The following is a 72,089-nucleotide window of genomic DNA, read 5'->3' as shown; positions in this document are numbered from 1 at the left end:
CCCTACCACCTGACCACGGACTCCGTCCCTCTCCCTACCACCTGACCACAGACTCCGTCTCTCTCCCTACCACCTGACCACAGACTCCGTCTCTCTCCCTACCACCTGACCACAGACTCCGTCTCTCTCCCTACCACCTGACCACAGACTCCGTCCCTCTCCCTACCACCTGACCACCGACTCCGTCCCTCTCCCTACCACCTGACCACAGACTCCGTCCCTCTCCCTACCACCTGACCACAGACTCCGTCCCTCTCCCTACCACCTGACCACGGACTCCGTCCCTCTCCCTACCACCTGACCACAGACTCCGTCTCTCTCCCTACCACCTGACCACAGACTCCGTCTCTCTCCCTACCACCTGACCACAGACTCCGTCCCTCTCCCTACCACCTGACCACGGACTCCGTCTCTCTCCCTACCACCTGACCACTGACTCCATCCCCCTCCCTACCACCTGATCACCAACTCCATCCCCCTCCCTACCACCTGACCACGGACTCCGTCCCTCTCCCTACCACCTGACCACCAACTCCGTCCCTCTCCCTACCACCTGACCACCAACTCCGTCCCTCTCCCTACCACCTGACCACTGACTGCATCCCCCTCCCTACGACCTGACCACGGACTCCATCCCCCTCCCTCCCACCTGACCACTGACTCCGTCCCTCTCCCTACCACCTGACCACAGACTCCGTCCCTCTCCCTACCACTTGACCACCGACTCCGTCCCTCTCCCTACCACCTGACCACAGACTCCGTCCCTCTCCCTACCACCTGACCACCGACTCCGTCCCTCTCCCTACCACCTGACCACAGACTCCATCCCTCTCCCTACCACCTGACCACCGACTCCGTCCCTCTCCCTACCACCTGGCCACAGACTCCGTCCCTCTCCCTACCACCTGACCACTGACTCCGTCCCTCTCCCTACCACCTGAAGACTGACTCCATCCCTCTCCCTACCACCTGACCACAGACTCCGTCCCTCTCCCTACCACCTGACCACGGACTCCGTCCCTCTCCCTACCACCTGAACACAGACTCCGTCCCTCTCCCTACCACCTGACCACCGACTCCGTCCCTCTCCCTACCACCTGACCACCGACTCCGTCCCTCTCCCTACCACCTGACCACTGACTCCATCCCTCTCCCTACCACCTGACCACCAACTCCATCCCCCTCCCTACCACCTGACCATAGACTCCGTCCCTCTCCCTACCACCTGACCACCAACTCCATCCCCCTCCCTACCACCTGACCACAGACTCCGTCCCTCTCCCTACCACCTGACCACAGACTCCGTCCCTCTCCCTACCACCTGACCACAGACTCCGTCCCTCTCCCTACCACCTGACCACAGACTCCGTCCCTCTCCCTGCCACCTGACCACCGACTCCGTCCCTCTCCCTACCACCTGACCACCGACTCCGTCCCTCTCCCTACCGCCTGACCACTGACTCCGTCCCTCTCCCTACCACCTGACCACTGACTCCGTCCCTCTCCATATCACCTGACCACAGACTCCATCCCTCTCCCTACCACCTGACCACCGACTCCGTCCCTCTCCCTACCACCTGACCACCGACTCCGTCCCTCTCCCTACCACCTGACCACTGACTCCGTCCCTCTCCCTACCACCTGACCACTGACTCCGTCCCTCTCCCTACCACCTGACCACTGACTCCGTCCCTCTCCCTACCACCTGACCACAGACTGCATCCCTCTCCCTACCACCTGACCACGGACTCCGTCCCTCTCCCTACCACCTGACCACAGACTCCGTCCCTCTCCCTACCACCTGACCACCGAATCCGTCCCTCTCCCTACCACCTGACCACCGACTCCGTCCCTCTCCCTACCACCTGACCACCGACTCCGTCCCTCTCCCTACCACCTGACCACTGACTCCGTCCCTCTCCCTACCACCTGACCACTGACTCCGTCCCTCTCCCTACCACCTGACCACTGACTCCGTCCCTCTCCCTACCACCTGACCACAGACTGCATCCCTCTCCCTACCACCTGACCACGGACTCCGTCCCTCTCCCTACCACCTGACCACAGACTCCGTCCCTCTCCCTACCACCTGACCACGGACTCCATCCCCCTCCCTACCACCTGACCACTGACTCCGTCCCTCTCCCTACCACCTGACCACAGACTCCGTCCCTCTCCCTACCACCTGACCACTGACTCCGTCCCTCTCCCTACCACCTGACCACCGACTCCGTCCCTCTCCCTACCACCTGACCACCGACTCCGTCCCTCTCCCTACCACCTGACCACAGACTCTGTCCCTCTCCCTACCACCTGACCACCGATTCCGTCCCTCTCCCTACCACCTGACCACTGACTCCGTCCCTCTGCCTACCACCTGAACACAGACTCCCTCCCTCTCCCTACCACCTGACCACTGACTCCGTCCCTCTCCATATCACCTGACCACAGACTCCATCCCTCTCCCTACCACCTGACCACCAACTCCGTCCCTCTCCCTACCACCTGACCACAGACTCCATCCCTCTCCCTACCACCTGACCACTGACACCGTCCCTCTCCCTACCACCTGACCACCGACTCCGTCCCTCTCCCCGGCCACTATCTGAGGCTGAACCTGAAATGAGCTTCCGACCACATATCCATGGCATAACTAAGACTGCCTATTTCCACCTCCGTAACATCGCCCGTCTCCGCTCTTGCCTCAGCTCATCCACTGCTGAAACCCTCATCCATGCCTTTGTTACCTCTAGACTTGTCTATTCGAACACACTCCTGGCTGGCCTCCTACATTATACCCTTCGTAAATGAGGTCATCCAAAACTCGGCTGCCCGTGTCCTAACTCGCACCAAGTCCCATTCACCCATCACTCCTGTGCTCGCTGACCTACATTGGCTCCCAGTTAAGCAACGCCTCGATTTCAAAATTCTCATCCTTGTTTTCAAATCCCTCCATGGCCTCGCCCCTCCCTATCTCTGTAATCTCCTTCAGCCCCACAACCCCCCACCCCCCTACCCAGAGATATCTGCGCTCCTCTAATTCTGCCCTCTTGAGCATCCCTGATTATAATCGTTCAATCTTTAGTGGCTGTGCCTTCAGCTGCCAAGGTCCCAAGTGTAATGATCAATATCATGTCATTCTATAGTGGACACTAGGTGGAGCCGCAGAGCTGTGTAGAGCTGTATGTATAAGACTACACTACCCATGAGGCACTAGGCTACCCACAAGGCAGCAGTCAAGATGGAATCCTCTACAGATACTGAACCTAGTGTGATGAAATATATTCCATTCATCACTGCCTGTTTTCTGTGTCTTCTAACTGCCTGCTTTCTGTGTCTTTTCCCTTCCCCCAGTCCTCATGTATTATGCATTGGAATGTGCTGGAACTGGTTGTGTGCAGGGCTCCGCCCATACCTGGCTCCTTTGTAATCTAACTTCAGTCCGGCATCAGCCTCCTGAAGGTAGACATCTCTCTATTTTACGTGTTATGTTCTGAGTTAATAAAAGCCTTACTTTTGTTCTGCTAACTTCGAGTCTCGGAATAATTGAGGCACATCACCTAGTCCACATGTGCTCAATAAAGTAACTAGCAAAAGCTAGCTGTGTTCATAATAAGAATGTCCCCTGACCCTGAACACGGGGGCCCCACAAGGATGTGTGCTGAGCCCCCTCCTCTACTCCCTCTTCACCCACGACTGTGTGGCTGTTCATGGTTCCAACACCATCATCAAGTTTGCGGATGATACCACGGTAGTAGACCAGATCACCAACAACGACGAGTCAGCCTACAGGGAGGAGGTCCAGCATCTCGTGAAGTGGTGCGCTGATAACAACCTGGCCCTTAACATCAAGAAAACCAAAGAAATCATTGTGGACTTCAGGAAGTCTAAAGGCGGAAGTCACACCCCCATCCACATCAATGGGGCTGTGGTGGAAAGGGTGGACAGCTTTAAGTTCCTCGGAGTCCACATCACGGAAGACCTCTCCTGGTCCCTCAATACCTCCTCTCTGGTGAAGAAGGCCCAGCAGCGCCTATATTTCCTAAGGAGGCTGAAGGGATGTAACCTGTCACCCCTGATCCTCTCTAACTTTTACCACTGCACTATAGAGAGCATCCTGACGAACTGTATCACAGTATGGTATGGCAGCTGTTGCTACTATGACCGGAAAGCCCTGCAGCGGGTAGTCAAAACTGCCCAACGCATTACCGGCACCCGGCTACCGACCATAGAGCACATATACCAGAAACGCTGTTTACGGAGGTCACGGTCCATCATCAAAGACCCTACCCACCCCAGCCACAGTCTGTTCGCCCTCCTGCCATCTGGGAGATGCTACAGATGCATTCGCACCCGTACGACCAGATTTAGGAACAGCTTCTTTCCCAGGGCTGTCATCCTACTGAACTCCACAAATAAACTCTAAAGCCTGCACATCTGCCAATGCACTTTATTATGGTTATGTTTATGTTAATGTATTACAAGCCAAATGTATGTTGAATGTTTAAATGTCTTAATCTAAATGTACACTCTCGGGAGCCGCAAGCCTACATTTCGTTGTACTGCACTTGTGCACTAACAATGACAATAAAAGTTGATTTGATTTGATTTATTTATTAATGAACATAAGATGGTACCAGGATGGTGAAGATCTGCTAAAAATTGTGAAAAGCGACATGGAGAATTTGACGCCACCAGAGCCTTTGAAACTCACAGGAAAAATCGACTACAATTGGCAGACTTGTAAACAACAATTCGAACTCTACATTGCAGCCATCGGATTCGGTACAAAGCCAGACGCACGGAAGATAGCGTTGCTGCTTACGGTTGCAGGCCCACAGGCAAATACATAGTGTTAGCAGATGCACTATCCCGAGCACCCACAATGAGTCATGTGAGCTCTACTGAAGAAGAGGTGGATGTTCATGTGAGTATGGTCACTGCTGCACTGCCCGTGTCAGACACAAAATCAAAGCAAATAGCAGAAGAAACAGTAAAAGATACAGTATTACAAACAGTAATAGAGAACATTCATCATGGTTGGCCAAAAGGTTCCTGTCCAAAATATTTTCACATAAGGTCAGAATTGAGTGTCGCAAGTGGACTATTACTAAAACAGAATAGTCATTCCACAGGCTCTAGGTCAAGACATGCTCAAAAGGATTCATGAGGGACACCTCGGAATTGAAAAATGCAAAAGGAGAGCAAGAGACACTGTTTATTGGCCTGGCATAAATAAGGACATTGAGAACATGATAGGCAAATGTGAGACATGTCAGAAACACCAAAACAAACAAGCAAAGGAGCCAATGATAGTAGCTGACATACCAACAGCAGCATGGCAAAAGGTTGGTATGGACCTTTTTCATTTAAATGGTAAAGACTATCTAATAGTGATTGACTACTATTCTAACTATCCTGAGATGGTGCTGCTCTCAAGCACCACAGCAAGCAGTGTCATAATGCATGTGAAATCCATCTTCGCCAGACATGGAATTCCCAGGATTGCCGTTAGCGACAATGGTCCGTGCTTCAACTGTAAGGAGTGGCAACAGTTTGCAGCACATTATGACTTTCAGCACATCACATCCAGTCCTTTGTATGCTCAGTCAAATGGTAAGGCAGAGAAAGGTGTTCAAGTTCTCAAGCAGCTACTGAAGAAAGCGACAGAAAGCAAGTCTGATCCTTATCTCGCCCTGCTGAGCTACCGAGCCTCACCTTTAGACTGTGGTTCTTCACCTGCTGAACTACTAATGGGTCGCAAGTTGTGCACCACGCTACCCTGCTGTGCAAAAGAACAGCAAAGCGAGGAACTGAGACAGAGACTTCAACTGTTAAAGCTGAAACAGAAATCATACTATGACAAGTCATCCAAAACTCTAAAACCATTGACAAGGGATGATATTGTCAGGATTGAGGGTCCAGATGAATGGAACAGGAAAGCTACAGTTCTTGAGGAAGTAGGACCAAGGTCATACACTGTTAGAACTGAGGAAGGACAGATTCTCAGGAGGAACCGCCGTTCCCTCCTAAAAACACAAGAGACTATTCAAGACCAGATTGATGACAATACCGCAACTGCATCTTGTCATTCACCGCCAGAACAATCTCATGAAGACACATCAGACTTACCCGTGTTGAGAAGATCCACACGTGAAGTAAAAGAGGCTGATAGACTTAATCTTTGAGTACAATGTAAAGCTTTGAAAATGTGTTGACTGTTTTGAAAATGTTTATGTTTATAGAGCACTAACAAAAGTGTTACTGATATTATCTTTATTGTTTTCTTGAAAGTTGATTGATATTGATTTTGTTAAACCTCAAAGAAAGGGGGATGTAATGATCAATAACATGTCATTCTATAGTGGACACTAGGTAGAGCCGTAGAGCTGTGTAGAGCTGTATGTATAAGACTACACTACCTATGAGGCACTAGGCTACCCACAAGGCAGCAGTCAAGATGGAAGCCTCTACAGATACTGAACCTAGTCCACACGTGCTCAATAAAGTAACTAGCAAAAGCTAGCTGTGTTCATAATAAGAATGTCTATTTATTAATGAACATAAGACTAAGCTCTGGAATTCCCTCCCTATACCTGCCCAGCCTCTCTACCTCTCTCTCCTCCTTTAAGACGCTCCTTAAAACCTACCTCTTTGACCAAGCTTTTGATCAAATGCCCTAATATCTCTTTATGTGGCTCGGTGTCAAATTTTGTTTGATAATACTCCTGTGAAGCGCTATATAAATACAAGTTGTTGTTGAGAAAGGCACTATATAAATGCGTCTTTCTTTCTATCAGTATAGGCTGGAGGGAACCCAGGTAAAGGTGAAAAAGCATTGCATTTGCCTATTGCACCACAGTGACAGCAAACCGAGCAAGTTACTGAAGTTAATCTGATAGATTTGATTAAGAGAGTCAATGGACATTATTCAGAGTATCTGAAGAATATTGTAAATAAAGCACTGGGATCATGTTAGTTTTGATATGAAAATGACACTCGTCATAAAGGGTTAAATATTATTAAGCCATTGAGATACACTGTAGTACTGACCTTCTGTTTCTGCTTCCTGTTTTCAAGGCAAACAGAAGGAATAGAATCTAATTTTATTTAAAAAGGAAACATGAATGAGCCTAAGGAAATCCTTTGAGGAATCAGGGACATTTCCAAAAACATCAGATGTGCGAGCTTGTAACAACCCTGTCAGAGCGTATAGGACCACAAGAACAGGAGGCAGCCATTCAGCCTCTTGAACCTGTTCAATGAGATCACGGCTGATCTGTATCTTAACTCCATCTACCCGCCTTGGTTCCGTATCCAACAAACATCTATCAATCTCAGTTTTGAAATCTTCAATTGACCCCCCAGCCTCAACAGCATTTTGGGGGAGAGAGTTGCAGATTTCCACCACCCTTTGTGTGAAGAAGTGCTTCCTGACATCAAACCCTGAACGGCCTGGCTCTAATTTTAGGGTAACGCTCCCTCGTTCTGGACCCCCCAGAAATACAACCCACCCTGATTATGTGGCTTCCAGTTATTGCACTCTCTCCCTTCTCCTACATAGTCACTGTGGTCCAGGCTCCAAGTTACTTTATCTTGTTATGGGAGATACGTTCATGGAACAATGATACAGCTTCTCTAAGTTGGATTGAAGAAAGACTTAGCACCTTTCATGTCCTTGATACGTCCTAAAGAGCTTCTTAGAAAGAAAGTCTTGCATTTCTATAGCGCCTTTCACGACCACCTGACGTCTCAAAGCGCTTTACAGCCAATGAAGTACTTTTTGAAGTGTAGTCACTGTTGTAATGTAGGAAACGCGGCAGCCAGTTTGCGCACAGCAAGCTCCCACAAACAGCAACGTGATAATGACCAGATAATCTGTTTTAGTTATGTTGATTGAGGGATAAATATTGGCCAGGACACTGGGGAGAACTCCCCTGCTCTTCTTCGAAACAGCGCCGTGGGATCTTTTACATCCACCTGAGAGAGCAGACGGGGCCTCGGTTTAATGTCTCATCCAAAAGACGACACCTCCGACAATGTAGTGTTCCACTGGAGAGTCAGCCTGGATATTTGTACTCAAGTCCCATGAGAGTGGGATTTGAACCCACAACCTTCTGACTCACAGGCAAGCGTGCTACCCGCTGAGCCACAGCTGACACACCAATGAATCACTGTTTGAAATGCAGTCATTATTGCTATATAGGAATCGGTGGGGGTCAACTTGCCCGCGACCAAGATCCCACAGACAGCAAGTGAGATGGATGATCAGTTAGTCTGTTAAGGTGGAGTTGGTGGAGGGAAGAATGTTGGCCCAGGACACTGGGAGAATTCTCTATTTTTCTTTGAAAAATCTCCACCGGAACCTCCGAAAGATTGGAGAGGCTGGGGTTGTTTTCTTTGAGACAGAGGAGGCTGATAGGAGATTTAATTGAGGTGTATAAAATTATGAGGGGCTTAGAGAGTGGATAGGAAGGAGCTATTTCCCTTAGCAGAGAGGTCAATAACCAGGGGGTATAGATTTAAAGTAATTGGTAGAAGGATTAGAGGGGAGTTGTGGAGAACATCTTTCACCCAGAGGTTGGAGGGGGGAAACGCATCTGTGGAGAGAGAAACAGAGTTAACGTTTCAGGTCGATGACCTTTTGTTGGGGGGTTCTCACTGCCTGAAAGGGTGGTAGAGGCAGAAACCCTCATCGCATTTAAAAAGTACTTGGATATGCACGTGAAGTGCCGTAACCCACAGGGCTACGGCCCAAGAGCCGGAACGTGGGATTAGGCTGGAGAGCTCTTTTTCGGTTGGCACAGACACAATGGCCTCCTTTTGTGCCATAAACTTCTATGATTCTCCAGCACTGGCGTGTCAGCCTAAATGATGCCCTCAAGCCCTAAAGTGAGTCTTGAACCCACAACCTTCTGACTCAAAGTCACCAGCACTACCAAGTGACCCAGGCTGACACTTGGGTAAATGCAGTACTCTCTGTGGTACTGAACTAGACACATCAGAAGATCCCACATTCAAAAGCAAGATACGGCAAATGCTGGAAATCTGAAATAAAAACAGAAAGTGCTGGAAACACTCAGCCGGTCAGGCAGCATCCGTGGAGAGAGAAACAGAGTTAACGTTTCAGCTCGATGACCGTTCGTCAGAACTGGGAAAAAGCTGGAGATCGAACAGGTTTTTAAGCAAGTGCAGGGGCAGGGAGAGGGGGGAGGGGAGGAAAGAACAAAAGGGAAGGTCTGTGATAGGGCGGAAGGCAGGAGAGATTGAATGACAAAAGGGATGATGGTGCGAGGCAGAAGGAGAGGTAATGGGAGAAGTAAAGAAATAAAGGATGGGTCGAGAGGAGGTGTAAATCACAACAGCAGAACCGTTACCAGCTGTCCGAGAAAATGGGAGCGGTGGTTACCATGATCCCAGATTCAACCCCCCACTCTGTACTGAGTTATCTAAGCTCAGCTAGGACAGTAGTTAGGGTGTGCAAATGGACTCACTAACTCTTGGTCGAAAGTAGACGTTGGGTGAGGACAACGGGGAGGGCTCGTCTGCGACGGTTAGGGAGCATTTTGCTATTTAATGTCAGATAGTCAGGGTAAAATCCAACAAATGTTCCAGGCAGTCGTGGCCCTGGGGAGACCCTGGTGATCAATACACGTGAATGGCTCCAATCAGTCAGATCTAGTCAGTATATACAATGGGAAAGACCTGAGTTAAATGGATTTCCTTTAGGGTTCAATGCCATGTTCAGAACCTATTCAAGTCTGCACTTGCTTAGTGGCTGCAACAACAACTTGTATTTATATAGCGCCTTTAACGTAGTAAAACATCCCAGGGTGTTTCACAGGCGCGTTATCAAACAAAATTTGACACTGAGCTACACAAGGAGACTTTAGGACAGGTGACCAAAAGCTTGGTCAAAGCGGTAGGTTTTAAGGAGCATTTCAAAGAAGGAGAGCGAGCCAGAGAGACGGAGAAGTTTAGGGAGGGAATTCCAGAGCTTAGGGCCCAGGCAACAGAAGGCACGGCCACCAATGGTTGAGCAATTATAATCAGGGATGCTCAAGAGGGCAGAATTAGAGGAGCGCAGAGATCTCGGGGGGTTGTGGAGCTGCAGGAGGTTGCAGAGATAGGGAGGGGGCGAAGAGATGGAGGGATTTGAAAACAAGGATGAGAATTTTAAAATCGAGGCGCTGCTTAACCGGGAGCCAATGTAGGTCAGCGAGCACAGGGGGTGATGGGCGAACGGGACTTGGTGCGAGTTAGGACACGGGCAGCCGAGTTTTGGATCACCTCAAGTTTGCGTAGGGTAGAATGTGGGAGGCCAGCCAGGAGTGTGTTGGAATAGTCAAGTCTAGGAGGTAACAAAGGCATGGATGAGGGTTTCAGTAGCGGATGAGCTGAGGCAAGAGCGGAGACGAACGATGTTATGGAGGTGGAAATAGGCGGTCTTTGTTATGCTGCAGATAAGTGGTCAGAAGCTCATATAATAGTTAATTGGAAATGTTAATATATACACAGAGTGACAGACAGTGGTGTAAAATATTTGAACCTCTTTGAATGCTAAGCCACTAAGAGAATACCTGGAGGAAGTGATGGTGTTTAGGTATTATGCTGTCCAAAAAAGAGAGTGCTGGTTATGATCTGAAATTGTTGAACTCAATGTTGAGTCCGGGAGGCTGTAAAATACCTAATCGAAAGATGAGGTGCTGCTCTCGAGCTTCATTGGAACAGTGTAGGAGGCCGAGGATGGAGAGATCACAGTGGCCCCCCCTCCCCCCTTTCCCCGTCCCTGCACTTGCTTAAAAACTGTTACATCGCTAACTTCTTCCAGTTCTGACGAAAGGGCATCGACCTGAAACGTGGGGCTGGATTTTGCCAATGGGGAGCTTTTGGAGGCGGGACTCCCACTTGTCGGGTTTCAATCCCGCCTCCATCAACTTCTGGCCAACCAGCGGGATTTTCCCTTGATTGACCTTGTTAAGCCCAGCAGGCCAATTAAGGGGAAGCCAGTTACAGAGAACGTCAACTTATGACTCTGTGAAGCTGTCAAACACTGACATTCACTGTAGTTTGATGAGTTCTTGAATACAAGACCTCATCAAACCTCTTTCTTTTGCAGAAATGAGATGGTTGTTGGATTGGAGAATGCAGCGGTCATCGGTCATCTCTACCGCGGAGGTGCCAGACTCTCCGCATCCCCACCGACTGAAGCCTGCAGGAAGAAACAAAGGTAAGTAAACTTTTTCTATCACTTTCCACTTACCTCAGATACTCACCTCTCCGCACTTGCACCCATCATTTACCTCCACAGCGCACTTTAGGACCCCTCCGACCCCCGCAGACCCACTGCTCGTCTCGGTGACCCTGGCGGGTTTCGGAGCCTTCAGGAAGCCTGCACTTGTGTGGGCAAAATGGGGATAATCCTCTTATCTGCCTGTTCACTACCTGGCAGTTAAGTGGCTGTAATCCCCTTCCCGCCTCCGAGGGGACGGGACCCGGCGCGGGTCGGCTACCCGCCTCCTGGCAAGATGGCACGGGTTGGGCACCCGCCCCCAGATTCCGCCATTTTGCCAACTGTCCAGCCGCCAAACCTGCCTCCCCAGGGCTGGCAAAATCCAGCCCGTTAACTCTGTTTCTCTCTCCACAGATGCTGCCTGACCTGCTGAGTGTTTCCCAGCACTTTCTGTTTTCATATCAGAGGCTTGAGATCAGTTTACATCTTGGAAATGGCCGTAAGATGACTCTCTCTCTCCCGCAGTACAAACCACAGCCCTGGTTGCTCAGCTTCAGCTCAGGCAGGGAGGGAGGGAGATCTGAATTCTACGAATAAAACTGGAATTAGCACTGTTCATGTTAGATCTGATAGGGCCTCCAACATGCAGAAATAATGGACAGGAAAAGACCAACTGGTCCATCAAGCCTGCTCCTCACTAATGATTCCTGGAGCATCGTGACTAGACACTTCATTCCGCCCCACAGCCATGTAATCTCTGGAAAACTCCTCTCCGACCCCCTCAGGCAATGAGAACCAGTCCAGGAGCTCGCATGAACCGAGTACTTTCTATAAAGGCACTTAGCTTCTTTACGATGCGCTTTTGGCCCTATCAAGACTGCAGGAAAGATGTGCTAGAAAAGGTACATTAACACCACCCATGACCTGATTATTTTTTTATTTGAGAGGTATTTTGCTGGTTCAGTATCTGTAGAACTAAACCTTCAGGATAGCCAACAACATGAATTATCACTTTAAAAATCCCAAACCCCATCATCGAAAGGCAGCAACGAACTTAAAATGATTCTTTCCAATGACTTTGTCCCCGAGTGTGCACACATTTCCTAATTGGCATCGCAGTCAGCTTTCGGCAGGATTCAGCTCATAATAGAAACAGCAGGAGGGGGGAAAAAAATTAAACTAAAGTTGGAAAGAGTTCTAAATTAAAGCAGGAATCAGGCAGATGGTGATAGACCTCAACGATACCCTAGCACACAACAGGAACAGAAGGATCCCAATGACGCAATGATATCAGCTCAATATAGAAGTTTCAAATTAGGTCAAAGTCTTCTAAGAGACCATGGGGAGGAAGTTCCTATTTAGTACAAAAGCTCGTCCTTTACTTGACCTGTAGGCTTGGCCATTGTTAGTCCTGCCGTTTAAGGGTGAGTGGTTAACCAGCAGCAGCCTTTCCCGTGTCTGATTCCAGTGAACCGCCTGTGAGGTGGCACAGGCCACCTGCGCTACAGAGCACCGTGCCGTGGAGTGGAGGGTCGCTGCCCGAGAGAGACCAGGCCAAAGAACGAAATCAAATCCCGAGTCTTGCATCTTTGCAAAAGAAATGCGAGAGAGACAAAGAAAGAATTTGAAAGGAATTAGAATGAACAGGAGGCCATTCAGCCCATCGTGCCTGTGAAAGAGCTCTTCAGTTAGTCCCACCCCACCCCCCCGCTCTTTCCCCACAGCCCTGCAAACTTTCCTCTTCAAGTAGTTATCCAATTCCCTTTTGAAAGTTACTATTGAATCTGCTTCCACCAATACAGGCAGTATATTCCAGATCATAACAACTTGCTGTGTAAAAAAAAAAAAGTCCTCATTGTAATGATCAATAACATGTCATTCTATAGTGGACACTAGGTGGAGCCATAGAGCTGTATATAGCTATATATGTATAAGACTACACTATCCAGCTGTATATATATTAAGACTACATTACCCATGAGGCAGTAGGCTACCCACAAGGCAGCAGTCAAGATGGAAGCCTCTACAGATACTGTACCTAGTCCACATGGCTCAATAAAGTAACTAGCAAAAGCTAGCTGTGTTCATAATAATTATGTCTATTTATTAATGAACATAAGACTCATCTTCTCCCCTGGTTCTTTTGCCAATCACCTTAATTCTGTCCTCTGGTTACTGACCCTCCTGCCACTTGTAGGGTTCTCAAAATTCCCACATTCCCTGAAAATTATGGATAAAGGGACCCTGTATGGACAAGTTATTAAAAAGGGTACCCAAAATGGCTTCTGTAACCTCGTGACCAAAACCAACAGGATTTTAAAATCAAGGCCCTGCAAACAGGCAGGCCCTGAAACGAAACCTAACGTGCAGGAATCTGTGAAAAGACTTTGTAAAGCCAGACGGCTAAGTAAATACAGAATATGCATTCTTCACCTTGGAACAGATCAAGCCAGGATGGCCCTAATCTGAAAGCCATCTAGTCTTCGCATAAATAATCGGTAACAGCTCACAGGTAGCTGCCAAGTCAGGAAACCCGATTAAGCTTCATAAATGACAAACAGCTAGGATATCGAAGCTATTATACCAGGAGACAACCACCCTAGAAGTCGTTAAAGTAAATGGCTGTAATCATTTTAAACGAGCCCGCCAAAAGTTAGACAAAGGACTGACCTAATTTGGCGCGCAGATAAGGGGCAAAGAACCGAGTATAATTGTAGGCCCATCGGTAGTGATTGCTCTCTTGCTCCTGCCCTCATCTTTTGGCCTTGGCCTCCTGCCTCTCGTTCTCGTGCCCTGGCCTCGTGGCGGGCTCTCTTCATGCTCCCCGCGCCGCTCAACACCAAGGACGTCCATTACTACACCGAGGGCCAAACGCGGGAGGAGAACGAGACCCGAATTCGAAAACACACAGGCCACAAACGGGCAGATGAGACGAGATGAAGAATACGGTAAACCGATAAGGGCAGAGGAAAGACGCGTTGGGGGACAAACGCCTAGTTATAAGCTGGCGTTTGGAGAATAAGTTGGCGTTGCATGCATGGACAGTAAAACCCCAATTGACGAATAAGTTGGCATTCGAAGCATGGGTAGCAGCGTCCATGATGAATAAATTGGCATTCGAAGCATGGGTAGTAAAATTAGTTTGACAGTATAAACCGCCAACCGAGCCCCAACCGTTTTTAAAAACCCGTCAGCGACCAAACCGCCCGAAGAAGACCCATCGCGACTTGATGATGACGTTAACTGAGGAAAAGGAGGGTGATTCGCATAAACAACTCCTTTGCCATGCCCAGTGACCACGTGGCGACGAAGTACCCCACAGGACAGAAAGAGTGAACCTCAAAACCAAACCAGTTAAAGCAACAGGTTTCGAATTGGTGAGCATGAATTCCTGACCCCTCGTAGCTTAATCTAGTTAGGTATTAGGGGGTGGGATAAGGATAAGGGGATTTTTAATGTATTTGTTTCCCTCGATGTGCCGTGTGTTCCCCATTCCCATATAAGTATAATTGTTTTATGCCTGTAACTATATCAGTAATTCTCAGTAAGATTGTGTTTTTATTCTGCCTTCAATAAAATTTTGGTTTTCTTGCACCAAACCACTTGTCTACTCGATTTTCTGTATCGCCGCCTGTACCTAAGTCCGGTGTCTAGAACTCAGGGGTGTGGGAGCGATTCGAACCGCTCAGAGACAGTCAGAGGTGAAGCTGACTGGGCACACGCCACCCCCTACACACTGGAAACAGGTTTTGATAAGAGAGAAACTTTCATAATTTTGAACACTTCTATTAAATCTCCTCTTAACCTTCTCTGCTCTAAGGCGCACAACCCCAGCTTCTCCAGTCTCTCCACGTAGCTGATGTCCCTCGTCCCTGGAACCATTCCAGTCAATCTCCTCTGCACCCTCTCTAAGGCCTTGACATCCTTCCCAAAGTGCGGTGCCCAGAAATTAGACATAATGTAGGAATGGTCAAATTCCTATCTAGAGATTGAGTTCGATGCAGGCAATCAATCAAAAAGGTTTTTAATGTCAAACTAACGAGTTTAAACAGATTGATGCAAGAGAACTATGAATACAGGTCTTAACAGGTCGGAGGCTGCACGAGGACTGCCTGGGCGGTCCCGTGGATGGCGTCATCACGTTTTTCCCGCATTTGGGTGATCACGTGATTAGCGGCATGATGTCATCGCGTTTGCCCGCGCTCTTAAAGGGACTGCGCACTGTACATGCAAACAGTATATACAATGGTACAGATTTAGTCTGTAGCTAACACATCGTTAAAGTGAATTATGTACAGTTCTTCAGAGTCCCTCAGTGGCTCTGCCACAATAATACTCCCAGCTGAGGCCTAACCAGTGATTTATAAAAGTTTAGTATAACTTGCTTCATTTTGTACTCTATAACACTATTTATAAAGTCTGTATGCGTTTTTAACAGCCTTCTCAACTTGTCCTGCCACCTTCAAAGATTTGTGTACCCCCAGGTCTCTGTTCCTGCACCCCCTTTAAAATTGGACCATTTAATTTACATTGCCTCTCCTCATCCCTCCTTCCAAGTTTTGTGTCAACTCCAAACTTTGAAATTCAGGTAGCATAAATCACGTAGGAAGGAGTGAGCTTCCTGACTAGTCTTTCTTTCTCCCGCCTCCCTTCCCCAATCCCAAACTCTGAGGCCGGAGTTTGATCGCAGTTCCCACTGACAGGATCAAAGGCTCCCCTCCTGGCTCCATGGGTCCTGCGTGAAATGAGTCAGAAGCAGTCTCAAGCCAGCTCCTAATGGTTACTGAGTCCTTATCACAAACCAGCCTGTAATTTGACACCAAGACGGTCATTTACAGAGGGGTCATAAGGATTGCTAGTGTGGGAAATTGGAATGGCTCCCTGGTTCAAATCCTTGTTCGGGACTTGGGCACCCGAATTAAGCTGACATGTCCGTGCCACATTGAAGGATGCTGTATTTTCAGACGTACCATCTCCCAAAGTGCCCTCTGCCTGTTCGGATGGACATTAAAGACTCTATTCCACTATTTGAAGGAGGGTAGGGAGGTCTCATGGTAGCCTAGCTGATATTTCTCCAGCAGGCTCACCACAATATAGATCAACTGATCAATCTTCTCGCCGCTGCTTGGGGGACCTCGCTATGTGCGGTTCGGCTGCCAGGTTTGGCCACTGATTTTCAGAAGTACTTTGTGTGGTGTGTGTTCTCCGAGATGTGACGACACTTTATACATACAACTCTTTTTCTATGATGCAGTGTCTGGTGGTCTTCCAAGTTTGAAGGGGGGGGGGGGGGGGACGGAAATAGCGTGCATTCTTAGGAACCGGCAAGAGAGAGTCCCGATACATTTGCACCCTGGTCTGAGAGCTCGCTGTGTTGGCGCTGGGTCGAACGTTATAAAGGTCTTTCACTTGCCAATACTGGCGGACCTCGCAAAGCAAATAAAAATGCGGTTTCACCTCGAGGACTGGCACAGCAATAAAAAGTGGATCACTCCACAGGCGGTGATCCTGGTGGCCATGCCAGGATTGTGCCCAATGGTACCTTCCATCACTGACCCCTCAGCCACCGACCCCTCCAAGAGTTTGAAGGGCCAGCGGAGGGAATCTCATTTACCTGGGGGGCAAGTGTCACTCCGGGGGCATCTTTGGTGCACACCTGCCCCATGTACCTGGAAACTCCCACGGCCTCCAACCTGTGGGCGAGTGAATCTGCCCAATGCCGCCCCAACCCCCCAACCCCCGACACCACTTCAATTGGCCTCCAAGCAAAGAGGCCAAACCAGGGTTTTTTTCAAATACATTTTTCTCTTCGGGGATCCCAGCCAACTGGCCGGGCATGATTGCCACTGCTGGGGCTCATGTAGTGTCAGCCAGGGCTCAGTGGGCAGCACTCTCACCTCTGAGTCCGAAGGCTGTGGATTCAAGTCCCACTCCACAGACTTGAGCACAAAAATCTAGGCTGACACTCCAGTGCGGTACTGAGGGAGTGGCAGAATAGGCGCACCAACGTCAGTGTTCCCACTCAGGCCAACATCCCCAGCATCGAAGCTTTGACCACGCTCGATCAGCTCCGATGGACGGGCGACAGTGTCCACGTGCCTGATACGAGACTCCCAAAACAAGCGCTCTACTCGGAGCTCCGACACAGCAAGAGAGCCCCAGGTGGGCAGAGGAAACGCTTCAAGGACACCCTCAAAGCCTCCTTGAAAATGTGCAACATCCCCACCGACACCTGGGAATCCCTGGCCCCAAGACCGCACAAAGTGGAGAAGAAGCATCCGGAAAGGCGCCAAACACCTCGAGTCTCTTCGCCGGGAGCAAGCGGAAGCCAAGCGCAAACAGCGCACATCAACCCAAGCACCCCACACCCACCCGCCCCTTCAACCACCGTCTGCCCCACCTGTGAGAGAGACTGTAGGTCCCGCATTGGACTCATCAGTCACCTGCGGACTCATTTTTAATGTGGAAGCAAGTCATCCTCGGTTCCAAGGGACTGCCTAAGAAGCTGCCTAAGATTACAACAGTGGCTACACTTGGTTGTAAAGCACTTTGAGATGTTCTGAGGTTGTGAAAGGCGTTATTTAAATGCAAGTCTTTCTTTCTTTCTTCTTTCATATGCAGCCTCATGGAGGCTGTCCTGCCTGATCTGGCTGGGCGTTACTCTGCCAGGTCCCTTTCCATGGCCAGGACCAGGAACTCAGCTTAAGGAATCACCACTTCTGGGCCAATCCCTGGCTCTGTCATTGGCCATGTGATGGGCCAACCAGTCAACGTGGAATCTCCCATGAACAACAGAGACCTGTAGCTTTCCACCACATCCGTGAGGATTCCCACCGGAGTTAGGGAGAGAGACAGGCAGAACTCCAGAGGAATCTCAGCCCCCAAAGTCTCTGCACCTTGTCTACACAGAACTTTATGTAATGTTACCAGTTATGTTGAAACTACCAAACATAGCAAAACACAGCAGTGATATTAAATGTATATCCCGTAGCCCTAGAGATTGGACTTTCAGAAGGCTTTCGATAAGGTCCCGCATAAGAGATTGGCGTGCAAAGTTAAAGCACATGGGATTGGGGGTAAGGTACTGACATGGAGAGAGAACTGGTTGGCAGACAGGAAGCAAAGAGTTGGATAAACGGGTCTTTTTCCCGAGTGGCAGGCAGTGACTAGTGGGGTATTGCAGGGATCGATGCTATGACCCCAGCTATTCACAATATATATTAATGATCTAGATGAGGGAACTAGATGTAATATCTCCAAGTTTGCAGACGACACAAAGCTGGGTGGGCGTGTAGCTGTGAGGAGGATGCCGAGAAACTACAGTATGATTTGGACAGGTTGGGTGATTGGGCAGATGCATGGCAGATGCAGTATAATGTGGATAAATGCAAGGTTATGCACTTCGGTGGCAAAAACAGGAAGACAGATTATTATCTGAACGGCAATAGATTGGGAAAAGGGGAAGTGCAACGAGACCTGGGCGCCCTTGTGCACCAGTCGCTGAAGGTAAACATGCAGGTGCAGCAGGCGGTTAAGAAGGCAAATGGTATGTTGGCCTTCATAGCGAGAGGATTCGAGTACAGGAGCAAGGATGTCTTGCTGCAGTTGTACAGGGCCTTGGTGAGACCACACCTTGAATATTGTGTGCAGTTTTGGTCACCTTCACAGAATCACAGAAATCCCACAGTGCAGATAGAGGCCATTTCGGCCCATCGAGCCTGCACCGACACATATCCCACCCGATCCCCGTAACCCCTACACCAACACATGTCCCACCCTATCCCTGTAACCCCACGTATTTAATCCCCCTAACACTAAGGGTCAATTTATCATAGCCAATCAACCTAACCCACACATCTTTGGACTGTGGGAGGAAACCGGAGCACCCGGAGGAAACCCACGCAAACACGGGGAGAATGTGCAAACTCCACACAGACAGTCGCCCGAGGCCGGATTCGAACCCGGGTCGCTGGCGCTGTGAGGCAACAGTGCTTATCTGAGGAAGGATGTTCTTGCCATGGAGGGAGTGCAGCAAAGATTCACCAGACTGATACCTGGGATGACATATGAAGAGAGATTGGGTTGAGTAGGCTTATATTCGCTAGAGTTTAGAAGAATGAGAGGGGATCTCATTGAAACTTATAAGATTCTAACAGGACTAGACAGACTAGATGCAGGAAGGATGTTCCCGATGGCAGGGGAGTCCAGAACCAGGGGTCACAGTCTAAGGATAAGGGGTAAGCCATTTAGGACTGAGATGAGGAGGAATTTCTTCACCCAGAGAGTGGTGAACCTGTGGAATTCTCTGCCACAGAAGGCAGTTGAGGCCAACTTGTTAAATATATTCAAGAGGTAGTTAGATATATTTCTTAAGGCTAAAGGGATCAAGGGATATGGGGAGAAAGCAGGGACAGGGTACTGAATTTGGACGATCAACCATGATCTCATTAAATGGCGGAGCAGGCTCAAGGGGCCGAATGGCCTACTCCTGCTCCTATCTTCTATGTTTCTATGAAATCTTGAACATTAGCATGTCAAATCAGTCAGTACCACCTTAAACATTCACTCCCTCCACCACCGGCGCACCGTGGCTGCAGTGTGTACCATCTCCAAGATGCACTGCAGCAACTCGCCAAGGCTTCTTCGGCAGCACCTCTCAAACCCGCGACCTCTTCCACCTAGAAGGACAAGGGCAGCAGGCGCATGGGAACACCACCACCTCCAAGTTCCCCTCCAAGTCACACACCATCCGGAGTTCAACATACATCGGCCGTTCCTTCATCGTCGCTGGGCCAAAATCCTAGAACTCCCTCCCTAACAGCACTGTGGGAGCACCATCACCACACGGACTGCAGCGGTTCAAGAAGGCAGCTCACCACCACCTTCTCAAGGGGCAATTAGGGACGGGCAATAAATGCTGGCCTTGCCAGCGACGCCACATCCCAGGAACTAATAAAAAGTGCGCTCTACCCATTGCTCTGTGAGTCTAGCTGGGCCACACACACACACCAGTGTTGTCCCAGGTTGTGTGCCTGGCCTCTGAGGTAGATGATCTCAGTCGGGGTGGAGGTCGGAGGCCTCAGCCCGGCTGTGTTAAGAAGTGGACAACAATTAACCGGGGTTCATGGCCCCTGCTGGAAATTGTGGATGTTGGGAGGATCAGGTGTGATGGTTACATCCCCATGGGGAAATAGTCTAGCAAGGTCCAGGGTCTAGCTGGGTGAGCAATGTCCATTTTGATGAGGCGCTGGAAGACAGTTGTCTCTGTAGAACCATTACAGTGTGAACTGTGGTTCAGTGAGCAGCACTCTCGCCTCAGAGTCAGAAGGTTGTGGGTTCCAGGCCCACACCAAAGACTTGAGCACAAAATCCAGGTACTGAGGGAGTGCTGCACTGTCGGAGGTGCCGTCTTTCAAATGAGACATTAAACCGAGGCCCCGTCTGCTCTCTCGGGTGGATGTAAAATATGCCATGGCAGTACATCGAAGACGACCAGGGGAGTTCTCCCCGGTGTCCTGGGGCCAGTATTTATCCCTCAACCAACATCACTGAAACAGGTGATCTGGTCATTATCACCTTGCTCTTTGTGGGAGCTTACTGTGCACAAATTGGCTGCTGCGTTTCCCACATTACAACCATGACTACACTTCAAATAGTACTTCATTGGCTGTAAAGCACCTTGGGACGTCTGGCGGTTGTTTTGATTGCTGATATCATTACAGCGGTCGTGACAGGCGCTACAGAAACGCAAGTCGTTCTTTATATCCTGACACAGATTCAACACCTTCAGGAGGGGAAGGGAAGAAAGTTGGCAAGAAAAAGGAGTGGGAATAATCCGCAATCTGCGGCCTGTGGTGTGTGAAACGATGGAAGTGGTAAGCTGCCAGCTTTCTGAGGATAATTACCTCCAGCAAAGCATTTCCTTTCTCTCACTGGAGTGAAAAATTACTTGATTGAATTCCACAAAAATATTCCCAGAACATTTTTAAAAGTAAACAACTGTAATGTTCCAAAACAGTACAATAGCTCTGTTCATTAAAGAAAGTAAACACGCACTTCATTTGTTATTATCCTGGTTCTAATCTTAAACGTCTGGGTCTGTTAGGCTGCGATGTTAAAATGCTCACCCCAGTCTTTAAATCCCTCCATGGCCTCGCCCCTCCCTATCTCGGTAACCTCCTCCGGCCTTCAAATAATCTCTCCGCCCCCCCCCCACCCCGCGCCTCCCCAACTCTGTTCCTCTGACTGCAGTCTCCTGTGCGTCCCGCCCTCCTTTCGCCCCGCCATTGGTGGCTGTGCCTTTAGTCCCGCTCTCGGAAATTCCCTGCTGAAAAGTCCAGCTGTGCCACAGGCACGGGTAGGGGGCGTTGGCAGGGGAGGTTTGGTTGGGATGGACCTGCTTGCTGGCTGGGAACAGAGAGGCTCAGTGGGCAGCACACTCTCTCTCGCACCACGGTGCCCAAAGGCCGTGGGTTCAATGCCTCCAGCACAAAAATCTAGGCTGACACTCCAGTGCGGTGCTGAGGGAGTGCTGCACTGTCGTCGGTGCTGTCTTTCGGATGAGATGCTCTCCCTGGTGTCCTGACCAGTATTTATCCCACAACCAATTAAAACAGATTATCTGGTTATTTATTTTATCACTGTCTGTGGGAGCTTGCTGTGCGCAAATTGGCTGCCACAATTCCTACATTACAACAGTGACTATACGTCAAAAGTACTTCATTGGCTGTAAAGCGCTTTGGGAAAGTCATGAACGGAGCTATATAAATGCACGTTATTCTTTCTTATTATCCTCTTTCAGGGATCCCACTCGTGTTATCAGATCAAGAAATATTGATGGCCTCATTGGCCTGGCAGTTGGGCTGCTGCGATTGGGCCTCGGAAAAAAAAAAGGGGAAAAAAAAATCAGCCAGGATTCCCAACGTGGTCATGATCCGGTGACCCCCTGGTCAGGAGCCGAGTGTAAAGAGAGATATCGGGCCAGGATGGGTTTGGGTTCAGCAATGGTTCAATAGGCCGCTGACGGTCCCGACGTCAAGCTGTACGACTGTACTCCAGTGTGAATAAGAGCCTGCAGGAAAGGAGGGGAGAAAATTGGGCACGTGTCACGGGCGGTCTCATTTTACTCAGTGGCAGTAGTTATCTGTGATCAATGTGAACGATTGTGAGTAATTTCATTTCTTCCACTTCCCCTCACCAGGACTCTGTGTTCAGGTGACTCACACAGGAGGCTGAAACTTTTACTCCACTAGTCATTACCTCTACTTGCTGCAGTGACCCAGCCATGGCCGGCAGCGTACTTCGCCATGCAGGCCAAAATAAAACCATATAGCACGGGAGGAAGCCACTCGGCCCATCATGTCTGTGCCGGCCCTTTGAAGGAGCTCTCCAATTAGTCCCACTCTTTCCCCATAGGCCTGCAACTCTTTCCCCCTTAAATTTATCCAATTCTCTTTTGAAAGTTGCTATTGAATCTGCTTCCACCACCCTTTCAGGCAGCGCGTTCCAGATCACGACGACTCGCTGGGTGAAAAAAAAAACTCATCTCACCACTGGTTCTTTTGCCAGCTACCATTAAATCCTTAAATCTGTGTCCCTTCTGCCAGTGCGAAACAGCTTCTTTCATTTTATCAAAATCCTCCATACTTTTTTTTTTCTATTCATTGGCTGTGGGCGTCACTGGCAAGGCCAGCATCGAAGGCCAGATTGCCTTCAAGAAGGTGGTGGTGAGCCATTTGCTGGGCCAGAGGGCAGGGGCAGCACATTGGCCAGACCAGATTTCCTTCTGCTAATTAGTAAACCAGATGGGTTTTTACCATTACTGGTACTAACTTTTTATCTCAGATTTATTTAATTAACTGAATTTAAATTCCCCAGCTGCTACGGTGGGATTTGAACTTGTATCTACATTAGTCTTTAGTCCAGGCCTCTAGATTGACTAGCCCAGTAACATAACCACGGTGCTACCGCACCTGTACTGAAATACGTTGACTGAAAAGTCTGCCCATGTCACTGTTAACACTGTATGAAGATCTGTTTTCATTTATTACAACACAAGATATTGGCAGTCGATTAATCAATAATTCAACAGACAGTTTTAAAACAGCAGATATTTTTAAACATAATTTGCAGCAAAAACTTCAGTTTACCCATACAGTTTCTAAAAATGTATTTACAATTTTTAAAAATCCGACACGCAGGTCTCGCCGCTGGAGATTGGGGCTGAAAGTATTACAATATTGAGCATGGTCAGTTGTGCAGATATAATAAGTTTTACCTCTATCAACTGATTAACATCTTATGGTACGGCTTAAGCATAATAACGCCACTGAACAGAGAGCCAGTTTGTGAATGACCTGCGTCAGCCTGCCATGACCCGTTGCATGTTGGGGGCGTAACCACGGGCATGGCGGTAAATCAGCAAGTGTGGTGGAGGATGTGAAATATCGAGAAGCCAGTAAAAGTAGAGATACCGACAGTAAATGTAGAGAGGCACCGGCCGTAATCTTTACCTTCGCGACGCGCTGGCAGCGCTGGATCACGTCGGGAACCCAGAGGTTGACGAGGCGCCTTTTTGCAGTGGCTTATTAATGAAGCCATTGCAATTGGATCAGACTTCCAGGCTTCCCGGCCAACTAGCGGGCGTGTTGCCGTTGCGCATGGCTGCAATTCTGCTCAGGTGTTTGAAGCAGCAATGCGCAGATGACAGTGGCAGGTTGCTGGAGGTGCAAGAGAGTGGTTGGTGGGGAAGAGAACGAGTTTATCCCGTAGGCCCTGCATGGGCCGGCTCGGTTTCCCACCCGCGGGTAGGCTGGAGGCACTAGGCCGCAGGGAGGGAGGGAGGGATTGCGTGGGGGCTGGGTGGGGGGCGGCGGGAGGAGGTGGCAAGAGGAGCACGGGGAGGGGGGTGGTCAATGAGGGCCGGGACCAGCATGGGAAGGGTGGGTCGGTTGAGGATCGGGGGCGGGGGGGGGGAAGATATCAGAGAACTATCGGCAGCCGGAGATCCATAGCGAGGGATACCGACAGTAAATGACACAACCTACAGATTCCAGCCCCACAGCGAACAATGCTACCTAGCGTCACAGCCGTTGCTTTGCCTCCCCAGCACAACAAAGGATGGGTAGGTCATGACCTTGAGAAAAAGTGGACTCTATACAGCTCAGTAAATCGCAACACATTCTGCGGCAGTCATTTCAGAAGAAATGGCACTCGATTTAAAAGGTGTAATGCTAAAAATGTTTTTAACATTAGAAATGTAAACGGAAAAGCTTAAGTTCCATTCCTCAGAAATCTGATGAGCTTCAGTTGCTTAAGATTATAGTTGTTACGTTGCACATTGCATTCCTGGCATAGTGATGACAGGTCTGTGAAATACCCCACTCGAGGACACATGCTGATTAATGGATACTCATTAAGAGGGTAGGGTCAACAGGACCAAGGACACAGCATTCTCGTATTTCATTACCAGACACATTTCGGGTTCCCACATTCTCAAAACTGCGAAAGATGCTACAATACAGCGTGCTGGATCTGCCTGATTCGACTGCCAGTAAGAGTGTGTTGCTCTTCACACAGTAACGAGGCGCGACCTCACAGCGAGGCAAGACGACAAGAACAATACGGTGGTAGGCCCCCTGCCTTGGTCCTATCCTACGCCCAGTCTGGTTTAGGCCCCGGTCTTACTTGAGATCAACTACATCACCTTGCATTTATACAGCGCCCGCAACATGGCAAAAACATCCCAAGGCACTTCACAGGAGCGATTATCAGACAACATTTGACACCGAGCCACATAAGGAGGTATTAGGACAGATAACCAAAAGCTTGGTCAATGAGGTAGGTTTTAAAGAGCGTCTTAAAAGGAGAGAGAGGCGGAGGGGTTTAGGGAGGGAATTCTAGAGCTGGGGCCTTGGCAGCTGAAGGCATGACTACCAATGGTGGGCAATGGAAATCGGGGATGCGCAAGAGGCCAGAATTGGAGGAGCGCAGAGATTTCAGAGGGTTCTAGGGCTGGAGGAGGTTAGAGATTTGGGAGGGTTGTAGAACTGGAGGAGGCTACAGAGATTTGGGAGGGTTGTATGGCAGGAGGCGGTTACAGAGATAGGGAGGCATCCAGCATCGGGAGCCAATCTCTGCTATTTTTATTGAGCTTTTTAAATCTGGAATATAAAGTTGGTATCAGTAATTGTGACCATTCGGATTATCGTAAAAGCTCAACTGGTTCATTAATGATTCCAAACATATTTTCATCCTAACAGCCCGTGTATTTCTGAATTCTGCACTAACATGCGATCCTACAGAGAATGTATACAGCAACCATTTTTCTTTAAAGTTGCAAGTTCAAGAGTTTAAGCAGGGTTTTTCTGCAATAGTTCAGTATTTCTAGCTCACAGCATCATACGCAACCCTGATATCATCCAGGATTGAAGGGAGTTTAATGAAGTTATAGTAAAAAAGAGTTAAGAGTTTGTTTTCAGTGTCCAATTAACTTCCTGCGATGCTCCTTACTCCAATGTGTGGATGGAGTTCCAGTTTAGAAAGCGATAAACTCGTGAGGATAAAAAATGTGAAGTTTCTAAGTTTGCTCTCAGACTGAGACTCAAGTAAGGACTTCCTTGGACTGTCACCAGCCAATGATATGGTTCAGTCTGGACAGGATGGTACATCCTTAATGTCATCTTCTTTCCTTCAACCTCCCTCCACCGTTGGCATATTGAACAGAGATTACTGGATGTGTTAACGTTACTGGATCTTGTATCCATCCATAATTCTGAGGATATCGTCCAGTATTGAAGGTCCTAAATCTAGATCCAAACCGAGAGAGGATTCAGATCCACTCAGACAGGAGTCGGAAGGGAAAAGGCTGTCGTTGTTGAGGGACATCTCACTGTTGAAGATTAAGGCTCTCTTCCCATCCAACTGCCCAATGCCAATCACTGAACATTCTGAGGAAGCGTTTGATTCTGCTAATAAGGAAACAGATGACCCGGCTGTTTTGCTGAATGTTGGAATGGGGGACATCTCTTTACGACTATGGAAGCACTCTGCTGTGCAGCTGACTGACATTGACCTCTGACCTGGGACTTCCTCCAGGTGGAGTCTGGGGGGCTTTGGAGGAGCTTGCTCTTGATCTTGGCTTTCGTGCACGCCACTGAATGCCGGAAGGGAAACGGCGTTCTTCAGCAGGGTAGGATAGCCACCTGCACCATTGTTAAAAGCTCGCTCATAGTTGTATTCGCCGTCCAGTCCTTGCTCCGTGCTTTGAGATGCTGGCCGCCTGTTGAGGTTCGGAAGGAGGTCATACTTGCCCTGCAAGAAGGAGATGTCCCCGAACATGTCACCCTCACCACCCATCCCGATGTGGGCGCTATGGCGGAAGTCACCCAGGGGAGGGCTGATCATGTCCCCAGACAGAACATCGCGCAGTCTCAGCTTCTTACCCCGTTTGGGGGTCGATGTCTTTAGGTACATGGGGGTTTTTGCAGGCATGTTGTACCGGGTTTCTCAAGACTGAACTCGTCCTCAATCGATAGAGGAAAAAAACCCCAAATACTAGAAAACACTTCTTGATTTCACTTCAGTGAAACATGTCTCTCACCGGCAGGTCCCGTGTTACCAAGGTCTGGACGTCGCACTTCAAGACTCGTCTCACTTTGACAGCAGCTCCACTGGTCCTGGTTACACCTCAGATTCCACCACGCAGAATCTGTCACCACAGCCTGAAAACACACAAACAACTTAACCATTGAATGTCCATTGCAGCAATTTCACAGACAACTAGGCGTGCTTCATCCCTTTTAAGTATAAAATGTTATTCAAATTTCTAATAGCATTTTGACACGACTTGTGTTTTCTTTAACTTGCAGCCTGCCATGTACAGATTTCAATATGCACGAATTTTCAGTACATTGAAGGTTAATAGGTTGTTTTATGTTTTAAATTATTAGAAAACAAAATCTCCAGCTTGTAAAAGTTCGAGGACTAGAAATTTGTCTTGGGCGGTGACAGAGCGCGGGCGGTATCGGAGCGGCCGCCCGTTATACGCAGCGCCCGATACTCGGTTCCATCGACTGCGATAAAACTGAATATCAGACGCTGCGTATAACGGACCGCCGATCCGCTTTGTACCACCATCCAAGACAGATTTCTAGGCCAGAGAATCTCAGTTGGAGGAATAGTTGGTGCACTAAAATTGAGGAGGTAAAAAATATCACTGCTGATTATTATCGCTATTCTATCAGCCGTGGCTCGCACTCTCTCACCTCGGAGTCAGAAGGTTGTGGGTTCAAGTCCCACTCGAGATTGAGCCCATAATCTAGGCTGACACTCCAGCGCGGTGCTGAGGGAGTGCTGCACTGTCAGAGGTGCCGTCTTTCGGATGAGACGTTAAACCGAGGCCCCGTCTGCTCTCAGGTGGATGTAAAAGATCCCACGGCACTATTTCAAAGAAGAGCAGGGAAGTTCTCCCCGGTGTCCTGGCCAATATTTACCCCTCAATCAACATCACTAAAAACAGATTATCCGTTAATTTTCACGTTGCTGTTTGTGGGAGCTTGCTGTGCACAAGTTGGCTGCCGCATTTCCTACATTACAACAGTGACTACACTTCAAAAGTACAACCTTTGGCTCTAAAGTGCTTTGGGACGTCCTGAGGTTGTGAAATTTGCTATAGAAATGTATGTCGTTTTTTCCAGTGACCCTTACTGGAGTAGGTTTCATTCTGAACAGCATACGGCGCACACAAGATTTCTCTTCTCCCCACCAATGAATGGGGAGCCAGCCCGTGCCGTCAAGACTCACGTGAAAAAAAAGCCCATTTGGGTAAGCTATCTGGAACACAGCCAGTGTCCTTAAAACCATTACCCTAGGACAAGTCAGCCCTCCAGGTGGGAACACTGGAGGAGGAGGGGGCAACAAAGTTACAGATCCAGAGGCACCCGGACTCGCCAGTGACATCTGGACTCAGAGCAGTGGCGGCAGGCGGGCGGACCTGCGAGGGACAAGGCGGCGGTTTAAAAGCGGCTCCGAGACCAGGTAGGTTTACTAATCTGCAGTCTCCGAGCTCAGAGGGAGGGAGAGAAGTAAAAAAGTAATCTAAGTGTGACGTCACCAGAATGCAGGTAAGTGATTGGTTGGTGAGTATTTCTCTCTTTTTAAACTTTAACTCTGTGGTTTATAGTTACTAAGGTCTCTCTGGTGTGGCGGGGACTGTTGGTAAACCATTAACTGTAGTGTAATTGGTGGGATTGATTTGATTTAATTTAATTTCAATTAATTAAAGGGTAAGCCATGGCAGGACAGCCCAGCCACGTGGTATGCTCCTCCTGCGCTATGTGGGAACTCAGGGATACTTCCTGTGTCCCTGACAACTACATGTGCAGGAAGTGTATCCAGCTGCAGCTACTGACAAACCGCATTGCGGCGCTGGAGCTGCGATTGGATGCATACTGGAGCGTTCACGATGCGGAGGACATCGTGAATAGCACGTTTAGGGAGTTGGACACACCGCAGGTAAGAGATTGGACAGGCAGAAAGGGAATGGGTGACCAACAGGCAGAGTACTAGGCGCAAGCAGGTAGTGCAGGGGTCCCCTGTGGCCATCCCCCTCTCAAACAGATACACCACTTTGAGTACTGTTGGGGGGGGGGGGGGGGATGGCTTATCAGAGGAAAGCAGCAGCAGCCAACTTCCTGGCGCCAGGGGTGGCTCTGCTGCACAGGACGGGAGGAAAAAGAGGGGAAGAGCTATAGTAATAGGGGATTCTATTGTAAGGGGAATAGATAGGCGTTTCTGCGTCCGCAAACGAGACTCCAGGATGGTGTGTTGCCTCCCTGGTGCAAGGGTCAAGGATGTCTCAGAGCGGCTGCAGAACATCTTTGAAGGGGAGGGTGAACAGCCAGTTGTCGTGGTGCATAAAGGTACCAACGATATAGGTAGAAACCGGGATGAGATCCTAAAAGCTGAATATAGGGAGTTAGGAGGTAAATTTAAAAATAGGACCTCAAAAAGGTAGTAATCTCAGGATTGCTACCAGTGCCACGTGCTAGTCAGAGTAGAAATAGAAGGATATTTCAGATGAATACATGGCTAGAGGAATGGTGCAACGGGGAGGGATTCAAGTTCCTGGGACATTGGAACCGGTTATGGGGGAGGTGGGACCAGTTCAAACCGGACGGTTTGCACCTGGGCAGGGCTGGAACCGATGTCCTAGGGGGAGTGTTTGCTAGTGCTCTGGGGGAGGGTTTAAACTAAAATGGCAGGGGGTTGGGAACCTGAGCAGGGAGACAGAGGAAAGGGAAACAAGGATAAAAGCAAAAGCTAGGAAGGAGAAAAACAAAAGTGGCAGTCAGAGAAATCAATGGTTTAAATCAAACGTGGCCACAGTAAATAATAATTCTAATAGGTCTAAGAGCGTTAAAAAAACAAGCCTGAAGGCTCCGTGTCTTAATGCGAGGAGCATTCGTAATAAGGTGGATGAATTAGCTGTGCAAATAGAGGTAAACTAATATGATTTGGTTGGGATTGCGGAAACATGGCTCAAGGATGGCCAAGGCTGGGAACTCAACATCCAGGGGTATATGATATTCAGGAAAGATAGGCAAAAAGGAAAGGGAGGTGGGGTAGCATTACTGGTTAAAGAAGGGATTAACACAATTGTAAGGAAGGATATTAGCTCTGATGATGTGGAATCTGTATGGGTAGAATTGAGAAATACCATGGGGCAGAAAACGTTAGTGGGAGTGGTATATAGGCCTCCAAACAGTAAGGCGAAGGTTGGGGATGGCATTAATAGGGAAATTAAAGAAGTGTGCAATAAGGGCACAGCAGTTATCATGGGTGACTTTAATCTACATATAGATTGGGCCAACCAAATTAGTAACAATACTGTGGAGGAGGAATTCCTGGAGTGTTTGCGGGATGGTTTCCTGGACCAATATGTCGAGGAACCAACCAGAGATCAGGCCATCTTAGACTGGGTATTATGTAACGAGAAAGGATTAATTAGCAATCTTGTTGTACGAGGCCCCTTGGGTCGGAGCGATCATAATATGATTGAATTCTTCATTAAGATGGAGAATTAAGTAGTTGACTCAGAGACAAGGGTCCTAAATTTAAATAAAGGAAACTATGATGGTCTGAGACGCGAGTTGGGTAGGATTGATTGGGGAATGTCACTCAAAGGGTTGACGGTGGATAGGCAATGACAAACATTCAAAGACCGCATGGATGAACTACAGAATTTGTTCATCCCAGTTTGGCATAAAAATAAAACAAAAAAGGTGACTCAACCGTGGCTAACAAGGGAAATTAGGGATAGCATAAGATCCAAGGAGAGGACATATAAATTGGCCAGAAAAAGCAATAATCCTGAGGATTGGGAGCAGTTTAGGATTCAACAAAGGAGGACAAAGGGATTAATTAAGAAGGGGAAAATAGAATGAGAGTAAGCTTTCAGGGAACATAAAAACTGACTGTAAAAGCTTTTATAGATATGTGAAGAGAAAAAGATTGGTGAAGTCAAGCGTAGGTCCTTTGCAGTCAGAATCAGAGGAATTTATAATGGGGAATAAAGAAATGGCAGACCAACTAAATACATATTTTGGTTCTGTCTTCACAAAGGAGGACACAAATAACCTCCCAGAGATGCCGGGGAACATAGGGGCTGATGAAAGGAAGGAACTGAAAGAAATCAGTATTTGTAGGGAAATGGTGTTAGGGAAATTGATGGGATTGAAGGCCGATAAATCCCCAGGGCCTGATAATCTACATCCTAGGGTACTTAAGGAAGTGGCCCTAGAAATAGTAGATGCATTGCTGATCATCTTCCAACATTCGATGGAATCTGGAACAGTACCCATGGATTGGAGGGTAGCTAATGTTACCCCACTATTCAAAAGAGAGAGAGAAGACAGGGAATTACAGACCGATAAGCCTGACATCGGTAGTGGGGAAAATGCTAGAATCCATTATAAAAGATGTAATAGCAGAGCACTTGGAAAACAGTGACAGGATCGGACAAAGTCAACATGGATTCACAAAAGGTAAATTGCGCTCGACTAATCTACTGGAATCTTTTGAGGATGTAATTGGTAAAATAGATAAGGGAGAACCAGTGGATGTGGTGTATCTGGACTTTAAGAAGGCCTTTGATAAGGTCCCGCATAAGAGATTAGCGTGTAAAGTTAAGGCACATGGGAATGGGAGCAAGGTATTTAATGGCCCAGAAATTCGGGTCTCCATGGATGAGTACGCGCTGGGTACTCACCCGTAAGCCCGATGGAAGTGCCGGTTTCGTGCATGCACTGCGCATGCGCGGGAAACCAGCACTTCCGTTCCTCTGAACGAAGGGGTTCAGAGGTCGAACGCGTGCGCAGGGGAGTCTGCGCGTGCGCTTTGAACTTACTTTTTTTTTTTTTAAACAGATTTTTCCGTGAGGGTAAGTCTGCAGGATTTAGAAATTTAAAAAGCAGGCGTAAGGCCTGCTTTTTACAAGGTAAGTGGTCAATTAATTAAAATTAAAACATTTTTTCCACAGGTTTAATATTTTTAAATAATTTAAAGCAAGGTAAGTTTATTTTTTAGCCCTGTTAAGAAAATTTTTTATTTTTTTCAAAAATTTAAATTTGTTTAAAATAGTTATTTAATGTAATTTATAGTTTTGTTAAAAAATTTGATTTTTTAAAAATGTATTTGAAGGTTTACTGCTATTTTGGGGCCGTAGTATTTATAAGTCTTGACAGCACTTCCTGTCAGACTTATGAATGGGCTTTTCCCTCCTCCGATTGGCTGCCCATGGCCCACGTGATCCCAGGGGACGCATCGAACTAACTGCGCCCCTGGGACACGCAAGCACTGCGGGCCGGCAGCTGGTACCAGGCCCCGGATCGGAATTCCATAGGGCCCTACAGCTCAACGGCCGGCACGCAAGGTAAGTGCAGGTCGGGGGCTTGCACCCGCAGGAAGCCCCCGACCCAAATTTCTGGGCCATTAACTTGGATAGAGAACTGGTTGGCAGACAGAAAGCAAAGAGTTGGAATAAACGGGTCTTTTTCCGAGTGGCAGGCTGTGACTAGTGGGGTACCGCAGGGCTCGGTCCTTGGACCTCAGCTATTCACAATATATATTAATGATCTAGACAAGGGAACTAGATGTAATATCTCCAAATTTGCATGGGCGTGTGTGCTGTGAGGAGGATGTCGAGAAACTCCAGGATGATTTGGACAGGTTGGGTGATTGGGCAGAAACATGGCAGATGCAATATAACGTGGATAAAAGTGAGGTTATCCACTTTGGTGGCAAAAACAGGAAGGCAGATTATTATCTAAATGGCAATAGATTGGGAGAAGGGGAAGTGCAACGAGACCTGGGTGTCCTTGTGCACCAGTCGCTGAAAGTAAGCATGCAGGTGCAGCAGGCGGTTAAGAAGGCAAATGTTATGTTGGCCTTCGTAGCGAGAGGGTTTGAGTACAGGAAAAAGGATGTCTTGCTGCAGTTGTACAGGGCCTTGGTGAGACCACATCTTGAGTATTGTGCGCAGTTTTGGTCGCCTTATCTGAGGAAGGATGTTCTTGCCATGGAAGTTCAGCAAAGATTCACCAGGCTGATACCTGGGATGGCAGGAATGACGTATGAGGAGAGATTGGGTCGATTGGGCTTGTACTCGCTGGAGTTTAGAAGAATGAGAGGGGATCTCATTGAAACTTATAAAATTCTGACAGGACTGGACAGACTAGATGCAGGAAGGATGTTCCCGATGGTCAGGGAGTCCAGAACCAGGGGACACAGTCTAAGGATAAAGGGTGGAAATGAGGAGGAATTTCTTCACCCAGAGAGTGGTGAACCTGTGGAACTCTCTACCACAGAAGGCAGTGGAGGCTAGTTCATTAAATATATTCAAGAAGGAGTTGGATATATTTCTTAAGGCTAAAGGGATCAAGGGGTATGGGGTGAAAGCAGGGACAGGGTACTGAATTTGGTGATCAGCCATGATCGCATTGATTGGCGGAGCAGGCTCAAGGGGCCGAATGGCCTACTCCTGCTCCTATGTTTCTATGACTCGCCAGTAGCACCCGGACTCTCCGGACGCACCCGCTCGCTCCAGGGGCACCTGGGCACTCTAGTGTTGAGGTTCTTGACTCTCAAGAAGTGGTCCCAAGTTGAATTCCCAATCTCCATAAAGCACAATTGCTGTCAAAAGTCCATGGGTTATTCCTTAACTCTCCCAGCAAAAGGTTAGCTCGAAACAAAGAAAAATGGCAGGAGAAAATAAAAATGCAGATTAATTCATAATTTCCTTCTCCCTCAAAAGATCCATCTTGACCTTCTCCCCTCGGGCTTAATTATACTAAAGTTCCATAAAACTTCCTCCCACATTGCTCGCCCATGTTGAAAATTATGAATGGCTCCTTGTAATACGTTTCTGCTGAACTTGAAATATCCAATAGCTAACTACTTGAGTAAAACACTGCAATAATTCCCATACTTGACTTGATTTGCATTCGACTGCAGGTCATGCGTTGGGGACTCGGTGGAATTCAAATACCAAACATCAGTTGCCAGTTATAGTCCCTGAAAACATTCTGTTGTTACTGATCAGCCATGAAGATACCGGCGAATGTTGTTTTTGCCTTAATTACTGACGAGGGCTTAACCAAAAAGGAAGAAAAATGCACTGAATTCCCACCATTTCATTCACAAAAATGTCAGGCAATTGCAAACCTTGGAGGGACACCAAGAGAAGTTGCTCAATGTTGTCCAGAATATCCTTGTTCAAACTCTAATTCTAATGTCAGAGTTGAGGTTCAAGCAAAACACTTTGGGGTACATTCTCCTATTTCCTACTGTCCACCTGCGCACCCTGTTACACTAACAGTGCCGGGGGTGGGGGGAAGCAGAGGAACACACCGTTTTGTGTTTTAAATCATCCACCTTTAAGATCTTTAAGAGGGAGTGCAGCGGAGATTCACCAGACTGATACCTGGGATGGCAGGAATGACGTATGAGGAGAGATTGGGTCGATTGGGCTTGTACTCACTGGAGTTTAGAAGAATGAGAGGGGATCTCATTGAAACTTATAAAATTCTAACAGGACTGGACAGACTAGATGCAGGAAGGATGTTCCCGATGGTGGGGGAGTCCAGAACCAGGGGTCACAGTCTAAAGATAAGGGGTAAGCCATTTAGGACAGAGATGAGGAGGAATTTCTTCACCCAGAGAGTGGTGAACCTGTGGCATTCTCTACCACAGAAGGCAGTTGGGGCCAATCCATTAAATATATTCAAGAAGGAGTTAGATATATTTCTTAAGGCTAAAGGGATCAAGGGATATGGGGAGAAGGCAGGGACAGGGTACTGAATTTGGATGATCAGCCATGATCGCATTGAATGGCGGAGCAGGCTCGAGGGGCCGAATGGCCTACTCCTGCTCCTATCTTCCATGTTTCTATGTTACTAATTGGAAAATCTGGGTCCAAATATCTTAAAGGGAGTGAAGTATACACATGGTAGAGTTTCAGCCCTCCTCCAAAGTGAGCCAAGTATGCTTTGGGAGCTTTGCGGAACACCTCCGTTCAGTCCGTAAGGGGGACCCCGAGCTCCCGGTGGCCTGTCACTTTAATTCACCGCTCCATTCCCACTCGGACCTCACCGTCCTTGGCCTCTTGCATTGTTCCACGGAAGCTCAGCGTAAGCTCGAGGAACAGCACCTCATCTTCCGATTAGGCACTTTACAGCCTTCCGGACTCAACACAGAGTTCAACAATTTCAGACCATAACCTCGGCCCCTATCACATATTATACTTTTTTTTTTAATCCACACTTTTGTCTGGGCATTTTTCTTCCCTCCCACATGACAGCTGTCCGTCATTCTGCCAGGGCCATTCACACTTCATCCAGAGCCACCCTTTATTCCTTGAATGTCTCTCAATGTCTCCTGCTCTCTATCCTATCACTGACCTTCCTTTTTGTTCTTTCATCCCCGCCCCCTTTTCCCAGCCCCCACTTGCTTTAAAATCAATCCCTTTTCCTGCTTTTTTTCCTGTTCTGACGAAGGGTCACAGACCTGCAACGTTGACTCCGTTTCTCTCTCCACCGATGCTGCCCTGGCCTGCTGAGTTTTCCCAGCGTTTTCTGTTGTTATTTCGAATTTCCAGCATCCGCAGTATTTTGCGATGGTATAAGTATACACTTAATGGAGACTCCAGCCACTCTTGCTTCTGTGTTTTAGGCTTTAAGATGGCCAGTTGGGAGAAAACACTTTCAGGGGAAGTTCGATAAGTACATGAGGGAGAAAAAGGGATAGAAGGATATGCTGATAGAGCTTCACAGCCAACGAAGTACATCTGAAGTGTCATCGCTGTTGTAATGTAGGAAACGCGGCAGCCAATTTGCACACAGCATGTTCCCACAGGCAGCATTGAGATAAGTACCGGATATCAACAATCCAGATGGCCAGAACTATCAAAGGCATACTGCGTACCCCTTGTATCAGCGCCCACTCTGTCAATGGGGAAAGAGGACAGAAATGCGCTCAACGCCAGTTTTACACTGGCCTGGGGGCCATTATGATCTGGCTACAGGCCCACTCCAGTGAACAGCTTGGACCTTGGCTCCGAGAGATTCTCAATTCTCAAAGATTCAGAATTTGTTGGCAGAAGGCCCACATTCATTGAATTGTTGGCCTTCCTTAAGGAGACATTTCAAAAATCACCATAAAATATGTCCCATGGTGCATGTGCAAGGCAGGTCACTCGAATATATAACGGTTTCATTTAACCTCGTGTCTGCTCCAGGTGTTGGACTAACCAATAGATAGCTTTCGAAAAGAAAGAAAAAGATTTTTCACAAAGAAGCATCACTAAATTATAAAGCTATTTCTGAAAGGAAAAAGCTGGTTTCGCCAGTTCCGATGTCAGCTTAAGTTACAAAGAAAAGCTTCAGATAAGCAAGAGTCCCCCCCCCCGCCCACCAAGTGGTTACTCAGTCACAACTTCCCCATGTCTTACAAATCTTGTGCAGCGATACAAAAATGTTTCATGAATGGGTAGTTTGTCATATAATGTTTAACATTAAGTGCACGTTATTTTTTATGAAATACCTCCATTACAGTAACGGAATCCTACCAAGGGACAGGATGAGGCAGAGAGAGAGATTGGGAGAAATACAGAACAACAACTTGTATTTATATAGCGCCTTTAATGTGGTAAAACGTCCCAAGGCGCTGCACAGGAGTATTTTAAGACAAGAAGTTTGATACCGAGCCGCATAGGATAAATTAGGGCAGGTGACCAAAAGCTTGGTCAAAGAGGTAGGTTTTAAGGAGCATCTTAAAGGAGGAAAGAGATGTCGAGAGACGGAGAGGTTTAGGGAGGGAATTCCAGGGCTTAGAGCCTCGGCAACAGAAGGCACGGCCACTAATGGTGGAGCGACTTTAATCAGGGATGTTCAAGAGGGCAGAATTAGAGGAGCGCAGATATCTCGGGGGGGTTGTGGGGCTGAAGGAGATTACAGAGATAGGAAGGGGCGAGGCCACGGAGGGATTTGAAAACAAGGACGAGCATTTTGAAATCAAGGCGCTGCTTAACCGGGAGCCAGTGTAGGTCAGCGAGCACAGGGGTGATGGGTGAACGGGACTTGGTGCGAGTTAGGACAGAGAGAAGAGATAGCGGGGAAGGAGAGACTTACAAGAAAAAAAGAGTTATAAAAATTCGGAAAGTTAGTTAGACACCACAATCAGAAAAAACACGAACAAGTAGCAGAGTGAGGGACACAAAGAATTCGAGGGTTGGGAAAAACCATAGTTAGAGAGAGATTCTGTGAACAATGGCCTAAAAGACCCCATGGTAATTATTAGTGTATTTGTGGTTCCTAATATAAATTGTCAAGAGACACTCTCATTTTTTATGTTGCAAAACTGTTCCTCAGAACTAGTCCTGAAATTCCCCATGACTGTCATGAATTAGGAATGACACTGAAGACCCACCATCTGCAGAGATGTTGAATTCCTAAACTCACCCAGGAGTAGTTGCACAGTAAACATTGGGAACAGTGGCCGGGGGGGGGGGGGGGGGGGGGGGGGGGAAGCTTAGACACCAATAACTGTGCCAAGATCACTTTGTAATTGGAGGCACTGATCTGGATTAATTTCTGTTTTAAGGAATAAATGTTCGAGGATTGCACAAATTCGAAGCTTCAAGCTTTGACTTCCAGGGTTGGATTGGCTCTGGTAATACTCTCAGCCTTTGTGTCAGGAGGGCTCAGCTTCAGGACCCACAACAGACTGCCCTGCCCAACACTTCAACTGTGGCCACGCTGCACTGTCAGAGGTGCCGTCATTTGGATGAGACGTTAAAACGAGGCCCCGTCTGCCTTTTCAGGTGTATGTAAAAGTTCCCGTGGCACTATTTTGAGAGAAGTTCTCCTGGTGTCCTGGCCAATACTCATCCCTCAACCAGCACAATCAAAAACACAATGAGCCAGATAACGGCGTGTTAACGACACATGCCATTATTAATACACAAATCAGCCAGTAAATTCAGGGGATGAAGAGATACGCCGTGAGTTGCGAATCTCCAGAATTAGCTGGTCGATTTACGCCGTTAGCATCGCACAAATGGCATCTCGCCCTTAGCCTCGGCGTTATTGGGAAGAACTTGCTGGATTTGTACATTAATTGTCCGTTAACCTCGCCACAGAAAGTTAGGCCTGGTAATTAACTGCAAGGACCCTTTTAACGATGCAATTATTGTTAATGCAATGCCAATCAATCTGTCAGGCCCAGAAAGGGAACAATTTAAACTGCTGAGTCTCATTCCTGCAAGTAGTAAATTCTTCTTAGAGATTAAAAAAAAATTATTTGACTTTTCCTCTGTCTCTTTTTTCTCTCAATACAATCTTTCCCTCACTTTTTTCTTTCTCTGTACCCGATTTGACTCTAATTCACCCTCCTTCTCTGTCATTCCTCTGTTTCTTTCTCAATCGTTAAATCTGATTGGTTAAGGAGATAGACTGTTGGGCCCGCCATTCACCAAAGTCGCCAGAAGTCTACTCCTTCCCCACACGGTTCAAGGCGGCGGTTTACCACCACCTTCTCAAGGGCAACTAGGGATGAGCAATAAATGCTGGGCCTTGCCAGCAACGTTCACATCCCAGGAATGAATAAGAAAACAGCTCTGAGAGAGAGATCCGCTCACTATTTTTATCGAGCTGTTTCCATGTGCAACACATGCTCTTAATAATATTGGAAAAACTCTAGGTGAAGGGTCAAGGCCCATTATGCAGCATGGTCGAAGGGAGCAGAAGATGAGATAAATGCAGAAGCAATGGTCGGATGGAGTAAATAAAGAGAAACTGTTTCCAATGGCTGAAGGGTCGATAACCAGAGGACACAGATTTAAGGTGATTGGGCAAGGAACCAGAGGCGACATGAGGAAAAACTTTTCTACGCAACGAGTGATTAGGACTTGGAACGCGCTGCCTGATAGGGTGATTGGATAGAGATTCAATAGGAGCCTTCAAAAAGGAATTGGCTAAATACTTGAAGGAGAAAATGTTGCAGGGATCTGGGGAAAGAGCGGGGGAGTGGGACTAACTGGATTGCTCTTCGCAGACTGGATGGGCCGAATGGCCTCCTTCTCTGCTGCACTATTCAATGGTTCTGTACATGAGGTTTGTACCAGGAAGGGAAGATTGTGGCAGCTGAAGATCTATACAGATCTCTGGCCCTGGGAAAGAATGAGTTAAAGTACAAGGCAATGCATTAAATTGTACCAGAAAAATCGCACAGAGCAATATCAGTAACAAGTGGATTAACATCTTTGTATGAAATTCTTCTGCCCACGTTAAAATAAGCAGGATAATGCTTCTGCTAAGAGAGTGGACTACGGAATTTCACATGAATGTGTCAGTCTCTAATGTCACACGGCTTGATTGCAACTCCTTCCGTTTCAGTGCAGAAAAAAGATTTGCATTTCTATAGCACCTTTCACAGCCTCAGGACATCCCAAAGCGCTTTACAGCCAATGAAGTACTTTTGAAGTGGAGTCACTGTTGTAATGTAGGAAATGCAGCAGCCAATTTGCACACAGCAAGCTCCCACAAACAGCAATGAGGTAATGACCAGAGAATCTGTTTTGTGAGGTCATTTGAGTGATAACTATTGGCCAGGACATCGGATATACGGCACAGAAACAGGCCATTCGGCCCAACCAGTCCATGCCAGCAAGACATGAGAACTCCCCATCTCTTCTTCGAAATAGTGCCATGGGAATCTTTTACGTCCACCTTAGAAAGCAGACGGGGCCTCGGTTCAACGTCTCCGCTGAAAGCCGGCACCTCCGACAGTGCGGCGCTCCCTCAGCACTGCACTGGGAGTGTCAGCCTGGATTTTTGTGCTCAAGTCTCTGGAGTGGGACTTGAACCCACAACCTTCTGACTCAGAGGCGAGAGCGCTACCCACTGAAGGCAATGGCCCAGAAATTCGGGTCGGGGGCTTCCCGCGGGTGCAAGCCCCCGACCTGCACTTACCTAGCGCGCCGGCCGTTGAGGCCTGGGCCTGCGTGCATTTCCTGTCTGTGGCCCGGTCCAGCTCCCGGCATGCTGCCATCATTATAAACTCGTCTCCACTTCAAGTTCACCTTCAAATTCAGGATTTAGAGCCAAATCCAATTAAGGATATGATTTAAGTCATTCTGCTTTCATTGTTCACCCGTTCTCACGCCTCAACTCAGGTGAGATTGGGGACACTTTCAGTTTGCCTCAAGTATGTCTCAACCTTCAATCCAAATTATCAACGTTGGGAAGGAAAGGAGGAAGGAAAGGAGGAAGGAAAGGAGGAAAAAACAAGACTAGCATTTCTGTAGCATCTTTCACAACCTCTGGATGTCCAAGCACTTTACAGCCAACGAAGCACTTTTGAAGTGTAGTCACTGTTGTAATGTAGGAAATGCAGCAGCCAATTTGTGCACAGCAAGCTCCCACAAACAGCAATGTGATCATGACCAGATAATCTGTTACTGGACGAGTGATTTACACGCTGTCGCAACCTTCGGTCTCCTTCACATTATGCTGGGGGGCAGTTATTGTGTTGTCGTGTACATGCGCATACAGGGGCGTTTAGACAGCGCCAGAGAAAAGCAGCATTTGCACGTAAGGCTCCCAAAGGGACAAAATCAGCTGATTGAGTGGTCTCACCGAAACCCGCGCTTCCACCCCCAAGTATCTGCTGGAAGGCCACCTCTTCAACACACTGTGGGCGGAGATCCAATGATCTCAAACTGAATACATTCCTTCAGCCTGGTCCCAGTAACCCGTGCCAAAGGGATAATGCATTCCACATTTTGTTGATGAAATTCAAATTTTATGCAGTTATCTTAGCCGTTTAATTAGATTCTAGCCTATAACTCACAGACGGAGATGGACAGATGGAGACAGACAGACAGATTTCCCATCTGAATTTCCTTCCTTAGTTACCAGTCTACATTCTCTCCCAGATATTCGTTAGTCTACTTGTCATTGAACTTCCAAGAGAGCATCACCGACCACAGCATGAAACACGATCATCCTTTAACAAAAGACTTGCATTTCTCTAACGCCTTTCACAACCTCAAGATGTCTCAAAGCTCTTTACAGCCAATGAAGTACTTTTTGAAGTGTAGTCACTGTTGTAATGTAGGAAACGCAGCAGCCAATTTGTACACAGCAAGCTCCCACAAACAGCAATGTGAGAATGACCAGATAATCTGTTTTAGGTGTTGGTTGAGGGATTGGCTAGGACACCAGGGTTAACTCCCCTGCTCTTCTTTGAAGTAGTGCCATGGGCTCTTTTACATCCACCTGAGAGAGCAGACGGGGCCTCGGTTTAACGTCTCATCTAAAGACGGCACCTCTGACAGTGCAGTGCTGAGGAAGTGCTGCACTGAGAGTGTCAGCATAGATTACTTAAAAATTCAGTCAGCTGGGTTTTAAACCCAGGCACCTATTGAAGCACCAGTTAACTATCGGACATTTCTAATTTGAGAAAATATCTTGATTCTTTAATTCAATTTTTTTGCTCTGAAACGGCTCAAAGTGCTTCAGATACAGTGAATTGCTTTGGAATGCAGGGGCGTTGTGTAGGCAAGAATAACCTTTAATGAAGTATCTTCGAAGTGCAGTCACTGGTGTAATGTAGGAAGCACGGCAGCCAACTTACACACAGCAAGATCCCACAAACAGCACCGAAGTAAATGACCAGATGATCTGGTTTTTTTTAAATGATGTTGATTGGCCGGGATACCGGAGAGGACTCCCCTGCTAATTTCCTACATCACCAGTGTGACCGCGCTTGAAAAGGACTTCATTGGCTGTGAAGAGCTTTGGGGGCGTCCTGAGGTCGTGGAAGGCGCCATATAAATGCAAGTTGTTTCTTTCGAGCAACTGGGCTTCAGTTAACTCTGCCTGGCTTGGTCACAGCTCCCCCAGGACTGCCGTTCTATCGGGTTTAGTGGGATGCAGGTCTCCCACTTGCCAAGCTTGCCCCAGCAAGACCTGGTTAATAACAAAATGCCACTTGGCCTGCCAGTCTCAGTAAGCCTGGCCGTTGTGCCCAACCTGTGCGCAGGGAGACGATGGCATTACACGCCACGAAACCCAATGGCCCAGAATTGGCTGGCAGAATAATTGCGAGTTTAATGGCGCACGCCCTTATTAGCATCCAAATAACCCAGCAACTGGTAGCAAGGGAGTGATTCCCCCCGTGAATTGCGAATCACCTCATTGGCTGTGAAGAGCCGCTCCTCCTTTAGCCTCGCGTAGATGGCAGCTCGCCCTCAACCTCACGAAATTGCTGCATTTGCACTTCGATCACCAATTAAACTCGTCACGGAAAGTTAGGGCTGGTACTTAACAGCGTAAGGACCGTTCTAATGACGAGAGTTATGTTCCTGCAATGCCACTCAACCTCTCTGGCCCAGAAAGAGAATTTAAATCATGGAGTCTCAGTCCTACAGATAGTAAATTGTTCTTGGAGAATTTTCAAAATGCTAATTTTTTTCTCTTTTCCTTTCAGTCACTTTTTTCTCTCTCCCTTAATCCAATCTTTCCCTCTTTCTGTATCTGATTTGACTCAAATTCACCCGTAGTTCCTCTGTTTGTTTTCAATCCGTAAATCCCATTAGTTAAGGAGATCGGCTGTTGGTCCCGTGGCCCACCAAGGTCCCAGATGTCCCGTTGACCTCGGTTATTTATTTGAGCTGATGGGTGAGAGAAGGAGTCTAACTTCTTCACAGGGCCACGCTCCAGCAAACTATTAAAGCAACTCGGGAGCTGCAGGGTGGCAGCTTCTTTCGAACTTGGCAAAGAGCAACATTTAAAAAAACTCTCAGATTAGAATTTAGTCTCCCCACAATTGCAACTCATCAACCAAAACACTGGCAGAACTGTGATCAGAAAATACTTATTAGCTTTCTGCATCTCAAACCGGGGGGGGGGGGGAAAAGAGAGAATCAATTGAACAGAAATTTAAAGCGAAATTCATGCAGCCAACACAACGTTTTTTTTGAAAAGAAGAATGTGAAGTATTTGCTAAAGGGAGGATCGATATCCTACACGCTATGTAAATAATTGAAAATTGCTTACCCGGATAAGTTGCTCTATCTGTTCTTCATTCAGTTTTTAAATGGTTTTTGTTTCTCTTGTGGGTTTTTTTTTAACAAAATGCTGGAAAGGAAAGTTTGAGTCAAGGCTGGGTGTGAGTGTTAGCACGGTGCGCTGTGGACCTCACTCAATCCCGAGCACAGCTGGAGAATCGCGGCGAGTCCTAACCTGGAGGAGCAGTGTGGCTCACCCTACCGCATGCCTCGCAGTGAGAGGCTGTGTGCAGGGAGATGGGAAGGGGAGAGAGAGAAGTGGCTGGGCTGACACGCTGCAGATTCAGCCTCTGGCTCAGGAAGCTGACGTCGGGCTGCCAACACTCTAAGCTTCTACCACAGCTGTCCCCTTTCTGAGACTCAGGGAAAAGCTATCTCACATTCGGATTAAATCTCAGCACTGCTGTTCCAGCCGGCCGCGTGTGTGAGTCACCCTTCCCTTCCTTTAGTCCAGCGTTATTATATTTACAGCAATCAGAGATACAAGGATAGGCGACCCCTTCTCACAGTGCAGAGGCAGGAGAACATACTTGTTTCTTGTGGGTCATACTGACCATAATCTGTACTTGGGGGAAAAACACAAACAGACTGTGCCTCAATACATCCCTGCAGGGTGGGGAGGGAGAAAGGGGGGTATTTATGTGTAGCTATATAATACAATAAAATAGAGGAGGAGCAGGTATATTTCAGGTTATGAGTGGCTGCACCATTATAGAATGCTTGGCTTCTCTGATTGAAGATGTTGGAATAAATCCGCCAATCGGTGAATCCATCAATCAATAAATCTATTAGTAATCAATCAGGGCATTCTCTTTATCTAGCTGGAATGAGTAATCCCGTTATTGTGGAAAGGTGTTCAAGATTAGTAAATCCAGTTCCTCCTCGTGTTCTTCGATCAAACACAGCCTTTGACATGGTCAACCACATCACTCTCCTCCAACCCGTCTCCTCCGTTGTCCAGTTTGGTGGGACTGCCCTCACCTGGTTCCATTCTTGTCATTACCTTGGGATTTTCCCCAAGGGTTCACCCTTGGCTCCCTTCCCTTCCTTAACTGCATCCTGCTCCGTGGGCGTGAGGTCAGCTTCCATATGTGTGCTGCTACCACTCACCGCTGTCTGTCCACCACCTCTCTCATCCCCTTCACTGCCTCTGTGCTGGCAGACTGTTTGTACAATGCCCAGTCTTGGATGAGCCGCAATTTCCACCAGCTGAAGATTAGGGAGACTGAAGCCATTGTTTCCTGTATCCTCTGTTCCATCTCCCTCCGTCGCCATTGACTCAGGTTAAGCCAGACTGTTCACAACCTTGGCGTCCTGTTCAACCCAGAGCACAGCATCTGACCCCATATCCTCTCTGTCACAAAAAAAACACCTACTTCCCCTTCCACAGCATTGCCCACCTCCGCCCCTACCTCTGCCCACCTGCGGCTGAAACCCCCTTCCTTACCTTTGTCACCTCCAGAATCAACTCGTCCAATGCTCTCCTGGTTAGCCTCTCATGCTCTGTAAACATTAGCTCATCCAAAACTCCACTCTTTGTGTACAATCCCGCACCAAGTCCCGTTCACCCATCACCCCAGTGCACGAGATTGATTCCTGGAATGGTGGGACTGTCGTGTGAGAAGAGATTGAGTAAACTAGGCCTGTATTCTCTTGAATTCAGAAGAATGAGAGGGGATCTCATTGAAGCATACAACATTATTACAGGGCTTGATAGGGTGGATGCTGGGAGAATGTTTCCCTTGGCTGGGGAGTCTAGTACCAGGGGCCACAGCCTCAGGATAAAGGGTAGGCCATTCAGGACTGAGATGAGAAGAAATTTCTTCACACAGAGGGTGGTGAATCTTTGGGATTCTCTACCCCAGAGGGCTGTGGAGGCTCAGTCATTGGGTATATTCAAAACAGAAGTCGATAGATTTCTGACTAGTAAGGGCATCAAGGGATATGGCGATAGGACCGGTGAATGGAGTTGAGGCAGAAGATCAGCCATGATCTCAATGAATGGCGGAGCAGGCTCGAAGGGCCGAATGGCCTCCTCCTGCTCCTATTTCTTAAGTTCTTATGCTTGCTGACCTACTTTAGTTCCCTGTCCCCCAATACCTCAAATTTAAGATTCCTATCCTTGTGTTTAATTCCCTCTCTATGGTCTTGCCACTCCCTATCTCTGTAATCTTCTCCAGTGCTACAACACCGCAACTTACTTAGGAAGGTTATCTTAATGTAAAGTTCATTTAGTTGAGTTCTGAGGAAGTGGCTATGGCCCAAATTGCTAACCTTTGCTGAAGCTGCTGTGTATTTACAGCATCTTTTTTTATTTAAGTTTCTGAGGTTCACAAATTAATATTCTCTGCCAAAACTCCTGACCAGCAGGTGTCTTGAATCTCCATTCTCTGAATACCTCATAGAAATCTCGAGTATTACAGTTGTCAAATTGGACCAACTCTTCCCCTTTCTCCAGCAGAAAGCTTGGAAAAGCGGGACGCATTTTACTTCCTTTGGAGATTTCCACATTTATTTCTTCCATCGATTCCTGTGGCATTGCCCTCACAATCTTCTCATACATGATCCCTATTGCTTTTCCCTCTACCTCCTGATCCTCCTCCCACACCATGTCCCTCACTATCGCTTCCGGCAACTAACCTAGAATTACCTCATTACATCTTTCACAGATATAATACCAGCTTTTATAAAAGCTTGATTAAATAATACCTCTCCTTCGAAGTTGACCCACCTATTCAAAAATAAAGGCTGTTCTAAAAATTCCTCAGCCCCCTTGGGCATAAACTGCACACTTTTTAAAAATTGGGCCCTAGTCTCTACAACCCCCTTATAAAACCTAGGGAGAAGCTTAATCGATTTCAAAAACATATTATTGTATTCCATATACAATATCCCCTGCCCTCCTATCCCACTTCATTTAAAAAAATGCTCAAAACAACTCTTCCAAAAACTCGTATTTGACTTCTGAAGAAATCTCTTCACCCATTTGATTCTAAAGGATTTTTTCTTCAAATCAATATCTGGGAAATTGAGTCCTCCCTGATTTCTCCGTCCAATGATGGTATTGTAAGCCACCAAGGCTGGTTTCCCGTCCCATAAAAACCTCACACAAGCCTCTCGGATGGACTTTTCCGCCCACTCAGAAATATCCTCCACCGTCAATAAGTACCATAGCTTAGCTAGCAGGAGAGTAGACATCACTGTCACTCTTCCTTGCACTTTCAACCACCTTCTTTCCCATCTTCCCAAAATCATTTTAATTTTCATAACCTTCGGTTCCCAATTTAATCGATCCACTTCATCCCTGTCTTTCTTGCACCCCATATGCACCCCCAGAACTTCCAAAACCTCCACCACCTTAAAGGGACTTTCCCCCAACCATTCCCCCTACCCCTCCCTGCAACCAGGCATTGGGACTTACTATAATTCACTCTGGCCCCTGAAGCTCTACAATACTCCTCCACTACATCCATAGCTTTCCTCACTGACTACCCATTTCTCAATGTTAAGGTTGTGTCACCTGTACTGAACTGGGCTGGTATATCACTGACACCAGCCCAGAACTGGGGACTACAATCCCAACTACACCTTGTTTCTTTCGCATCATGTAACACATCTGCTACCAATGTGTATAACAATGGGGACAGGGGACAACCCTGTCTCACTGATCTCTGTATCGGAAAATACTTGGATGAAAAACCATTACATTTAACACAGCTAAATATGTTTGAATAAAAAATCCTTATCCACTCAATGAAATTTTCCCCGAAACCAAATGCTTCCAAAACCTTCAATAAAAACTCATGAGAGACCCTATCAAAGGCTTTCTCTTGATCTATCTTTAATACATAAGCCTTCCTCCCACTCTCTTCCATGAGCTCTATCACATCTCGGATTGAGACCACAGAGTCTGCGATGTCCCAGCCTATGACTCCATAGGACTGAGAGGGCAAAACTATCTGCGGCAACACCTCCTTCAAACGATTTGCCATAACCCTCGCCAAGATCTTATAATTCACATTTAATAATGTGATGGGCCTCCAATTCTTCAGATCCCGTCTATCCTCTTTATTTTTATATAAGCTAAGCTTATGACACCTCTCCTCATAGATGGGGCCAGGCTTCCCTCAATTTTAATTTCCTTAAAAACTTCTAAGAGCAATGGACTTAAAATCTCGAAAAATTCTTTATAAATTCCTCCATTTTTACCCTTAACCGTAAAAATCTCCCCTCAGTGTCCTTGTCCACCAAGGCAACGTTCTCTTTTATGGACGGACTTACCAAAACAGCCACCCCTCTATGGTTATTGTTTGCACAACTTGCAAACACCTCTCCCTTCCAAACCTTCTGAACTCTTTCTAGGATATCCTCATCCCAAAAGGTTTCTTGCAGACCCAACAAGTCCATGCCTTTAAAACCCTGCAACAACTGCTGCAATTTCTTCTCACTCCTCAGTCCGTTCACATTAATCGAGACCAATGTAATCATGGCTCCAAAGAAGGGAAGTATGCCTGATAATCTCCCCATCATTTAATCTCTGGCCCTTCCCTCCTCTCATGCTCCTTCCCAACTTTTCGGCCAGCTGCTGCTTTTTCCTGCAGCCTCCAACTCTTTTTCACCTCCTGTTTGAACCTTCCCTGCTGTTTCAGCCTCTTCCTTGCATTAAGTTTGGGCCAAGGAGCTGCCCTTTCTCCCTCCTTCTGCCCCTCACTAACCTTTCCCTTTCCATATGATGCCACCCCACCCCCCACTTCCATGTCTCTGTCCCCCTCTAATTCCTCACTCTCAAGCTCTTCTGTAACCCTCTGTGCCTGCTCCCCGTCAGATACATCATCTCCCAGAGAGAGTCTCCCTGCTATCGCAGTTTCTCCAACAGTGCCGCTCCCTTCGACCTCATCTCCACCTCTGACCCTTGCTCCCTGATCCTTCTCTCTCTGGGACAATGGCGCACCTATATTGCTCCCTTCTGGCGTCTTTGTCTCGCCGCTCCCGTCCTGCTGCCCCTTTAAGGCTCCTGCCTCTTGCACCCTCTCCTTGTCTTGCCCCCTCCTGCTCACCGAGATGTCCGACTTCCAGTCTTTCTTTGGAGTACTTACATTTACCACGCACCCCGCTCCCATCTCCTCTCCCCCCGCGGACACCAGATTCTTTAGGGAGAGCTGAACCGTATTAAGGCTCGAGTCTGCATGCGGCCCTTGCAGCCCTCTGCTGTCTTTGTTCTTTTCCACTGTACTTGGTGTGTTTTCCACCATCTCCATCCTGTTCTCTGCTCCGCAGTTTTCTGCCTCTTCCTGTGCTCTTTTCTCCTTCAATTTACCAGCTGTGTCCTCCGACTGCTCCGCTCCTCCGGCCGTTCCACTCACATCTCCTGCTCCTTCTCCCATCTCCTCATCACTCATAGAGCTTCCTTCTGCCTCACACTCACAGCGGTTGGGGCCTTTGTGACACACCCCACAGCTCTCCGCCTTGCAGCTCCGAGCGATGTGTCCAGACTCACCGCAATTATAACAGTACAAGTCTGGACAGTTTCTTACAAGATGGTCATGTCCAAGACAATAATAACAAACCTTCATTTGGTTATCATGCAGTACTCGGAAGTACTGCACTCCTTCCATTGTCTCTAATTTCATGCTGTACGGTAATGATTTCACCCCCTCTGGGAACTGCACCTTTACGTAACAGGTTCCATCTGCTACCCATGTTCCTGGATAGTATCTCCTCTTTATTGCTGAGCACATTTTAATGTCCCACAACTCCAACTTTTTGATTAGCACATCGTCCTCAATATAAACTGGCAAATTTAAGAATGAGACCACCACCTCTTCCAAATATAGCAGAGATACCTCCAAGAACTTATCACCAATCTTCAAACTGAGTAAAAGTCTTTCCACCTCCTCTCGGCCACTGACCGTCACCTCAAAACCAACATTCAGCTTTGGTCAGCAGGCAAAGCAGCTTCCCTCACCGCAGTCCTCATGTACCGCTTGGATAATATCCCAAGCTCGTATCTCCTTATCCTTGCACTGAACCACCGCCGTGTTTTCTTTTCCAAACCTTCTGGGGTCCCGGCCCAACTCTTTGAGCCTTTTTCTTTCCCTTCCAACCACAGTTTCTCCCCTAATTAAATTCATCTTGGGAACACTGTCCTCTGAGGGGCCCAGCACTCCGGACCCCTCAGCAGCCATCTTGCTGTTGTTTATGGGCCAAAAAGGCCCTAAAACTTGAAAAAAAAAACACCACCAACTTTTTACAAACTCAATCCAACTCCCTGCAGCAATCAGGCACCCAGTAACACCTGCTCACTCCTAGCCCCTCCCACCTAGAGAGTGCTACCCACTAAGCCACGGCTGACATAAGTGACAAAGTTACTGGATGTGCGAGCTGATAACAATGCAGTGAGGGCACCTGGGACCTTGGTGAATGATAGGACAAAGCAGGTATTCCATCAACCAATGAGATTTATGGATTGGGAAATAAACAGAAGAAGGACTGAGAAGGAACGTGAATTAGAATCAAATCAGGAACTGAAAGAAAAAGAAAGAGAGTGAAAGAAGGATTGGATTAAGAGAGAGAAAAAGAGACAGAAAGGAAAAGTAAGAAAAAAACATTTTTCATTTAAAATTTGATATTTTAAAAATCTCCTAAAACAATTCACAACCTGAAGGAATGAGACTCACACTTATAGTTGTTCATTTTCTGGGCCAGAGAGGTTGATTGACGCCATCATTAACAGGGTACTTTACGCTGATAATTACTAGACTTGACTTTCTGCGGCGAGTTTCGGGCAATTAATGTGGAAATGGAGCAACTTCATGAGACTCACGGGGAGGCTGAGGGCGAGATGACATTTTCATGAGGCTAACGGCAGAACAGGGCAAATCATCCAGGAACTTGTGGCAATTTGCAATTCACAGGGGATCTCCCCCTTGCCACAAGTTGCTGGCTGGTTTACACGTTAATAACAGCGTGCGTCATTGACACGTAGATCCTCCCCCAAACCTTGCAGTTGTCCCATTTTAATGATGACATTTCAATATTAATCAGCACCCTAGTGGTGGGCTTCAAGACTCCCAAGAGGCAGAAACAGCTGATTTGTGGGGTCTATCGGAACCCACTCCCCCAGTGGCTCAGCAAGCCAGTGTGTAGCTGTGTGATGGGGGGATTCCCAGGCCCATTTCTTGGTCCACCTCACACTGCCCACATGAGAGGGGGGCTTTATAAAAAGGCCCACAGGACAAGAAGTGGAATAGGAAAGGTTTATCCAGAAAACTGTTTTAAATTAAACCATCGCTGCGGGACAAGGGGCGGTCGTTAGAAATGAGTAAGAAGCAAGGTCAGGATTGATGCCAGGAAGCACACGGCAAAAGCGATTAATACCTGCGGGAAAATTAAAGCAAATACTATGGGGAAGTTCAAACTGGATGCTGTGTTGTGGGGACCTTGGGTTTCGATGGAAGGATAAGTTAAATGGGTCCTAATCTGGACCGAGCTTTGTGATGGGATCACAGCAGCCATGTGATGTACAGTACTGGGTGCGAAAATAAGCCGAGAGGGTGTTTGGTGAGAAGGCATATTGTGATTGATGGTAGTGATCAGTTGAAATAGTTTCATACCTTATATGAAATAGCAAAAGTAAAGCACCTTCAGAACAAAAATATATCTTGCATTTAGTGAAGAAAAGCCAAACAACTGAATGAGTTGCACAGCGAAACCTCGATCATAGAATCATGGAATCGCACAGCACAGGAGGACACTCTTGTGCTCATTAATAAATAGACATTCTTATTATGAACACAGCTAGCTTTTGCTAGACACTTTTATTCAGCACATGTGGACTAGGTACAGTATCTGTAGAGGCTTCCATCTTGACTGCTGCCTTGTGGGTAGCCTAGTGCCTCATGGGTAATGTAGTCTTAATATACATACAGCTGGGTAGTGTAGTCTTATACATACAGCTATATACAGCTCTACGGCTCCACCTACTGTCCACTATAGAATGACATGTTATTGATCATTACAGAGACCATTCGGCCCATCGTGCCAATGTCAGCTCTTTTGAAAGAGCTCTCCAATTTTGAAAGGTAGTGCATTCTAGATCATAACAACTCGCTATGTTAAAAAAAAATCCTCATATCGCCTCTGGTTCTTTTGCATATCTATATGTTATTGACAGATGACCATTTTCAAATAGCACCCATCGTTGATCTTTTAAATGGAGCTGCTTCGCAGAAGGCCCCAGTCCTAGCTCCAGTCTGTGCTGAATTAGCAGGTCACACACAGGGGAGCTATTGAGGAGCTACAATTGGCTGTAGCGACCCTGGGCTTTGCAGGGGAGACGTTAGCCAGGATTCGCAGACAAGAACATCATCTCGAGATCCCTGCGGGAAAGTGCACGAGTGAATGTCTAGCAAGAACAGGATCAAGCTTGCCTCTAATGCCACCCCCCACCCCTCCTGGTTAAATAGACTGCCAACACTTACAGGCTAGGCTTACCTGTGAAGAAATGCTACTTGGGTGATGTACCAAAAGGCTGCCGGCACAAGTGTTCAGCATCGGGTGGTCTTGCCAACTCTGATTGGACGTATTCCAGGAGATATCATCACATGACCTTCGGGTGCCCTGCCCCGCCTCGACACTCCCGCCACTGGTCGCCTGACCCATCCATCTTCATAGCGCCCCCACCTACCCTCGCTAATCAGAAGGCAAACAAACTCTTCATTATCCCCCTCACCCCCCACCACCCCAACACCATCTGCAATATTTTGACATCTAATAAATAAATAAGCATGGAGCAGTGTGTCCAATTCTGGGCACCACACTTTAGGAAGGACATGAAGGCTTTGGAGAGGGTACAGAAGGGATTTACTAGAATGGTTCCAGGGATGAGGGATTACAGTTACATGGATAGACTGGAGAAGCTGGGGTTGTTCTCCTTGGAGCAGAGAAGGCTAAGAGGAGATTTGATAGAGGCGTTTAAAATCATGAAAGGTTTAGATAGAGTAAATAAATAGAAAGGGGGAGAAATTGGATTGATTTGCGCCTCTCATTGGCGCCCCCAGGGTGCGCTAACGGGGCACAAATCCCCCAGCACCTGGGCGCGGCGCCGTTAACACCTCGCAAGAAATTCAGTGGGAGATTAGCGGCGGCAATAGCCGGTAGCGCCCCGTGGCGCTACGCCCCCGGCGAGGATGTCATCGCGTGCGCAGCACCCCGCCCGCGCCCTGGCCGAAAACATCCCTTGCACCCCCTGACCTATCGCCGGACGATATGTCCGACAGGATCGGGGGGCGGTTTGGCAACGGCGGCAGCGGTAGTTAAAGGGGCAGGTGTCGGGTGGCCATTTTTATTTTGGCTGACTGACAGCACCTGCCCCCTTTCCCTTTTTTTTTCAGGGTGCCGGCCGCGATCAGGCAGCCCAGCACTCCTCTTGAGTGCCGGGCAGTTTTCACAGCACCCCCCTCCCCGGTGGTTGAGTAGAGCCCTGGTGCGCGCAGCGCTAGGCCCCTCCCCTTTAATCAGGGGAAGAGGCCTGCAATGACGCGGCGCTACGTGCCAACGCGCGTGGCACTGTTGCATGTAGCACCGTGAACGTCAGTAGTAGCACCCCAAGAAGGAGGTGGAGCGCTTCCAGTAACGCCCCGCCTCCTGCTTGGTTGCTCCAACTGAATTTCCCCCAAAATGTTTCCAATGGCTGAAGGGTCGATAATGAGAGGGCACAGATTTAAGGTGTTTGGCAAAAGAACCAGAGGCGACATGAGGATAAACTCTTTTACGCAACGAATGGTTAGGGTTTGGAATGCATTGCCTGATAGGGCAGCGGTAACAGATTCAACAGTAGCCTTCAAAAGGGAATGGGATAAATGCTTGAAGGGGAAAAAATTGCAGGGATCTGGGGAGAGAGCGGGGGAGTGGGACTGACTGGATTACTCTTCGAAAGAGCCGGCGCAGACTCGATGGGCCGAATGGCCTCCTTTTGTGCTGTACTATTCTATGATTCTATATAAAAGTGTTAAAAAAAATGAGAAAAAAACATAGAAACATAGAAGATAGGAGCAGGAGTAGGCCATTCGGCCCTTCGAGCCTGCTCCGCCATTCAATGAGATCATGGCTGATCATCCAAATTCAGTACCCGGTCCCTGCTTTCTCCCCATACCCCTTAATCTCTTTAGCCTCAAGAAATATATCTAACTCCTTCTTGAATATATTTAATGACTTGGCTTCAACTGCCTTCTGTGGTAGAGAATTCCACAGGTTCACCACTCTCTGGGTGAAGAAATTCCTCCTCATTTCTGTCCTAAATGGCTTACCCCTTATCTTTAAACTATGACCCCTGGTTCTGGACTCCCCCGCCATCGGGAACATCCTTCCTGCATCTAGTCTGTCTAGTCCTGTTAGAATTTTTAAATAAGTTTCAATGAGATCCCCTCTCACTCTTCTAAATTCCAGCGAGTATAAGCCCAATCGACACAATCTCTCCTCATACGTCATTCCTGCCATCCCAGGTATCAGTCTGGTGAATCTTCGCTGCACTCCCTCCATGGCAAGAACATCCTTCCTCAGATAAGGCGACCAAAACTGCACACAATACTCAAGGCGTGGTCTCACCAAGGCCCTGTACAACTGCAGCAACACATCCTTGTTCCTGTACTCGAACCCTCTCGCTACGAAGGCCAACATACCATTTGCCTTCTTAACCGCCTGCTGCACCTGCATGCTTACCTTCAGCGACTGGTACACAAAGACACCCAGGTCTCGTTGCACTTCCCCTTCTCCCAATCTATTGCCGTTCAGATAATAATCTGCCTTCCTGTTTTTGCCACCAAAGTGGATAACCTCGCATTTATCCACATTATACTGTATCTGCCATGCATCTGCCCAATCACCCAACCTGTCCAAATCATACTGGAGTTTCTCAGCATCCTCCTCACAGCACACACGCCCACCCAGCTTTTTGTCGTCTGCAAACTTGGAGATATTACATCTAGTTCCCTTGTCTAGATCATTAATATATATTGTGAATATCCTTGCGGTACCCCACTAGTCACTGCCTGCCACTCAGAAATAGACCCGTTTATTCCAACTCTTTGCTTCCTGTCTGCCGACCAGTTCTCTATCCAAGTCAGTACCTTGCCCGCAATCCCATGTGCTTTAACTTTACACGCTAATCTCTTATGCGGGACCTTATCGAAAGCCTTCTGAAAGTCCAGATACACCACATCCACTGGTTCTCCCTTATCTATTTTACCAGTTACATCCTCAAAAAATTCTAGTAGATTAGTCAAGCACGGTTTACCTTTTGTAAATGGCATGATTTACCTTTTAAACCACACGATTTATTGAATGGCCCTGTGATTTTTCTCCAGAGTTGCTCACAGGAGTGTCCAGGAGACTCCAGGTCAATCCGAGATGGTTGGCAACCACTAGTTCAGCGCGCTACAGACACGAGATGATAAAAAGTCTATTGCCTTTGATCCATGCTTGCTGAGCTGATTCCTCAACCCAGATTATAGGACTACCTGTCAGCATAAAATGGGGGGGTTTTGAATACCATCACTGCCCCACCATTGACAGTTGTGCCTTCAGTCGTCACGGTCTGGAATTCACTCTAAACCATTCCGTCTCTCCGCCTTTAAGACTCACCTCTGATCAAGTTTTTGGTCACCCCCACCTCATCTCTGCTTTAGCTTGGCCTCCATTTTTATCTCACCATTCTGTGTAGGGACCTGGGCCTGATTTTCTAAGTTAAAGGCACCATATAAATAGAAAGACTTGCATTTCTATAGCGCCTTTCACAATCTCAGGACATACAAGGTGCTTCATGGCCAATGAAGTACTTCTGAAGTGTAGTCACTGTTGTAATGTGGGAAACGCAGCAGCCAATTTCTGCACAGCAAACGCCCACAAACAGCAATGTGATTGTGACCAGATCATCTGTATTAGTGTTGTGGGTTGAGGGATAAATATTGGCCCCAGGATAAAAGGAAGATCTCCCCTGCTCTTCTTCAAAATAGCGCCATGGGATCTTTATCCTCCACCTGAGAGGACAGATGAGACCTGGGTTTGGCATCTCATCCAAAAGACAGCGCCTACTAACAGTGCAGCACTCCCTCAGTACTGACACTGGAGTGTCAGCCTGGATTTTGTGCTCAAGTCTCATGGAGTGGGATCTCAAACCCACAACCATCTAACACCAGCAGGCAAGTGTGCTACCCACTGAGCCACAGCAGATACCATGCAAGTTGCCGTTCTTATTCTACATTAAGCTTGCTCAAGAGTCTTTTTTTTATTAGTTCCTGGGATGTGGGCATCGCTGGCAAAGCCAGCATTTATTGCCCGTCCCTAGTTGCCCTTGAGAAGGTGGTGGTGAGCCGCCTTCTTGAACTGTTGTAATCTCTGGATTACTCCCTGTGACATGTGCTAGTGAGTATAGGAATAGGAGGATAGAGCAGATGAATGCGTGGCTAAAGAGTTAGGCGCAGGAGGGAGGGCTTTCGTTTCCTGGATCACTGGGTCTGCTTCTGGGGAAGGTGGGACCTGTACAAGTCGGACGGGTTGCACCTGAACCGGAACGGGACCAACATCCTTGCGGGGAGGTTTGCTAGTACTGTTGGGGGGGGGTTTAAACTAACTTGGCAGGGGGATGGGATATGGAGTGGAGCTATAGTAGGGGGTGATGCACAGCCAAATATAGAGGAAAAAACAAGTCAGTCTGGAAGGCAGAGCAAATATATAACGGCACAAGGGAGTATGGCAAGGCTGGATGGCATTTATTTTAATGCAAGGAGTCTTGCGAGTAAGGCAGATGAATTGAAGGTGTTGATGAACACATGGGAGTACGATATTGTTGCTATCACAAAGACATGGTTGAGGGAGGGGCAGGACTGGCAGCTCAATATTCCAGGGTATAGAATCTTCAGGCGAGACAGAGGGGGGTGTAAAAGAGGAGGGGGTGTCGCAATATTAATCAAGGAGTCAATTACTGCAGTAAGGAGGGATGATATTGTTGCGTTTGCAAAGATAATCCAGAGGCCTTATGCAGAGCTCAGTTCATGTTGCTTTTAATGGCTGATCCAAACACACTCTTACAGGCAAAAGCAATCGAATACCAATATCCAATGTCAGACACAATACAACGATAACGGCACTATCAAACTCCATGTGCTCAGGCCAAGGCAATCGAGTACCTATCACCAATGTCAGACATAACATTTCCTCCCCCCTCACAGAATTTCAAACATGAAATGTAGTGACAAAGTCCTGTAGGTGGCCAGGGCGAGAACGTGTACGAACAGGCCGAGGTGCAGACTGGTAAAGAGCAGGCCGAGGTGGGGACTGGTGAGGAGCAGGCTGAGGCACAATATCTGCTTGAGGGTTGGCTGGCTGAGCCACATGTGCATCCAGCCACTCTGGGGGTAAGGCTTGGGGATTAGATCCGTATAATCCCGCATCAGGGGGTGCTGGCACCTTCCGAAGGCGGCTGGCATGCCACCGAGAGCCGTCAGTGAGGCAGAAAGTGGCTGGTCCAAGTTGGCGGCTGATTTGGAGAGGGGAGGACCAGAATGAGGCCATCTTATTGTTGCGGTGAGGCCTGTGGACTCTGACCCAATCGGAGACTGAGATGTTGGGCGCCTTGGCCCTCTTCGACTGGTCGAAGCGGAGTTTCATCTTCTCCTGCTGTCTAGCGACTGTGGCTTGAGCCGGTGGAGCAGGGCTCTGAGCTAGCGAGGGGCGGGGCCTGCCAAAGGGCAGCATGAGCTCACGGCCTAGCATGAGGGATGCGGGTGAGACCCCTGTAGTGGAATGCTGGGAGGCTCTGTAGTGCAGCAGTGTGTGGAGGAGGGCCTTGTCAAATGCACACCCCTGGGATAGGTGTGCTCTGAGGCCATTTTTCAGTGTCTGGTTAAAACGCTCCACCCCCCCATTTGACTCGGGATGGTAGTACGTGCGTACGTGACGGATGCCCTTGCTCTCAAGGTAAGAGGAGAGTTCCGAAGAGACCATTTGGGGCCCATTGTCTGTGGTGATGGCCTTTGGATGCCCCCAGTGGGAGAAGAGGGATTCAAGGATATCGATGATGACCCGAGAGGTGACGGAGCCCACGGCAGTGACCTCTGGCCATTTTGAGTGCAGGTCATAGGTCACCACTAGGAACCGTTGATGGTGGGGGACACCATGGATCTCCCCGCAGACGTCCAGCTGCAGGTGCTCCCAGGGCTGAGAGGGCCAGGCAAGGGGTTGCAGGGGTGGAGGAGCTTGGTGGCCAGTCTTGCCACTTACAAGGCAGGCTGCACAGTCCTTGACCAGGGCCTCGATTTCCCTGTCGATACCCGGCCACCACACTAGGTCTCGGCATCGTTGTTTGAGCTTCACTATGCCCAAGTGGCCCTCGTGCGCCATGGATAAAACACGCGCACGAAGGGCACTTGGGACCACAGTGCAGAGCCCACGTGCAACACAGGAGTCATTCCAGCAGGAGAGCTCCTCTTTAACTCTGGAGTAGGCAGACAGTTCCTCAGGCACCTTGCGAGGCCAGCCATCTCTTATGAAGGTGCACAGCTGGGAGAGGGCCGGATCCTGTTCAGAGGCCTCTTTGAGCTCCTGGAGAGAGACTGTGGTTTGGAGGGGTGTGTGCAGCATCTGGACGATATCCTGTTCCACATGTTCAAATCTGACGAGTGGGGCTGGGGCAGAGGCAGTGCGGGAGAGCAGATCTGCAACAACATTGTCATGTCCTGGTGTGAACTGGAGACTGAAATTGTATTGGCGGAGGCGGTCAGACCAGCGGTGTAGACGCAGTGGTCTGTGGCCCGTGCCGGATGTCGACAGCAGGGCAGTGAGAGCCTGGTGATCGGTTCGCAGGGTGAAGGCGCAGCCATACGTGTACAGGTGCCACCGCTCACATGCCCAGACGCACGCCAGCACCTCACGCTCGCCTACTGAGTACTTCTGTTCAGTGGGGCTAAGGGCTCGGGAGGCAAAGGCGATTGGTTTCTCCATTCCATTCTGTATCTGCGATAACACCGCCCCCACAGCTGCAGCGGACACGTAGCAGGTGACGAGGGTGGGGCTGGCGACGTCAAAGTGAGCCAACACTGGAGGCGACGTGAGCTGTGATTTGAGGAGGCGAACAGCTTCCGTACAGGCTTGTGACCACACCCAGGGCTCATCCTTTCGCAGGAGCTGGCGCAGTGGGGCTGTGGTGGCTGAGTACTGGGGCAAAAACTTCAGGTAGTACCCAGTCATGCCAAGGAAGGAGGCAACCTGTGCTGCAGAGCTGGGTTCCGGGATGCTGTGAATGGCATCCACATTTGACTGGAGTGGGGATATAGCGTCAGCCGACAACCGAAACCCCACAAATTCGATCGCTGAAACAGCAAAGACACACTTTTCGCCATTCAGTGTGAGCTTGTGTTTTGCTAGAGCCGTGAAAACTCTGTGAAGGCGTTCGTCGTGAGTGGAGATCGAGGGCCCATGCACGACGATTTTATCCAGGTAGATGGCCACCCCAGGAATGCCCACGAGCACAGAGGACATCACCTTTTGGAAGCAGCTGGGTGCCGAGCTAAGTCCAAATGGCATCCTGGTGTACCGAAAGACGCCAGCATGTGTCACAAAAGCAGTGAGGTCCCTGCTGCTGGGGTGGAGGGGAACCTGTAGATAGCCCTGTCGAAGGTCCAGTTTCGAGAACAGGATGGAGCCATAGAACTGCACTGTGAGTTCCTCTGACGTGGGCAGTGGATATTTGTCAGGGATTACGGCCTTATTCACTGCTCGAAGATCGACACAGACGTGTAGACCACTTGACTTTTTCTTTGCGACCACCAGGTTGGAGACCCATGGGGAGGCATCAACTGGTTTGATGATGCCAGCTTCCAGTAGCTGCTTCAGTTCAGCTGTGACCCCATCATGGAGAGCAAGCGGGATGCGGCGCAGTGGCTGAATGACAGGGGTAACGATGGAGTCAACCATGGGCTGGTGGGTGAAGGCAGTCAGGCAGCCCAGACCCTCAAAGAGTGCTGGCCATGTTTGGTGCCACGGTGGAGCGACGTGCAAAAGCGCAGACCCGCCGGTGTCCAGGAGAGAAAAACCCAGGTCAGTGAAAAGATCCAGTCCCATCAGGTTAGCTCCTTGGCGTGCCACATGAAAACAAAAATCTGGCAAAACTTTTGTTCCATAGCGTACAGTGAGGTTGACTGGGCCCACTAGTCCAACTTTTGAATTACCATACCCGCAAAGGGCAGTGGAGGGCGCAGAGAGTGGCAGGGAGCTGAAAAAGCATTTGAATTTGTCCACATTCAGCAGTGAGACGCTGGCGCCGGTATCCAACAACAGAGGGATGCACACATCATTCAGGTTAATTGTGCATGACTTGAAAGCCACAATTGGCCCAGAGCTCACGTTGTGGATTATAGTGCTTGAGGACTGAGAGTGTTCATTTGTAGCAACCAGGGTAGAGCGGCAGACATTGGCAAAGTGATTTTGTTTTCCACAATTGCGACAAGCTTGGCCGCGCGTGGGGCAATTCTACGCCCTGGTAGCATGTGAACGAGAGCCACAGTTTCCACACTGTTGCCGCGGTAGCATGCGCTGCTGCCGTCGCGCGAGCATTACAGTGTCAGGGCTGTTGGGGCCGAGGGCGCTGTCACTGGGTGTGTGTGCTAGTTTCGCTGCACATTCGGCTGCAGACTCCACTTGAAAGGCAATGTTAACTGCCTGTGACAACGACAGATCGTCGGACTCGAGTAACAGTCTTTCACGCACTCTCACGTTGTTGGTGTGCTCTATTAGTTGATCACGCACCATCTCGTCTTGTAGTGCACCGAACTTGCACAAGCTAGCTAACCCCCTCAAATTCGCCACGTATTGATGCACAGACTCACCAGGAAGTTGGTGATGTGTCTGTTACGTCCGTGTAATAATAAGAAAAGGACTGCCGAGAACGATCAACAGGTGTTTACTCAACGTGGGTCAAACTGCAACTGACTGTACAGATCACCACTCAGGGTTTATATACAGGTGTGGTCACTGCCGGTACTACAGGATACAGGAGCTGTAAAAAGTAGTTCTCCCCCTTAAAGGTACATACATTACAATTCCTCCCCTTTTAGATTAATAGTACCATAACACTCATTTAACAATTAAATATCAAACTAATTACAATTAACACTTTTAACATGCAACATTAACTGAAAATAGTCTATTTATAAAATCAGCCTTTGGGGAGACTTCCTGATTCTTTCTGGATAACGCCTTTCCCGAGTGTCTCGCTCTTGGTGCGGAGGCGATTCTAACACCCTGTCGTCAGTTGATTCATCAGCTTCCAATGCTATTGTTTCTGAGGTAGATGTGACCTGTACGTCGGGTTCCTCACCAGGTACGTATGGCTGAGACATGGGGTTGACTCGTTCCTGTGACTCTAGGATCTGGTCAGCATGGCGTCTCACAATGTTCTCCCCAACATCCACTGTGTACATTAGTGGCCCCTGCCGTGTGCATATTGTTCCTGGTTGCCATTTCTCTGTTCGGTAGTCGCGGGCCAAGACTGGTTGCCCTACATTGAAGCTCCTTGTCGGCTTCTCATTGATGTGCTGGAATTGCTTACGCTCAACATCTCTTCGTACATTTGGTCTGAGCAAATCCAGACAAAATCTCAACCTTCGGTTAAAGAACATCATGGCCGGGGCCTGGTTGGTGACTGCATGTGTCGCATTTCTGTAGGCTAACAGGAAATTGTCCACCTTATGCTACAGTGGAATGTTGTCATTGCACATGGCCTTTACTGCTTTTTTAAAGGTTTGTACAAACCTCTCAGCCAATCCATTTGTGGCTGGATGATACGGGGCGGATGTGTAATGTCTTACCCCATTCCTTTTCATAAATCTTCGAAACTCTTCGGACACAAACTGTGGTCCGTTATCAGAGCAAATCTGCTCTGGCAAGCCGTTCCTGGCAAAAATGGTCCGTAGGACTGCAATAGTTTTCTCCGTGGTGGTGGAGGACATTTTGATCACCTCAGGCCATTTCGAGTGCGCGTCCACGGCTATTAAAAACATTGAGTCCATGAATGGACCAGCAAAATCAATATGCACCCATTGCCATGGAGATGAGGGCCACTCCCATGGGTGTAGAGGGGCATGTGGTGGTGCATTTTGGACCTTCTGGCATCCTGAGCAGCTCTTTGTCAGGTCCTCGATTTGCTGATCGATCCCCGGCCACCACACATAAGCCCTAGCAAGGCTTTTCATTTTCACCCCTCCCAGATGACCTTCGTGAAGCTCATTGAGCACTCTCTCCCTTAACTTGGGTGGAATTACCACTCGGGATCCACACATCAAGGTCCCCTGGCATACTGACAGCTGTTCTCTTCTGGATGAGAATGCTGGCAACAGTGAGTCGCCATGTGCTGGCCATCCCTTCACCATCAAATCATATACCCGAGACAGTGTCGGGTCATTTCGGGTCTCCTTCTCTATACCAGCGTTAGTTACTGGCAAGCATTCAATTATAGTCGAATGAAATATTTCAACAGGATCCACTGCTGGTGCTTCCTCCGCAGTACGCAGTGGCAGGCGTGATAGCCCATCAGCGTTTCCATGCTGTTTCGTGCCCTTATACTCGATTTCATATTGGTGCGCCCCGAGAAAAAGGGACCATCTTTATAGCCGTTGCGCAGTCATCACCGGAACGCCCTTCTTTGGAATAAAGATGGAGACAAGTGGTTGGTGGTCAGTCAGCAAGGTGAACTTCTGCCCGTGCAGATAGTGATTGAACACTTTCACTCCCCACATTAGGCTGAGGGCCTCCCTGTCAATCTGGGCGTAGTTACGCTCGGCTGAGGTTAGTGACCGAGACGCAAAGGCTACTGGCCTCTCCGAGCTGTCCGGGAATTTGTGCGACAGCACCGCTCCAATGCCATAGGGTGATGCATCACACGCCAACCGAATTGGTAGTGCTGGGTTGAAATGAGCCAACACCTCTTTTGATGTGATCAATGCTTTGCTCTTCTGGAAAGCTCGTTTACATTCGTCACTCCACTTCCATGGTACCCCCGTTTGCAGTAGGGTGTTCAGTGGGTGTAGTACGGTAGACAAATTCAGCAAGAACTTATGGTAGTAGTTCACCAGCCCGAGGAACGACCTCAGTTGTGACACATTTTCCGGTGCTGGAGCCTTGACTACTGCCTCAATCTTTTCAGGGGACTTATGTAACCCCTCTTCATCGATGACGTGGCCACAATACGAGATCTGCTTCTGGAAAAACTCGCATTTGTGGTGATTAGCTCGGAACCCATATTCCTTCAAGCTAGTGAGCACCTGCTCCAGGTTGGCGAGGTGATCACTGTCATTTTCGCCCGTGACCAGGATGTCGTCCAAATAACACTGGGTCCCTGGAATCCCTTGCAGGACTTGTTCCATTGCCCTTTGCCAAATAGCCGGAGCTGATGCTACCCCGAACACCAGCCGGTTGTATTGGTAGAGACCTTTATGAGTGTTGATCGTGAGGTACTGTTTCGAGGCTTCTTCTACTTCCATTTGCAGGTACGCCTGGGCCAGATCAATCTTAGTGAAGCATTTCCCTCCAGATAGCGAGGCGAAAATATCTTCAATCCGCGGAAGCGGATATTGTACAGTGTGAAGGACTGGGTTCACTGTCACCTTAAAGTCCCCACAGATGCGAACCTTCTTTGGTTCCCCAGGCGTATTACTCAACGACCTCTTCATTACAGGAACGATGGGTGTAGCCCACTCGCTCCAGCCCACTTTGGACAGTACTCCTGAACGTTCCAAACCTTCCAGCTCTGCTTCGACGGCTGGGCGGATTGCATAAGGTATCGGTCTGGCCTTAAAAAACTTTGGGCTTGCATTTTCCTCTATTTTGATCGTCGCTGTTATGCCTTTTAGTGTTCCGAGTCCCTGCTGGAACACTTCTTGTGCGTCAGTTCGCATTTTTGACAGTCGTCCAGGTGTGACGTCGTCATCCTTTTTGGCATCTACAGTCAGTGCTTGTATGGAATGCCAATCTAGCTGTATCTTCCGGATCCATTCACGTCCTAGTAGTGGTGGTCCTCCATCTGGCAATACATATAGGTCCATTTTTGGTGTTTCCTTGCCGTTATATATAACGTTCACCCTTATTTTTCCTTTGGGGTAGACTTTTTGCCCCATGTACGTCTTCAAGACAATCTTTGTATCTCTCAAGGGTATATGTGAGAATAGCCGCTTGTAGTCCCTTCGGTTTATGAATGTTAGGGCTGATCCTGTGTCCAATTCCATTTTTACTTGGACTCCCGCTATCTTGAGCGTGACCCAGATAGTTTGGTGATCCTCCGTTTTGATCACATTATGTAGTTTCAGACAACCCAGCTCCTTGCTTCCGGAGTCTGTATCACTCTTCTGTTTGTCTGAACTACTCTCCGTCACCTTATGTACCTTCTGGTACTTCTCCTGTGGAGATTTTTTGCTGCTGGTTTTCTTTCCCGACCTGCAGACTCTTGCTATGTGTCCTACTTTTTCACACTGTCTGCACACTTTGTCCTTGAACCAGCAATCATTATGGTCGTGTGTTGTTCTGCCGCAGCGATAGCACTTCACTGTTCCGTATGACATTTCATTTGTGCAATATTCTTGCGGTCTCCGTTGTATCTCTGCAGCGCCCCGTGCTGCTGCTTCGTGTGATACTGCAATGCTGAAAGCCTTGTCCAGTGTAAGATCCTTTTCTGATAGAAGCCGTTTCTGGGTTCCTTCACTTTGAAGCCCACACACAAACTTGTCCCTTAAAGTATCTGCTAGTCCCGTTCCAAACTGGCAGTGTTTCGATAGCTTGCGCAGTTCCGTTAAATACTCAGCATAACTTTCCTCTTTATGCTGGTTCCTTTTGTGAAACTTAAATCTTTCTGCTATCAGCAGCGGTGTGGGGTTTAAGTGGTCCTGTAGGATTGACACTATGTTTTCAAAATCCTTTTCTACTGGCTTCTCTGGGGTTACTAGGTTTCGTAGTAAGCCATACGTTTTTGCACCCATTGAATTCAACAATACCAGTGCTTTCTTGTCATCTGGCACTTCATTCGCCTTGCAGTATACTTCTATGCATTCGACATATGTCGTCCAATCTTCGACTTCATTGTCGAATGCTGTGATACTGCCACTCTTCGGCATTTTTGGGTGTGGTTAGACTGGCTTAAAATGGCATCTCCCGCGCTTTCCTTTCTTCCCCGCTGCGGCTTAAAATGGCGTCTCCCGCGCTGCTGCCAACGCCGCTCTCGGCGGTCCTCGTGGCAAATGGCGACGTCCTGTGGGTTTCATGCGCTGCTCCTGCGCTGCTGCCAATGCCGCTCTCTGCGGTCCTCGTGGCAATGGCAGCGCCTCGCGTTTTCCTGCACGCCTCTCTCCCCCGTTGATGCTGCTCGGCCCTTGAACACCGGCTGCGCTCTGCTCTCTCTCGCCTCTCTCCCCCGTTGACGCCGCTCGGTCCTGAACACCGGCTGCACCCTGTGCGCTCTGCCCTCTCTCTCTCCCCCGTCGACGCTGCTCGGCCTTTTTCTGTGCCGCTCGGTCGGGCTCTAGCCCGTCGCTGTCCGGGAAGGGTCTGCGCAGTACCCGTTGCCAGCCCGTTTCACTGGACCACCGTGACTGGAAAGCCAAGCCTGGCTCTCGACAGCCTCCCCTGCGATGCTCAAATCTCCGCTGGATGACTGGGCGGTTGCCCATGGTCGACGCCCGTGCTTCTGGACTCGACCTTCTTCCACTGTTCTCCAGGAGCGAATCCCTGGGAGGTGATGCAGTGTTGCAGGTAGGTTCGAATCTGCTCGTCGCCAATGTTACGTCCGTGTAATAATAAAAAAGGACTGCAGAGAACGATCAACAGGTGTTTACTCAGCGTGGTTCAAACTGCAACTGACTGTACAGATCACTACTCAGGGTTTATGTACAGGTGTGGTCACTGCCGGTACTACAGGATACAGGAGCTGTAAAAAGTAGTTCTCCCCCTTAAAGGTACATACATTACACTGTCTAGAAATGACTCGCCGCAGGAGGGCACTTTATGGGGCAGAGAAGTGTGTGCTTAACAGAGCCACAGCCACATCATACGTTTGAATTGAGTCTGCTGCGCATAATGTCCCAAGAACACGCTGGCCCTCCGCTCCCAAGCAATGGGATAACAGTGCCTTTTTCCGTGCTGTACTCACATTTTCTAGTCCAAGAGCAATGAGGTAGGTTTCAAAGGACTGTAACCAGTGAACCCATGGGATCGGTGGCTCACCGGGCAGTGCAAGGAAGGGAGGAGGTGGTGGAAGAGAGATTTCAGCCATCCTCGTCGCCAAATGTTGCGTTTGCAAAGATAATCCAGAGGCCGTATGCAGAGCTCAGTTCATGTTGCTTTTAGGCAAAAGCAATCGAATACCTAGATCCAATGTCAGACACAATACAACGATAACAGCACTATCAAACTCCATGTGCTCAGGCCAAGGCAATCGAGTACCTATCACCAATGTCAGACATAACAGATATCTTTGCAGGTTCCTCTAATGAGGCCATATGGGTAGAACTTAAAAACAAAAAGGGGGCAAGCACTTTGTTGGGAGTGTACTATAGGCCCCCAAACAGTCAGGGGGAGATAGAGGAACAGATATGTAGGCAAATCTCAGAAAGTGTAGAAATAATAGTGTAATAATAGTAGGGGATTTCAACTTCCCCAATATTAACTGGGATAGTCAGAGTGTGAAAGACTTAGAGGGTGCGGAATTCTTAAAGTGCATCCAGGAGAGCTATTTGAGCCAGCATGTAGAAAGTAGTACAAGAAAGGGGGCGGTACTGGACCTAATTCTAGGGAATGTAGCCGGTCAAGTGGTAGAAGTGTCAGTAGGAGAGCATTTTGGTGACAGTGACCATAATTCGGTGAGATTTAAGGTAGTCATGGAAAAGGACAACAATGGACTGGAAATAAAGGTTCTAAATTGGGGGAAGGGCGATTTTAATATGACAAGGCAGAATCTGGCCAAAGTGGACTGGGATCAGCTAGTGTAGGAAAATCCACATCAGAGCAGTGGGAGTCATTCAGAAAGGAAATAGAGAGAGAACAGCGCCAACATGTTCCCGTAAAGGTCAAGGGCGGGACCAACAAGTCCAGGGAACCCTGAATGTCAAGGGATATACAAGAATGGATAAGGAAAAAAAGGGAGGCTTTTGGCAGATACAAAGGACTAAAAACAGTGGAAGCCCTAGAGGAGTATAGAAACTGCAGGGGGGTACTTAAAAAAGAAATTAGGAGAGCGAAGAGGGGGCATGAAAAAACACTGGCGAGCAAAATAAAGGAAAATCCCAAGATGTTTTATAAGTATATTAAGGGCAAGAGGATAACCAGTAAAAGAGTAGGGCCCATTAGGGACCAAAGTGGCAATCTGTGTGTAGAGCCGGAAGATGTAGGTGAGGTTTTAAATGAATATTTTGCATCTGTGTTGACTACGGAGAAGGACGATGTAGACATAGAAATCAGGCAGGGGGATTGTGATATACTTGAACAAATTAGCATTGAGAGGGAGGAGTTACTAGTGGTTTTAGCGGGCTTAAAAGTGGATAAATCCCCAGGCCCAGATGTGATGTATCCCAGGCTGCTGTGTGAGGCAAGGGAGATTGCAGGGGCTCTGACACAAATTTTCAGAACCTCTCTGGCCACAGTGGAAGTGCCAGAGGACTGGAGGACAGCTAATGTAGCACCATTATTCAAGAAGGGTAGTAGGGATAAACCAGGGAATTACAGGCCAGTGAGCCTAACATCAGTGGTAGGGAAATTATTGGAAAAAATTCTGAGGGACAGAATTAGACTCCACTTGGAGAGGCAAGGATTAATCAAGGATAGTCAGCATGGCTTTGTCAGGGGGAGAGCATGTCTAACCAATTTGATTGAATTTTTCGAGGGAGTGACTAGGTGTGTGGATGAGGGTAGTGCAGTTGATGTAGTCAACCTGGACTTTGTAGGGGGTTTCTCTTGCTCGTTCTGGTCTCCTACCAGGCTTCGTGCAATAATTACCCTTGAGTGGTTCGACCCACTCTTCCCTACGGTTCTAGACCTTGGACTTAGGTGCAGGGAACTGTAGTGCAGAGAAAGACTCAATAGACCAGGTTGAATAGCACGAAATGGATGCTTTTATTATTAAACAGTTTGCAGCATTACAAAATACATATCATAAGCACAAATCAAAGCGACTACAAGCATGCACATATCTATAAACTTGATTCCATGGAAATGGGAAACACACGGCACATTGAAAAAGGGGAAACACATTACGATTACCCTTACCCTCTCCCTCTCCTTATACCTAAACTAAGTTTCGACTTGAGGAACTCGGGATCATGCTCACCACTTTCTGATTCGCAAAAGAGGGGGTTCGCAGCCTTTCGGCACAGCTTTCCGTCGTCACGTGGATTTGGAAACTTCTGGCGCAGCTTGTTTTTCTCTCTCTCTCTCCGGCGATGAGGCAGTGGACACAGCCTTGATGAGCGCTCGTCAAGGATGGATCAGTTAAATCTGTTGTAGATTTGGATTCATGGAGCAGTCTCTGCCACCGATGTGAAGTTGAATAACTGGATGCACATGGGAGAGTCCAGTGAGGAAAAACCCTGAGAATGGGATGTTGAGGCACGGGAGTGCTAGGCCCGGAATGTCCTTTTCCTCCGGCCTGGATCGTCGGTTTTCCTGAGGGTGTCTTCTTCTTCGGTCTGGGTCGTCGATGATCTCCCGACAACGGTACCCGGGCCACCCTCGTCGTCTTCCCATCGTGGCCGAGCCTTGTCTGGCTGAACACCGACCACGTTGTCCTTTTCCGAAATGTCCGTCCGAAGCGTCTTTAAAAGAAGAAACATCCTGATCGAATTCCGAAGCTACCGAGGTAGAAGAGGCGCTGATGGACTTTTCGAAATCCATAGTTATACCCTTTTGGGCCAGCCTTATCTCCCGCCAGATCATATTCCAGTCTTTGTAATATTTTTGGCGGGCAGAAATCTCTGCAGGGGCGCTTTGTCTTGTAACGGAGCCGGTGATAGCTTAACTGGCCTTCCTGGCCGATAATGTCTTTTACTTTGCCACCGTAACTCGGTTCGCATATTGATCGGTCCGGAGATTTCCCTTGATGGCTGTTAAACGGTTTTTCCTTTGTACATTAAATGGGTTTAAATGTTCATTCATTGTCCGCCCATATCTTGATGGGCCCCATCCTGTTGCCTGAAACTGTCTTGTACTAAGAATCCAATTGAATATGTATGCCCATTTCCCTGAGTTTCGGTTTCCCGATACTGGCTTTCGCGGGCTTACTGCTCTCAATCCACAAGCCTGTCTGGCTTGCAGTAACAGAAATCAAATGGTTCAAGAAACTGATCACGAGGTCCGGCGGCCATTTTGTATGCCCTTTTATCAAAGGTTTTATCTGTACAAGCTTCTTTTGGTCAATAAAGCTGTATTATTAATCCTGTTGTCTTGTGTGATTATATAATGAAAAATTTTCGAATCTTACAGTCCCCCCTGTGATACTGATAGCTTGCTTACAGTATCAATAATCCTTGGTGAGCAAATTTTTCCCGATTCCTCACGTCCAAACTTTCCCGGTAATTAACTATCTATGACCCCCATGACACATGCAGTTCCCAGTTCAGAAAATTACCTTGTGTACAATTGGACAATTATAGGCAGTATTACCTTAAACTATAACACATTAATCTTTCAGATGAGAAGGGCCCAATGCTCCTTGCACCACCTGCATACACCTTTTATCAATCAAAAAAACAGACTTCACCAAACGGCTATAACATTACAATATTCACACACTTAAACCCTGCAGTATCTGAACATCTAAAAATGGAGGGACGCCTTTTAACCTTTAACGCTAGCTGTTTACACTGGGGTGTCCTCCTCCCCCACTCGTACATAGCGTTCTCTCCATTCTCCTGTGTTCTCGTGCCTCTGGAGGCGTTTGCCTCTCTTGCAATGCACGAACAATAAAAATATTACAATTAAAACCTGACACACTACTAGGATGTGGGATGCTATTCTAATCCAGGCCGGGATCTCTATATTGGTGAACAGGTCCCAGCATGGTGGGGTGACTATATCCAATATGTCTTTTCCTATCTCTATTGTCTTCTGCTCCAGTGTGTAGAAATGTTTCTGTGAAACTATAACGGCTTTTAAAATCTTGGTGAGGTGTTCGGGGAGAGGGGGAATGACATAACCAAAATGCGCGACGAATCGCTACAAGTCCGTGAAATTCTCTTTTACAGTGAGGTGAACGGTGGAGGGTGCAGGTATGGGAACAATCCATTGTTGTGCCACTTGAACTTCAGCCCTGGGTTTTGAAACAGAAACTGCTGTCACTGACCGGACACCACTCGTGCTGTCCATGGCGGTAGTGAGGCGCTGCAGTGGTGACACAGTATGTCCGACCTCCGATATATGCCACCTGCGGGGGCACATGGTCCTTTGCCATTGCCTCCATGGTGCAATTTATCGGCTTCGCACTAGCGGCTCTGAACCCGCACTGTGGTTTCAAAAAGGCATTCAAATGCTGGGGGCACAGGATGATGTGTGCTTCCCGGCTACGACACCCCGAGAGGTCGGTGCCTGTCATCGTACGCTCCCATCTGATGACATAAGGCGGGACCACTGCGTAACGAATGTGCGCACCCCCCTGAATGACTCCAATGTTCTCCACCCTGTATACCGGGGCGGGCCTTGCTGCGGGACCCAACACCGGCATCCTTATTACGATTCCCATGATAGTGTGATTTGAGCGTCCGCAGTCCACTGGGACTGGGTACGCCTCTGCAGCTAGTCTGAGCTGGCACGGACTTAATGCGTTCTCGAAAGGGTGGAGCACCTGCAAGTGCTTGTTGCTGATCCAGGACGGGACCAAACCTTGTTTCAAATCCTCCAGATTACTGCGGCCCTCGCCCAGTAACCACGCCCCATATAGCACACAAGCCTCGTTCTGCGCAGCCTGATCGGACGCATTCCGATCCTCCTTAATGAGCGCATTTACTGTCCTAGCGTGCTTCTCCAGCTCAGCAATTATTTCCTTTAAGTGTAGTGTCATGGCTTGGTCTTCATGCAGCTCAGAACCCACTACCTTGTTTTCGCTTGTCAGTATGTTCCTCAACTGGGTTTTTAAACCATTGATCTGTGTCTGCAGCTCCACGTTGTCTAGAGCGTTGACAACAGACGTTCCGGTGTTAAAAGATGTGCAGGTTAGGTTGATTGGCTATGATAAATTGACCCTTAGTGTTAGGGAGATTAAATACGTGGGGTTACGGGGATAGGGTGGGATATGTGTTGGTGTAGGGGTTACAGGGATCGGGTGGGACATGTGTCGGTGCAGGCTCGATGGGCCGAAATGGCCTCTATCTGCACTGTGGGGTTTCTGTGATTCTGTGATTCTGTGAAAAGCAGTGAAAATGTCATTTACAGTACCCCTTCTTTGCCTCCCTACCCGATCCAAAACTTCCTGTGGTGTGGTGTATAATTTGGCCTTGTCGATGTCGGCAAAGTCAAACGTAAAATTGTCTGAACATTCGGGTTAACAGTACCTGGTACAACTGTTCCGTCTCCCTGGGACACCACTCCGGCAATCGTACCTCAGTGAGGTTTAAAATCACTGAGGCCACCGCGTAGTGTACCCCTTGGTACAGCACCTGACCAGTGGGTACCAATACTAACCCGTTCCCGGGTCCCTTTGTGGTGGTGGGGCACCCTTCCTTCTGGGCTAGTGCTACTGGGATCGTGGGCAGGGGCTTGCGTGGGCGGGTGATGAGTTCAGTGGCGTTTACCGGAATCGGGGAGTATGGGGCTCCGCACGCCCGAGTGCTGACATCCCATCTCATCCCCTTTCCTTCGTCCTGCCACTGCCTCTGGAAAAAGATGGATACGCCCTTGGGGCAGACGCGTTTCGAACCCCACATACAGACATATATTCCTTCATCTGGTTCCCACCATTTGTCCCAACACACACGTAATTGTCCGTGAGTCCCCGTAATTGTCCGATGGGTATTGTTACCCAGTCGCTCCCACTCGATAGTAGAGTTTTTCATGTCCTTTCCCAGCTTTCGTAACCACCACCATCGACTTAGTGGTACGTTCCCATTACACACCAAACAGATCTTCTTTCCCACGGTAACGCTGACTCTGGGTGCAAGGATCCTCACCCGAGGGCACATTAATGAAGTCTCTTGGTAGGCGAAACCGAAATTGCTGGAGTATTCCGTAGAATTGGTCCCCAGCCATCCTGGCCATCTCCCTTGGTGGAAGTAGGTGGCGGTTTCCTCAACCTCTCGCTTCCCCGTCCCATCCGTCGCGATGGGGGCTGTGTCCCCGGAACACCCGAATACGATGACGTCCTTGGTGCGGCCCCGGTAGGCCAGCCTGCACCCGATCACCGCGATCCCTACGAGAATCCTTTCCATTGTATCCCTGGTTCCTGTAATCGACAAGATGATGTAGCCAGGCTCCCAATAGGTGCTGGCTTAATTAAACGGACGCGCGGGTCCCTTGACCCTGCTTCCAAACAACCACACAAACTGGGCAGACTTTGAAAACTATCCTTTAAGCATTCCGTCATTTCAAACTTTACCCATCTTAAACTAACATTAAAATGACTTATACTTAACATCATCACCTAAACCTATATACAGCGCCGCCCTCCTTCGGGCGGCCTACCTAATTCCTGTGAGGGCTGCAGCGCGCCGCTTCCTGTGGCGGGGCTGCACTGACCTTTTGCTTTGATCCCCCGCAGCCTGTCGCTGCTGAATGGGAATCGTGCCTTTCTCGGGCTGCTCTGTACCGAGGTTGGGGAAGATAGGGAGAATTGGACCATTGCTTTCTGGGCTGGGGCTTTCGAGTCGACCTACGAGGGGCTGCCTTGGGTGAGGCTCCCAGGGCTGACGGACCGGGGGTTGGGACTTTCACCATCACAGCCTGTGGTCCCACCACAGCTGCCGGCTCCGGCTCCCTTCCCTCTGGCTCCGCCCTCCCGGGGCCGGGATTTGTGGCATCCGACTCCACCTCACTTGTCCCTACAGGTGGTGAGTCTCCTCCCCCAATCCCTACCTCCCCTGAGCTTGAGTCGAGGGCGGAATCTTCGTCCTCTGACTCATCCTCCTCCGTGATCGGGTCAAGGGCGGGGTCGAGCTGTTCGGCCTCCTCCCCGTCCGAATCCCAAATCAGGGGGGAGACCTCCCACTCCAATGG

The 72,089-nt window shown here is 48.4% G+C and overlaps 1 protein-coding gene across 4 annotated transcripts; it reads right to left on the bottom strand.

Annotated features, from left to right (window-relative positions):
• Positions 1 to 21,270: 21,270 nt before the first annotated feature.
• On the bottom strand, positions 21,271 to 43,580 carry LOC147096903 (cdc42 effector protein 2). 4 transcript variants are annotated; one of them, XR_015074570.1, is made up of 3 exons: positions 42,850 to 43,580; positions 26,835 to 26,955; positions 21,271 to 22,304 (listed from the first exon to the last, which is right to left on the bottom strand). XR_015074570.1 is itself a non-coding variant. In XM_085973612.1 (3 exons), exon 3 carries the CDS (start codon positions 26,723 to 26,725, stop codon positions 25,979 to 25,981), a length of 747 nt encoding a protein of 248 aa, XP_085829738.1. In that variant the 5' UTR covers positions 26,726 to 26,955; positions 41,985 to 42,176; positions 42,850 to 43,565; the 3' UTR covers positions 23,260 to 25,978. The 4 variants fall into 4 exon arrangements, 3 of the variants coding, with proteins under 3 accessions (XP_085829738.1, XP_085829737.1, XP_085829739.1); XM_085973612.1 differs by lacking the exon at positions 21,271 to 22,304 and adding an exon at positions 41,985 to 42,176 and having other exon boundaries at positions 23,260 to 26,955; positions 42,850 to 43,565; XM_085973611.1 differs by lacking the exon at positions 21,271 to 22,304 and having other exon boundaries at positions 23,260 to 26,955; positions 42,850 to 43,565.
• Positions 43,581 to 72,089: the final 28,509 nt, after the last annotated feature.

This window comes from Somniosus microcephalus, chromosome 34 (genome assembly GCF_052327205.1).
Source record: "Somniosus microcephalus isolate GS21.2 chromosome 34, FLI_Smic_1.0, whole genome shotgun sequence".
NCBI classification, from domain to species: Eukaryota; Metazoa; Chordata; class Chondrichthyes; order Squaliformes; family Somniosidae; genus Somniosus; species Somniosus microcephalus.
Note: the sequence above shows the minus strand (reverse complement) of the source record. Positions and strands in the feature narration are given on the sequence as shown.

What these genes read in the sequence shown, in the direction of transcription:
- LOC147096903 (XM_085973612.1), bottom strand. Translation starts at nt 26,725, where the DNA reads ATGCCTGCAAAAACCCCCATGTACCTAAAGACATCGACCCCCAAACGG.